This window comes from Nicotiana sylvestris, chromosome 9 (genome assembly GCF_000393655.2).
Source record: "Nicotiana sylvestris chromosome 9, ASM39365v2, whole genome shotgun sequence".
NCBI lineage: Eukaryota > Viridiplantae > Streptophyta > Magnoliopsida > Solanales > Solanaceae > Nicotiana > Nicotiana sylvestris.
Genome location: NC_091065.1, coordinates 125,270,121 through 125,342,209, shown reverse-complemented (window position 1 = coordinate 125,342,209; position 72,089 = coordinate 125,270,121). Strand labels below are relative to the sequence as shown.

General features: G+C 39.5%; 4 protein-coding genes across 7 annotated transcripts; all 4 read right to left on the bottom strand.

Moving 5' to 3' along the window:
* Window positions 1-3,535: 3,535 nt before the first annotated feature.
* LOC104236937 (phytochrome B) lies at window positions 3,536-12,338 on the bottom strand. 2 transcript variants are annotated; one of them, XM_009790985.2, is made up of 4 exons: window positions 10,057-12,336; window positions 7,997-8,804; window positions 5,334-5,627; window positions 3,536-4,387 (listed from the first exon to the last, which is right to left on the bottom strand). In XM_009790985.2, the coding sequence occupies exons 1-4, from the start codon at window positions 12,134-12,136 to the stop codon at window positions 4,168-4,170; spliced, it is 3,402 nt and encodes a 1,133-aa protein (XP_009789287.1). In that variant the 5' UTR covers window positions 12,137-12,336; the 3' UTR covers window positions 3,536-4,167. The 2 variants fall into 2 exon arrangements, with proteins under 2 accessions (XP_009789287.1, XP_070012845.1); XM_070156744.1 differs by lacking the exon at window positions 3,536-4,387 and adding an exon at window positions 5,721-5,787 and having other exon boundaries at window positions 5,508-5,627; window positions 10,057-12,338.
* An 11,487-nt stretch (window positions 12,339-23,825) lies between these two features.
* On the bottom strand, window positions 23,826-31,425 carry LOC104236939 (ATP-citrate synthase beta chain protein 2). Of its 3 annotated transcripts, none has more exons than XM_009790989.2 (17): window positions 31,156-31,425; window positions 30,163-30,284; window positions 29,952-30,054; window positions 29,458-29,523; window positions 29,208-29,331; window positions 28,690-28,837; window positions 28,082-28,142; window positions 27,910-27,986; window positions 27,340-27,495; window positions 27,046-27,174; window positions 26,824-26,956; window positions 26,590-26,717; window positions 26,346-26,451; window positions 24,935-25,011; window positions 24,760-24,830; window positions 24,316-24,600; window positions 23,826-24,203 (listed from the first exon to the last, which is right to left on the bottom strand). In XM_009790989.2, the coding sequence occupies exons 5-17, from the start codon at window positions 29,225-29,227 to the stop codon at window positions 24,128-24,130; spliced, it is 1,467 nt and encodes a 488-aa protein (XP_009789291.1). In that variant the 5' UTR covers window positions 29,228-29,331; window positions 29,458-29,523; window positions 29,952-30,054; window positions 30,163-30,284; window positions 31,156-31,425; the 3' UTR covers window positions 23,826-24,127. The 3 variants fall into 3 exon arrangements, with proteins under 3 accessions (XP_009789291.1, XP_009789289.1, XP_009789290.1); XM_009790987.2 differs by having other exon boundaries at window positions 28,690-28,824; XM_009790988.2 differs by lacking the exon at window positions 31,156-31,425 and adding an exon at window positions 30,751-30,841 and having other exon boundaries at window positions 28,690-28,824.
* Window positions 31,426-39,597: 8,172 nt separating this feature from the next.
* On the bottom strand, window positions 39,598-40,200 carry LOC104236940 (uncharacterized). The gene has a single exon (XM_009790991.1). The coding sequence runs from the start codon at window positions 40,198-40,200 to the stop codon at window positions 39,598-39,600; it is 603 nt and encodes a 200-aa protein (XP_009789293.1).
* Window positions 40,201-70,561: 30,361 nt separating this feature from the next.
* Window positions 70,562-70,927, bottom strand: LOC138878178 (uncharacterized). Its single transcript, XM_070157844.1, has one exon. The coding sequence runs from the start codon at window positions 70,925-70,927 to the stop codon at window positions 70,562-70,564; it is 366 nt and encodes a 121-aa protein (XP_070013945.1).
* Window positions 70,928-72,089: the final 1,162 nt, after the last annotated feature.

Here is a 72,089-nt window from a genome sequence, read left to right as displayed (position 1 = left end):
GTATCCGTACCGATTCACGAGACTCTACTAAACCTGTTTGTGACTCATAATACCTATGAACCTAGAGCTCTGATACCAACTTGTCAGGACCCCAAATTCCCTATGTAGAATGTAGTGACGGCACATAGTTTCTAAGACTAGGTAAGTCTAACAACATGTGAAAACATTCAAATAAAACTTAGAATTTCAAAACTCCAAAATATCATAAATAGAAACTATAAACCCAATGCGTAGAACTCCTAAAAACCTGGTGAGTTATAAGTCAGAAGCTCTAGATACAGTGCTGAACAATCTTATACATCACTATCTATACAAGTGTAAAGAAATAAGGAAGAAAGGGATAGAAGGGGACTCCAAGGCCAGCAGACACGGACATGTGTACTTTGAAGTCTCCAAAATCAAGCTCAACGCGCTAGTACCGGGACTGATAAAATGTATCTAGGTCTGCACAAAAACATGTGCAGAAGCGTAGTATGAGTACACCATAACGGTACCCAATAAGTGCCAAGTCTAACCTCGGTAGAGTAATGACGAAGTCAGGTCAAAGCCTTACTATAGATAATAAGAAACAAGACAGAAGATGTAACGATATAATGATAATGACAAAGGGAATGAAACAATAAGGCATTTACGGAAGGTTAACAACACAGAATCAAGACAGTTAATAAAACACGGAAGGAAACAAGGATATACATGATAAGGAAACAAGCAACCAAGACAAGTACAACAAATAAAGAATACAGGGGTCCCTACCGAGGTACCACCTCGTAGTCCCAAAATATAAAGGTAACTCATAGTCTTTCCTTATATTACTGCGGGAGCCTTTACATTAAGTTTTGAAAATTATTTTTTCCTAAATAGCACCCCGCGTTTTAGCCCACTTTATCACACCGCATGGCTTCTAGTAGTTACCCTACTAGCCATGCGTATCAAACCCACCTTATCTCACCGCATGTGTTTCAACACCCAGACTTTATACCACTGCATGCATATCAATAATAACAACGGCACGGCAGAAACCTCGTGCAAACAGCCAAACAATCATCTCAAAAATAACACGAATGACAAAACATAACAACTAAATAAAATGATATTTCACAACTTACACCTTGCCTTAATAGAAACCACGGCCTTTGCAACTCAACACAAAACTCAACAGCAAGACATTTCAAGGATAACAATTTCAAGTAAAGAATTCCACAATTAAATAATGAATACGGAATTAAAAAAGCAAGTAATTCAACTAAACATGTAGTACAAGTTGCAAATAAGAGATTAGACAAGTAGACATGTGAAATTAGACTAAACATGGTGACTATAACAAGCTAAAGTAACTCAATTAAAGCATGAAAAGGAAACTACGTAGCTAAAATCGGAATTTCAATATTTAGCTCGTGTACACACTCGTCACCTTGCGTATACGGCCTTCACATATTACAAATTATCACAACAGTACCAAATCCAAAAGGGGAATTTTTCACACAAGGTTAGACAAGTCACTTACCTCAAACCACGCTAAGTCAATCAACTAGAAGGCCTTTCCCTCAATTTTCCAACTCTGAACGGCTCGAATCTAGCCAAAACAATTATATACTATAAATATAACTGTAGGAAACTAATTTAATTAATGAAATTATGATCTTAGCAAAGAATTGAAAAAGGCCCAAAAAGTCAACTTGGGCCTGCGTCTCGGAACCCGATCAAAATTATAAAAGCGAACACTCATTCGATATCGAGTCCAACCATGCAACAATTACACAAATCCGATACTAAAATATTACTCAAATCCCCAAAATTTTGCCTAAGAAGTTTCCTTCATTTCCCCCCGATTTTTCAACCCAAATCCCTAATTAAATGATCAAATCAAAGATATAATCATGAAATTTAACCAAAACTAAGTAAGAATCACTTACCCCAATCACTCCTTTGAAAATCTCTCCAAGAATCGCCTCCAACCGAGCTCCCAAAATTAAATTGTGAATTATGAAATAAACCCTCGATTTTGAAACTTAAGTTGTGCTACCCAGTTATTTACACATCGCGATAGCGTAAAACAATTTTTGCCCAGCTCAAATTTACCCTCCGCGATCGCGTAAAAGCACTCGCGAATGCGGATACATACACTGCCTCAACATCGTGTTCGCATCACAGGCTACGCGATCGCATAGCACAACTACCTCAACCCCAGCTTCGCCATTTCTTTTTTGTGAACGCGACTACTTTCACGCATTCCCGATTCACTGGAACCCAGCCTTCCGCGATCGCAGGCCATTTCAAGCGATCGCATAGAATAAATTCTCCCCAATGCCCAATTACCCTTCGCAATCGCATTAATCCATTCGTGATCGCATAGAAGGACACTAGAAGCACCAGATTCAGTAACTCCTCGATGATCCGAAATGCGTCGAACATGGTCCAAATTACACCCGAGGCCACCGAGGCCGCAACCAAGCATACCAACAAGTCCTAAAACATCATACGAACATGCTCGAAGCATCAAATCACATCAACCAACACTAGAATCACGAATTGTGCATCGACTCAAGCCTAAGAACTTATGAACTTCTGAATTTCCAAAACTAATGCCGATTCATACCAAAACAACTCTGATTGACACTAAATTTTGCACACAAGTCATAAATGGCATTACGTACTTATTCCAACTTTCGGAATCGAAATCCGACTCTGATATCAATAAAGTCAATTCCCGGTCAAACTTTCCAAAATCCTCCAACTTTTCAACTTTCGCCAATTTATGCCGAAATGGCCTATGGACCTCCAAATCAACATTCGGACGCGCTCCTTAGACCAAAATCACCATACAGAGCTATTAGAACCATCAAAACTTTATTCTGGAGTCGTCTTCATGCAAGTCAAACTGCGGTCAACTCCTACAACTTAAACTTCCAACTTAGGGAATATGTGTCCCATTTTACCCCGAAACTCACCCAAAACCAAAACCAAACACCCCGGCGAGTCACGTAACCACAATATAATATAGGGGAAATATAAATTAGGGGATCGGGGCTAAAATACTTAAAACGACCGGCTGGGTTGTTACATTTCATTTTCAGAAGGCAAAAAATTGTGCTTCCTTCTTTGATGAAATTTTTAAACCTGCATCGTACCCGCATAGATTTAAATTTTCTTATTTCGACCCACCCCGCCCCGCACAACATCCCATGTGTCTAAACCTGCCCTGCCCCATTGCCATCCCTGCACGCGCATACACATACATACAATACAATGTTCAGAATGAAGAATGCAATATTGGAGGGTAGGATAGCCAAGACCATTTCCAAATTCATTAACTTATTTCCAGAAATGGAAAGAAGATCTGCTGAATTTACCAGCCACCGACCTAGATAAGAAAGTGAAAAGAATGAATTTGTGCACTAGGGAACTCGCTAAAGTACAAGATGCTAAATCGCCATGTGTACAAGCCATCGATTTTAAGAAAAATACAAACAAACAACAAAATAAATGGTGGAAGCTGAACAAACCCACTCTTGATTGTAGGGGAAATCATTGGCTATTTAACTAAAAGGATGCCCATTCCTGGCAAGAGGAATTTACTCATATAAGATTGTCAGCATATTCATGTTACATAAAAGTGCGGAAATCCTACATACAAAGTGGAGGACACTAATTCTGCCTGGCAACTGGAAACGATGATATTTATTTCGCAGGGACCTTTTAATACATATTATACAGCAATATACTTGTTACAATTCTTCAGAATAGATGCTACCCAGAACAGCTTAGGGATCAATTAATCATGGAAATTTCTTTAATAATGCTAACTATATTCTAATTATTTGGCAATTAGCCATTTACTCTGTCAAGTATTAACCTTGGCAAAAAAGCATGCTATAAGGTGCAACAGCTCTCGTGCAACTTAGTCCATTGCTTAAGCTTCAAAGCAGCATTTTTATGTCAATACTAGGTAGGAGTGGTAAAAGATGCCAGCAAACAGAAGTCACAAAATGTATGAAACGGCTCGTTCAAAACTATTAGCATGATGCCGATTAGTCCCCCATACTTGCTCTCTTGTGTAACCCTGTGTCAAGTTCCATTAAAGGATAAGAGGCATTACCAGAATTTCAACAGCTTGCACTTATTCCAATTTTACGAGATATTACAGGTTAATCTATTACTCCTGTTAGCCTAGCCAACACTCTTTGAACCTCTGCCGGTCATTGGTAGGTCAAGGATGATCAGGAAATAACATCTTTCTGATTCTCTGATATACTGGATTTCTCCATTCATAAGCTTTAAGATTTTTCTGCACATGCTCAGCCCTAGGCCTTCCTTGGTTACCCACCGACTGCTGTGGAACATGTCTTGAACCAATTCAGGAGGAAGCCCTTCACCAGGGCATACAATCCTATACCAAAAACACGAAAGGAAAAAGAGAGAATATTTACTAGTTAAGGTAGTATAGCACACCAAAGAGCGCGCAACTGCTGAAACTTTAAAACCACTACAACTCAATTTTCCGATCCAAGGCCAGAGTTAAACTCTAGAAAAAACAAAGTGCAACCTAGAATGCAGTAAAACACTGGCAGGACGAATATGTTTGGGGGTCCATTTTGGCCCAAGTCAACCCCCAAGAAAGCTAATAAAGTGATACCTAGGATGCTAATAAACACAAACCCTGCAGAAGTACTTGATTGGGGATATATTTTACATCTCTAATGAAAAATGTTTGGCTATTAAGTACCACACAAACACCATGAAAAAGTATGTAAGATTAAACTTCAAAATCAAAAGATTAAGGCTATGCTCCTGCTAATTCCTATCTCTGGGTTGAGATAATAGTATCTTAGTTATGAAGGCCACCAACGTTGTTGTCTATAAGTCAATGAAAGGCAATAGAAGAAGGCAGTTATGATACAAATGAATAAGAGATGGCGTATGAAGAGAGACAGAAGGGTAAAAGCTATATGTAGAGAAAAGGTGCAAGTCCAAAATGCACCTTCCACTTAAGCTTGAATGTTATAGCCCCTACTGTAAATAGTCATGTGTCTAAACATACATGAAATTTATACTTCTCTTAACGTTACATTAAAATTCATTGGGTCATAAATCTCATATTTCAACATGCCTGCTGGAGCAATCAGAAATATAATCAACTAAGTAGCCTACAGAAAACAGCCCTGAAAGGAAGGACTCAAATAGGCAGTAGATGGCATTCAAATGACAGCTTCCACTTCAAGAACCATTTAAGAAATCAAGGTTGCATGATAAAGACGAGAGTTATTATTTACTACAGCGCATCTGCCAGTGGAACAATTAAATAAAATAAAGGAAGAGTAAATTATAGAATGTACCTGAATTCAATATGCACAACAGTTACTTCATCAGATATTTGCTTCATATTTGGCTGAAGTTGGATCTCTACCCACCCATCAGGTGATGGTGCATACCGTACCATGTTAAGCAAGAAATCTGCCAAGACCTGTTGAATTCTCACTTGATCACCATGTACTGTTAATGTCTTAATTTCCTCTGGAATATCCCTGATTAATTGCACACTTCTTTCCCTCAGCAATAACATCACTTGGCTAACAACAGCATCTATTACACTCCCAAGAAAAAATTCTTCTTTCTCAAGGGTCAGAGAACTGTTAGAAGATCAAAGATAAGTCAAATTATGCGAGGAAAAAGGTTGCTAATTCTACATAGAATTGTATGAAGATATGGACTTTGGGACTTACTCAACCCCAAAACTATTGTCCAAGTCCATAGAAAGAGATCCAGGAGCGGCTCAACAGATTTGGTGACCTAAAGCCAAACTTCAATATAGGGCCTTACATTTTTTTTAAAAAAAATCTTCATATACAATTTTATGTGAAATCTATTTTTTCTAGCTCTTTTAGATGCAAAATGATTAATTATTTTCTTATAATCGATTTTTTCTTTTAATTCTTTTATAATTGATAATAAAGCCAATACATTTGATCTTTCTTGAGACATTGTTGATCTTAAATAAGATTTTAATAAATTTAATTTTAAAAAACTTCTTCCGGCTGAGGCAACTCTTACATGAACTATTTTTGACTTAGTTTTTGATCGATTGCTAAAAATTTATCTAAAACTCCTCTGTGAGATTGTATTAAGTTTTGCAATTCTTCTATTTTTTGGCGTTTTGAGTAATCTGATTCACATTTTCTAGTTTACAAACTTAATTACAATAAATAATATATATATATATATATATAAACACACACACCCCTAGCAAGTAAAAATATAAAAAAGAATATAAAAGTAGCAATAGAACATGATTGTAGATGTTGGTAATTCACTGCTTCAAATCTTGTTGCACCGCTGAAGTCCGAGATTGAACAAAGAAGATATGCAAACTTTTTCCAATGCACTTCAATCCTTGATTTCTTACAAAATAATAGATTTTGTAAAAGAATGAAAAAAAGAGAGTAAATGAATAGTTCTTGTGTGAACGAAAAAGTAAAGGGAAGCATAATTTGGGATATATATACCCCACGAATGTTAAATGTAAATGACCCAAAAAAAAAAAAAGGCTAACATTCACACTTAAGGTAATGATCTGGATTACCTATTTTCCTTGATTTTATTACCCATTTTCCTCTGTCAAGTCACATTATTAATAAACCCCGAAATTTTTTCCTTTTTTTGATCAAAATTTTGTACTTCTTATCTTAATTCAATATTTTTTATTAAAAAAAAGTAACTATACAACTAGTCAACCTATCAGGAAATGGGGCCTCTAAGCTAGTGGGGGCCTAAAGCACTTGCCTTAGTGGCTTGTGCATTGAGCCGGCACTAAGGAGACCACCAACCCATTCTCTAACCAATGTGGGACTCTAACCCACTCTAACACCCCCTCGCACACCCAGACTGCCAACTGGAGCATGGACAATATAACACGGGGACCAAACGGGAATAGACCTGACTCTGATACCATGTGAAATATGGATCTTGGGCCTAACTCCACCCCGAAGCTAGTTCCTAAGGGGAGGATTGCCCAAGTCCATATAAGGAGACCAGCAGCCCATTCTCCAACCAATGTGGGACCCTAACCCACTCTAACAAATTGAAATACATGCCATAATTCCCTCCCGCACCCCACAGAACAACAATATAAAAAAAATTCAAAATTTTTAAACTTCACATGGTCTAGACAATATGCAGGAAATAGCTCTCAAAAACCAACTTGTGTTTGTGCCGAGAAACTAGTCTAGCTTGCAAATACGAAATGTGTTTGTGTGTCGCTGAGAAACTAGGTTGCAATAAGAAGTGCATACCTTATGCATCTACCCTAGATATTCAAAAGAAAATCTACTATTAGACAGAAACCATTGCTCATTCAGCTAGTCCAGATTGCTTAACTTCAATTTGTTCAAGTTAAATCTGAGTCAACATTGCAGTCCAGCTAGTCTTCGTTCCAAAATTCTAGACATCAAAGTATAATGTAACACATGCTATAAGAATGGGATCATAGGAGAGTAGCTTCGATACTTTCATCATTAGGACCTCAACTGCCAGATCACAACTGAGATAAGATATGCATCTTTCCAGGTGAACTATCACCTGAAATCATAGTAAAACATCTGCACCATAGCTCATACTATAAAGTCAATTTCAGCCTATCGTTCATCTAAAAGAAGCTCCCGCATTTATTTTGGCTCCAGAGGTACACTAGAATATATAATATATCATGGATAAAGAGATACTCCCTCTATTCCATTTTATGTGGCACTCTTAACTAAAGATCCTTTCTACATTTGGAAACAATTTAACTTTAAAATTCTCATTCTACCCTTAATGACATTGCTTTTATAGCCACATATATGTCATGGCATGTTTAAGACCACAGGTCCACATATTCTGAAAAGTCTTTTTTTTCTTTCTTAAATTTCGTTCCCAGTCAAATACCGCCACATAAAATGAAACGGAGGAAGTATGAATTTCAAAAAAGCTTATTAACAAGCATAATTGAACAAAACAGACTTACCCATCCTCAATGTTTTCCAGGTCAACATCCCTTATGATCTTAGACATCTGCCTCTCACAAGCAGTACTTGTCTCCAGATACTGCTTCTGGTTTTCTGTCAAATCTGTCGCCTCCAACAATGAATTTGTAAAGCGTATACCATTCAAAGGACTCTTTATTTCCTGACAAAGGTATGCCAACTCTTTCATCTGAGAATAACACTTCTTGTCCTGTTGCCTTTGAACTCTTAGAGCTTGCTGCAATTCAGGACTGGCTATCTGTATGAAACAGAAAGCCCCGATAATCTGGCCCTCCATATTGACTCTCTTGTTCGCAGTCAAAAGAGCTTGCACATATTTCCCATTACGGTCAAAAAAGGAAAATGGAAACTTGTCCGTTTCCTGGCCTCCAATTGCATTATGCAACACGATCATGAACTTTGTCATGGCATCTGGACCCTTGAGACGGCAACAACTTCCAAAAGTCTCACCAACTAACATTTTTCCAATGATCTCCCCTCTAGACCAACCAGTGAGCTTTTCCATGGCAGTGTTCCACTCAGAGCAACAAGTGTTCTCATCTGACGCAAATATGGGTGGGATCAGAGGACTGGGACTGTGCACAATGGCCTTGTAATCACCTTGGATGTGAATAAACTTGTCCATTACAACTTTTTGCCCAGTAACATCCTGGCCAACAAAACAAACACCAACAATGTTGTTTGTGTAATCTTTGCTAGAGCAAGCATTAACCACCACAAAAACAGCCTTCTTCAGTTGCTCAGATCCAAATGTCCTTAACTTTATTTCTACATTTTTATCTTCTTCGCCTGCAGTAGTAGGCTACAATATTAGTTTCATTTCCTTTTAGTTGTCTGTTGCAGCAAAATTGAGTAGGAAAGGAGCCGGGTTGCTACCAATTATTTCAGTTACAAACTATGCAAGAGTCAACCTACACACAGAATACAGAGAGAAGGTTCTCTACAATCAGGAATTAACCTAAATCTGTACATGTACGTTTTCACTTCAGAATTCAGATAGGCATATTTACTGCCATGACGATGAGATTAAGGTAATACCAAATCACCTAAGATTTACCAAAAATGAAAACTAAAAATTGAAACTGACCTGCAAAGAAACAGAAAGCTATAACCTGATAATCATAGAAAGCTTGTACAGAAGTTCATAAAGATTTTGTAATCAAACTCTAGATTATTTCTCAAGCATCCATGTTGGGTAGCTTAAGACATGGCACTGTTCGAAGATGCTTAGTCTAATCAAAACTATGGTGATCTTCAAAATGTTTGGTATTAAATCGTTATTGTTGTCTAATAACAGAAACCATCATTGTTGTCTAATAATAGAAATTAAAGTATCAAATTTGAAAAACAGATGCAACGTGATGCAGGAAAGAAGTTAACAGCTCGGTGACAGGCTAAAATTCTCGGGTGCCAAAGGTGAACATGTGATCCTGAATGTTATCCGCAAGTCAATCCTCATAACCACATATGTACTAATTGTTTTGCAGTAAAAGTGGGACTATGGAAATCAATAAAATTTGAACGCATCCAAAATGCCAGATTATGCTTAAGGGCACATTCGGTTAAAGTGTACTTGTTCTAGACAAACTCTACCAAGAAAAGTAAGGATCAGAATAAACTTCTAAAAAATGGCACAAGTAGAGTGGAATGGATATGAAGGTTCATCTAAGTCGATTCCAACTAGTTTGGGATTGAGAGCTAGTTGATTGATTCACTTGGTTTTGTGCATAATACCTCTCCATTTAGCCGCACCCAATGCCCTGACCCTCCACCCCCAACACACAAAAAACAAGACTTCATGCTTCAGCGGACAAATTCAACAAGATTAAGTGAACATATGTCAACCAAATTTCTTTGCATGATTTCAGGATTCAGAGTAAAGAAAATCACTAAAAGCCCATGATTTCTTCGCTTCCAATTTTCAAATACAAAGAAGAGCAAAGGTAAGACTGCACCACTCATGTAACGCAAAGGAACTCCACAACTAACAAAACTGTGATATCATTTGGAAATGAAGAAGCAATAAATAGACAATTATGACCTCTCAGAGCATTGAAGAGAAGCTTTTCAGCAGTCTCCTGTGACTCTTTATGCACAAGATCATGAACCAAGGACTTCCCCATTGCTTCTTCAACAGATAAATCTGTCAATTCAGCGACCTTTGCATTCCACCCATTTATGCAACCATCGACATCAACAGCAAATATGGGAGCAGTTGCAGTCTCTATCAATCTAACCATTTCTCTGGCAACAGAACTCAGTTCATCTATCCCTTGCAACTCCATTTCCCCAAGCTGAGCATGCACAACAGCCTTAGAATTACTTGCCTCGGCATCCTTAAATGAATCTCGCAGAATAAGCTGCAGAGAGTGAATTGCATCCATTTCTGCATTTTCCCATGGTAAGCTCCGGCTTTTAACAACTTCCAGAAATGCCTTGAAGGAAGAACGTGGATGCATTCTCTGCCCGTCATCCTTGTCTTCAGGATGATGCTTTGCACCACCCCACTTTATCTCTTTCGCTGTATGGGAGCGAAACCAAAATAAGAAATCTTTAGAAGTTATATAAGCAACAGCCATACCACAAACTGCATCACCAAGCAAAGCTGCCCCAGGATATCCTGCATCAGCCAAACTGTCAGTACTTAAACCTGTTGAGTCCCCATGGTAAGTCAATAACCACTCCACAATGTCCTTTATCTGAGCTTCAGTTGGTGTAACGCCTAATGGATAGTACTTCCCCTGGCAGTACAGAGCAGCGCCATCGCACTTCACAAGGTCCATAATACTGGGGCTCTGGATAACAATCCCCGTAGGTGAGTCTCGAAGGAGCATGTCACATAACAGTGTTTGTGTCCTCAAAACATGTTTCTCAGACAACTGTGATGCCAGTTGCAACTCCATGTTCAATTGGAGTCCAAAGGCCTGCATAAGGAATTCACAGGCATACCGAAGAGGGAATGGAATGCACCTAGCAGAAGTATGGTGTCCAACAACCAAGCCCCACAGCCTCATTGAACTTCGGCCCCCAACAGCTTCCTCATCGTTTCCATTGATAATAACTGCTAGTGTTAATGACGCAATAGACCCCATATTTGCCATGTACTGCGCGTGGCAACCATGAGGGGCTCTAAGTGTGGAACCAACTAAACATAAAGGCTGCATCAGTGATTCATCCTGAACAACCCGCACAGGGGTGGCATGGCAGTCCACAATCATTCTTACCCTGTTCTGCTTAAACAAAAACCGCGAAGCTTGAGGAATGTCGGTAGCAGGATAATGCAAACCAATATAGGGCTCTAAATCTGGTCTTTTGCTCTCAGCCACTACCTCCCCGTGCTCATCCTCATGAAATTTATATACCATAACCCGATCATACCCAGTTAACTCCCTCACACTCTCAACCACAGTATCACACAAAAGCTTAACATCCCCACCAGGAAGTGATTGCAAATGAGAAATAGCCCTCACAGCAAGTTTTTGTGACTGCACTGCGCCAGCAATGGATAAAGCAGGGTCCTCTGTTCTAGCAGGCTCCAAATCAATTACAATCCCGACATCAACCCTATGCAAAATTGCGTAAAATGGCTTGCCAGAATTCTTGGAATGAATCCAAATAGGATTCAGCAAAGTGATCTCGCGCGCCCCAAATGCTCTTTCTAGCAAAACAGAGCTAGAAGGAGTAAAAAGGGTCCTAACATCAGTTCCAACAGTGAGGATCTCAGGCCGCTCAAGGCTTGGAACTGATTGTGGAGTTAGACTAAGCATTTCGCACGCATTTTCGCTGTAAGCAATAACACGAAAACTAGCCTCATCTACAGCTATCATACAACCAAAAGGCTGAATATGACCCCCTCTTTGGATTTTAGTCAAATAAGCAGTAATTTGCTGTTCAGGAACAACAGATTGTGTAGTAGTTTTAATAGACTGTGAATAATCAAAAGACTTGCCAGACTCACCAGATTGTTCAAACACAGCATGAAGCCTAGCATCAGCCGTGTACTGTGCTATGGCTTTGCTTATTGAATCTTTGTAATTAACATTACTTGTGCCTGAAGATTGAGCTTGAACTTGACCTTGACCTGACTGATGAGAATGCTTTGTTCTACTTCCAGAAGCCATTTTTTCTCACAACTTTTCTTGGTTTAACATGGAAAAAGAAATGGATTGATAACCCTAAAAGAGATTTGACCTTTGGGAAGTTCTACCAGAGTAGTAAGCTGAAAAGAGATTGAACTTTGGGTTGAATTTAGAAATGGGGTTGTGACAATTTTATACTAGTACTAGTTGTGAGTAATATGGTGGATTATAAATTTTCGTGAAAATGGAATATGCTAGCAAAAAAGAACTACTATCTGTTTTTGTTTGATAAAAAAAAAAGGTCTATGTTGGTTTGACCCAACCCATTGCTTTGATTGGGCAAAATAAAATTTCTTATTCTGCAGTGAATTTTTTAATAATATTTGGGTATTTTATTAGATTAATATTCTGAGGTGGAAATATGTGCGGATATGGGGAAATGGCGTCAAGAAAAGCAGTGGCTGAGAGTTCATGTTTGAAACTTGGCCACGTGGCAAATGTAAGATTAAAAATTAATAAATTAAATGCTACTGTTGTCTGGTGCATTCATGTTTGGGCTACTGTACTACTCCTTCGCGTCCACCACACGTGACCAATTTGCTTTGGGCACACTCATTAAGAAAATATTAAATTCTAAATAAAAATAGTTAATATAACTAAATTATTCTTAATTAAATGTTACAGCATAATATAGCATGTTTGGCCAAGCTATTTTTTAGGCCAAAAGTGCTTTTTTGGCCAATGTTTGGCCAAGCTTTTGGAAGGAAAAAAGTGCTTTTGAGTTTTGTAGAAGCAGAAAAAAGTAGGTTCTCTCCAAAAGAACTTTTCTAAGAAGCACTTTTGAGAAAAATACACTTAGAAACAGTTTTTAAAAGCTTGGTCAAACACTAATTACTGTTCAAAAGTATTTTTCTAAACACAAATTACTTCTCACCAAAAGTACTTTTTTTTTTAGAAAAGCGCTTCTCAAAATAAGTTGATTTTAGAAATTTGGCCAAACGGGCTATTAATGTGAGGAGTAAAATATTTTTTAGAAATTTTGAAAAAATAAATTAAATTTTTTCTTAATTATATAAATAAATATTTATTTTGGACCGAAAGAAATACTATTTAAGAATTCGAATCATCCGTATGGGATAAGCAATAGTAATTGGATTGGAACGTGATGTGTTGGTAATTTTATCTCGTGAGGGGGGAAAGAAAAGAAGATAAAAAGAGGAACTCGACGATTATAGTGGTATTGGTGGGGGCAAAGTGATGTCTATTCTCTTTCATATCACACTGCCCTCCCACGTGAAGTTCGTACTATTATTGACTCCCGTCTTGTCCACTCTCCACTCCCCTTCAATTTCGTCTCTCCGTGCTGCAAAGAGCAAACCTCAGCTTCGTTTATTTTAAGTTATACAAAGGATCATTGAAGGTTTCTCATATGACTGAAACCTTAATGGGTTTATTAGTCTAATGATTCAAAATTTGAACTCGAAATTTGTGTTTATTTTGTTAACACATATTGTGTACGGTTATAATAGGGCATGCCCGCTTTTGCCATTTAATCGAGACCAGGGAATCACATCAAGGGTCCGTCTCGTAATGGATCAGGCCAGGGCACGAAGACAAGGTATCAGGCTCGAGAATCGAGGTGCTCGCCGAGGTCGAGGCCAACAGCGATCGAGACCAAATATGACTTCGGATGAAGCGCAATAACGGAAAGGCGAGGTATCCGTAACCGGTCGAAGATCACGGCGAAAATCCTGGAACATATCAAATCAAGGGTGGCTATTTATGCCAATAATGGGATTTACTTCCGTAATTAGAATTGTACCATAGATAGGATTCCTCTACTATATAAAGAGGATTCCGATCTCTTTGTAATCACCTTACATGGACACAGATAAAAGCAATACAACATTCTCTCTTTAATTTACATTCTCTTGTTTATCAACTTGTTGAATTTTAATCGTTCTAGCATAACTAGCTCGAGGGTATTCAAGCTCGAGGGCTCTGTCCAAACGCTGGTTAGCTTTATATTGTTGTCAATTTCCATCACTTATTTTTACGTTTATCAATTGGTATTAGGTGAGATCACATATCCTTAAAACAACATTATAAGTTTAATTGTTATCCAATTTCTAGGGTAAACAGTTTGGCGCCCACCGTGGGGATAAGGATAATAGTGATTGCCTAGTATTAATCCTCATAACACACACTGTTTTTACACTTGTTCTTGTAAGTGTCTTTGATTTCAGGAATCAACATGTCAAACTCTCAAGCAGTGCCCACTCACACAGACACCGGCCTTGGTCTTCATGGCGAGAACGAGCACATAGTCGCCCCGGAAAACGGAGTACCTCCAATCGATCCCGATGGACCACAGGCCGTAGATCCAGTCGATGTCAATTCTCGTATTGCGATTCATGAAAATTTAGGCGCCGACCCAGAAAATAGCGTCCGCAGAGACGCTCGGGCAGCCGATCAAGACGCACATAGTGGTGAAGAAGGCGAGATTAGCCTTCGAATGATATTTGAAATGTTGCAGACTTTGCAGCTTGCTCCAAAATAAGAATCGAGCACCAAGCAGAATCAAACTCGATGCATCACAGGAAGTTATTCACAGGATCGAGCCTATACCGGAAAAATCGAACAATAACGGATCAGGAACTGACCCCGTCATCATGAAAATGTTCGAAGATCTAAATAAACAGATCGAATCAGGAGAAAATAAAATTGAGGCTAAGGATAAAAAGGTAGAAACACACAACTCACGGGTGGATCAAATACCGGGGGCACCCCCGATTTTAAAGGGTTTTGATTTGAAAAAGTTCATACAAAAGCCTTTCCCGCCAAGTGCGACTCCGAAGCCCATTATGAAGAAATTCTGTATGCAAAAATTTCCAAGTACAATGGAACCACTGATCCTAATGAGCACGTCACTTCTTATACATGCGCAATAAAAGAAAATGACTTAGAAGATGATGAAATTGAATTTGTTCTGTTGAAAAATTTTGGAGAAACTTTATCGAAGAGGGCAATGATATGGTACCACAATTTGTCGCCCAATTCCATCGATTCCTTCGCCATCCTTGCTGATTTGTTCATTAAGGCACATGCCGGATCAATAAAGGTCGCGACTAGGAAATCGGACCTCTTCAAAGTAAGACAAAAGGACAACGAAATGCTAAGGGAATTTGTATCTTGGTTCCATATGGAACGCATGGACCTACCCCCGGTCACCGATGATTGGGTTGTCCAAGCCTTCACTGAAGGTTTGAACGAGAGAAGTTCGATAGCATCGCGACAACTTAAACAGAATTTGATTGAATATCTAGATGTGACCTGAGCCGGTGTACATAACCAATACCAGTCAAAGATTAGAGTCAAGGATGATCAGTTAGGAGCCCTTTCCGATTCCGTTTATCCAAATAGATTCGAAGGCAGGATTCAAAGAGACATAGACAGAGAGCCCCGATCAAACAGAGACTGGTACCGACCATACAACGCAGATCATAGAAACAATGGACCAGGACGTAATCATGATCGAAGGAATGATCGAGGATACAACTTCAGCGTCGATGCGTAGGGTATTGTATCAGCCATTGGACAGATCAAAGATACTAGATAGCCCAGACCCTTACAGTCCAACCCAGCTCAAAGAAACCCTAATCAAATATGCAAATACCATGGAACCCATGGTCACAAAATCGAAGACTACAGGCAATTAAGGTCATCTTCGAGAGTTCTTGAGTGATCGAGCTAAAAATCATTTCAGAGACAGGGATGCAAACAGGAAAAACGAGCAGGAGGAACCACAGAACGTAATTAATATGATCGTTGGTGGGGTCGATATTCCTCTGGGCCCGATATTTAAATGCACTAAAGTTACAATCACAAGGAAGAAGCTTACCCAGGACTACTTAACAGAAGATACCTTGTCTTTCAACGATGAGGATGCAAAAGGGACCGAACAGCCTCACAACGACGCACTGGTAATATCTATCCTTATGAATAAAATTCAAGTTAATCGTGCGTTGGTTGATCCAAGTAGCTCGGCAACTATTATTCAATCGAGGGTCGTAGTGCAACTCTCCCTCCAAGATCAAATCATACCTACAGCTGGAGTACTTAACGACTTCAACATGGCGAGTGAAACCACCAAAAAGGAAATCATTTTGTCAGTAAACATGGCCGGAACTATCCAAGAAACGAAGTTCCATGTAATCAAAGGTGATATGAGGTACAACGCGCTGCTTGGAAGACCTTGGATCCATAATATGAGGGATGTACCTTCAACGCTTCATCAAGACTTAAAATTCCCAACATCAGAAGGAATCAAAACGATGTACGGCGACCAACCAGCAGCCAAAGAGATATTTGCAATTGATGAGGTAATACCAGTATCAGCACTAATATCAACAAAGGGACCAGAATCAAAGGAAAAGAAAGAAGTTAAATAGAAACTACAGTCGCTGGCCTCGACCAGATCAGAACAACAGAAAATTTTCGAGGATGATGATTATATGATACCTCGAACCTTCGTAATCATTAATGATTCTGATGCCACGAAGTCAACGGTTGAAGAGCTGGATTAAGTCGTACTAATCAAGCATCTGCCCGATCGAAAGGTATACATGGGCACGGGGTTAACTCCCGAGCTCAGGGAAAAACTCATTAAATTCCTTATTAAAAATATGGATTGTTTTGCTTGGTCCCACCTTGACATGACAGGGATCCCACCAGAGATTAACACTCATCGATTGAGCTTGGACCCAAAGTTCAGACCGATAAAGCAAAAGAGAAGGCTACAATCCGAGGTAAAGCATGCATTCATCAAGGATGGGGTAACCAAACTTCTCAAAATAGGATCTATCCGGGAAGTAAAATATCCCAAATGGTTAGCAAACGTAGTTATAGTCCCCAAGAAAGGGAATAAGCTAAGAATATGCGTAGAATACAAAGACTTAAACAAAGCATACCCTAAAGACTCCTTTCTTTTGCTGAATATCGGTTGCATAATCGATGCCACGGCCGACCACGAGATCCTCAGCTTTCTCGATGCCTACTCCTGGCACAACCAAATATAAATGAGCTAGGAGGATCAGGAAAAGACTTTGTTTATTACTAAGTATGGTACTTATTGATATAATGTAATGTCGTTTGGACTAAAAAATGCTGGTGCTACCTATCAATGCCTAGTAAACTGAATATTCGAAGAATAAATAGGTAAATCAATGGAGGTTTATATTGATGACATGCTAGTTAAGTCTCTACGCGAAGAGGTCCATTTGACACATTTGCAGGATACCTTCAACATATTGAGAAAATACAACATGAAGCTCAATCCCGAGAAATGCGCATTCGGGGTCAGTTCGGGCAAGTTCCTCAACTTTATGGTGTCAAATCAGGGAACCAAGATCAATCCCGATAAAATCAAAGCAATAGAAGATATCACAGTCGTGGATAGCGTTAAGGCCGTACAAAGATTAACATGGGGGATATCCGTCTTAGGCCAGTTCATCTCGAGGTCTTCGGATCGAAGTCACAGGTTCTTCTCACTGCTCAAAAAGAAGAACAATTTCTTACGAGCAACTTTACTTATATTTGGCAGTATCGGACGTTGCGGTAAGTGATGTCCTAGTTTGAGAGGAGCAAGGTACGCAATTTCTTGTTTACTATGTTAGCCCAACTTTAGATGAAGCCGAGACCCGGTACCCACACTTAGAAAAATTAGCGCTTACTCTAATAAGCGCCTCTAGGAAATTAAAACGGTATTTTCAATGTCACCTAATTTATGTTGTAACCATTTAACCCCTTCGCAACATTTTACACAAGCCCGAACTCTCGGGCCGACTGGCCAAATGGGCCATCGAAATTAGTGGGTATGATATCGAGTATCAACCCCGAACGACCATCAAGTCTAAAATCTTAGCAGACCTCATGGCCAACTTTACGTCTGCCCTCGTACCCGAGATCAAAAAGGAACTATTGCTTAAATCGGGAACATCCTCGGGAGTGTGGACCCTTTTCACAGATGGCGCTTCAAATGTGAAAGGGTCCTGGGCTAGGCATCGTTTTGAAGCCACCCATAGGCAGTACAATTAGACAATCCATCAAAACCCCTAAGTTGACTAACAATGAGGCCGAGTATGAGGCCATGATTGCAGGTCTCGATCTGGCTAAAAGTTTGGGAGCAGAGGTCATCGAGGCCAGGTTCGATTCCCTACTTGTGGTTGACCAAGTCAACAAGACCTTCGAGGTTCGAGAAGATTGAATGCAGAGGTACTTGGACAAACTACAGGTAACCCTACACCGATTTAAAGAATGGACACTACAGCATGTACCTTGAGAGCAGAACAGTGAGGTCGATGCCCTTGCAAATTTGGGGTCATCAGTCGAAGATGACGAAATTAGCTCCGGGACTATCGTACAACTTTCAAAGTCAGTAGTCGAAGAAGTCCACGCCGAAATAAACTCCACAAGCCTAATTTGGGATTGGAGCAACAAATATATTGATTATCTAAAGAACGGGAAGCTTTCGTCAAACCCTAAGGAATCGAGGACTCTGCGAACAAAAATTGCATGATTCACATTGGTCGAAGATGGAACATTGTACAGAAGGATTTTCTATGGACCGTTGGCAATATGTTTGGGTCCAGGAGACACCGACTACGTCCTACGAGAAATTCACGAGGGTACTTGGGGGAACCATTTCGGTACCAAATCACTGGTTCACAAAGTAACTAGAGCAGGGTACTATTGGGTCAATATGGAAAAAGATACTAAGGAGTTCGTTCAAAAATGCGACAAATGCCAAAGACATGCACCGATGATCCACCAGCCCGGGGAGCAACTTCATTCAGTCATATCCCCATGGTCGTTCATGAAATGGGGAATGGATATCATTAGCCCTCTACCATCGGCCCCAAGTAAAGCTAAATTCATTTTATTTATGACTGATTATTTCTCTAAGTGGGTTGAAGCACAGGCTTTCAAGAAAGTCAGAGAAAAAGAAGACTTCATCTGGGATCGCATCATATGCCGATTCGGGATACCTGCCGAGATAGTATGCGATAATGGAAAATAATTTATCGGTAGCAAAATAACGAAGTTCCTCGAGGATCACAAAATAAAAAGGATATTATCGACGTCGTATCATCCTAGTGGGAACGGATAGGTCGAATCAACAAACAAGACCATCATTCAGAATCTAAAGAAAAGATGGAACGACGCCAAGTGAAAATGGAGAGAAATTTTTCCCAAAGTCATTTGGGCGTATCGAACAACGTTAAAATCTAGTATGGGGGCAACACCATTCTCCTTAGTATATGACGCAGAAGCCCTAATCCTAATCGAGGTCGAGGAACCCAGCGTCAGGTTTTAATACACAACGGAAGAATCGAATCACGAGGCTATGAACACAAGCCTCAAATTGCTAGATGAAAAATGGGAAGCCGCCCTCGTCAGAATGGCAGCACAGAAGCAGCGCATCAAAAGAGCCGAAGGGCTATTATATTGTTGAGTTTGAGAATCCGCCCTCGCTCAACTGAAACCTAAGGTTTTTTTTCTACTCCGAGTTCGAGCAAGTACTCACTCGATTATAAAGATTATTCTAATCTAACTTCGACAAATTTTTTGCAAGGCAACGAAGTAAGTCAAAATTCTCACAAGATATAAAGTATATCATAATTATCATAAGGCGAAAAGCAAAATAGAGTTTTCACAAAACAGAAATTGGAGACGAGTCAGAAAGAAAAGGGCTCTTTCATATATGCAAAAATATTTACAAGGATCACTCATACACAATAAAGGTCAAAGAAGAAAAAATTCTATGTGCCTAATCCTTTCCGGGAACCTTATCTTCATCTTCACCGCCCTCGAAACCACTCACGCTCCCAGAATCATCATCGTCGGAAGAGAGCAACGCTTTAGCTTCAATCTCAAGCTCCTTCTCACTCTCGATCTCGATGGCAAGGTCAAAGCCACGAGCATGTATCTCCTCGAGAGTCTCTGTCCAAGATTGGCATTTGGCATGCTCGGCAATACAGAATGCTCGAACCTGAGCAGCATCAGAAATTTCCTTTGCTCGAGCATAAGCAGTTTCAGCATCACCTCGGTAGACGACCACGACCTCCTCCGCATCAGCCTTTGCTTTTTCTGCCTCAATTGTGGCCTTTGCAAGCTCGGCGACAAATCGAGCCTCGAGCTCCTCGATTTTCTTGGTTCGGGCTGAGTTTTCCTCCTTCATGCTTTGAAGCTGACATTCGGCCGATGACAATTGAGTTCGAGCAGCCTCTTTCTATGAGGTAAGGCGATCCATGTTTGTTTCCACCCCAAAGTCTTCACCTCCTTCATCTTGGCCTCCTCGCGAAGTTGCTCGATTTTTTCGGCCTTTTGTTGAACCTGCAGGATCGAAGTATTAGTCTCTATCCCTGAGATAATACATCACACTTCTAAAAAAAATTCATTACCTGCTCAATCAGGTCGGTTTGCTCTTTATGGGCTGTGGCCAATTCGGCTCGGAGGACCTTGATCTCCTCTCTTTTTTTGCCCACTGAGAAGCTTGAGGACATCTCTCTCCTCCGTGATCCTCTTCAGATCGGCTTCACACCGGTTCAACTCTGCTCGAGATTTTAGAAAATGCTTCCAGATGAAGAGTCAAGGCCTATGAAGAAAGAAAGGAAATCAGGCAAGAGGAAACGAAGGCAAAAGTAGTATCGATAAGGGGAGCTAAGGCTTACCTGACTTAGGAGTCGATGGGCCTCATCGAAGATACTCGATGCATCTCCCAGATCGGAAGCATCTTTGACTCCTGCGAAGCAACCGTGGAAAAGGTCCCCCCCCCTTCGCGGGTCATTCCCACATCGGGGGTCTCCATGGCTTGGGCTTCCTGAATTTGCCCCTCGGAAAATGTGGGGAGGGGCGGCGAATCGTCAACATTTATTGCCCCAAGCGAGTCACTTGGGGCGTTCTCTTCTCTTCGAAGGGCCTTAGAATTGGCCCCTTCAGGTACGTCCACCGATTGCCCATCACGGTGGGAGGCATCTTTAGCCTCCGATGACTCGGGGACTTTGCTCGGGCCATCTTCCGAGATCTCCTCGGTCCGAAGCTGAACCTTTTCGGTCACCGTCTCAGCGGCCTTTGGGACCTCGGCCTCTTCTTTCGAGCCACCAGCTTGAAGGCAATATCTTCATTCTCCTCCTCTTCATCTCGTAGTCACTGAACTACATCCGCAGGCAGGACGACAACATCTTTCTTCGACCTGCGAGCCTTGCTCTTCTTGGGCTTTGGAGTATCGGAGAGCGAGACCCTTTTACTTTTCTTATCCTTAGTCGGCTTCGGTGCCTCCTCCTCCTCCCCAGACGGGGGCCTCATGACAGCATTGTCTCTGAAACCTATATGAAAGGAAATCAAGTAGAAATAAAAAAGAAACATTTTAGAGAAGAGCATCAAACTCGAGTAAAGAATCTTATCGTGATTTTTGGCCTCCCATTGGCCCTTTGCCAAATTGCGCCATGAGCGCTCAGCATATGAAGAGGTCGAGGCTAGTTTCTGAACCCAGTACTCAAGGTTCGGGATTGCACCAGGCACCCAAGAAACCGTTGCATCTTAGGAAAGGATGTCAATAAGAAAAGGCAAGAGAATCAAAACAAAAAACAGAAGCTATGGGTGGATTTGTACTCACGCTTCATGTTCCATTCTTCGGGGAATGTCATCTTCTCGGTCGGGATTATGTCGGAAGTCCTCACTCGGACAAACTGGCCCATCCATCCTCGATCTTTGTCCTTGTCTATGCTCGAGAACAGCACCTTGGTAGCCCGACGCTGAAGCCTTATTAGTCCGCCTCGATAGAGACGGGGTTTGTACAGTCTAATGAGATGGTCGAGGGTAAAAGGCATCCCTTCGACTTTGCTCACGAAGAATCGAAGCAAAATGACAATGCTCCAGAAAGAAGGATGGATCTGGCCTAAGGTTATTTGGTATTGGCAGCAGAAGTCGAGGATAACAGGATCGACGGGACCCAACGTAAAAGGGTAAGTGTAAATACTTAAGAACCCTTTCACGTAAGTAGTGATATCCTCTTCGGGGGTCGGAAATCACCACCTCTTTGCCTTCCCAATGGCAATCATTCTTTACCTGCTTAAAATTGCCCTCAGTTATCGAGCATTTATATCTCGACATTGGCTCACATCAACCAGGGACTGACAAGGGTTTCTCAACTTTGAAATCGGAAGTAAGATCGCGCACCCCCGGAATACACTCCTCGATGCGTGGCTCCACCGGTGTTTTATCACCGGCCGGCAGCGATGAAGAAGCTTTCTCCTTTTGAGGAACGATTTTTGATGTTTTTGCCGTTTTTATGTGTATTCAGAGAAAGAAGAAGATGAGGTTGTTGTTATGAGAAAAGGTTGACAACGAGATTCGAAGAACTTGAAGAATTGAAAAACTTGAAGGAAGTAGAGTGTTTTGAAGATTAAGAGAAGTTTTGAAAGTAAAGTTTGAGAAAATTATGAAGAAGATCTATTTATAATGTTTGCTATGACGGTTTGAAGACACTAGTGGTCGACTATCAACTGACGCTTATTAATGATTTTGGTAATTGTACGGACGCGATGCTTCCGTCGCTTACGTCACGAGGGTGACGTCATAATTGGTCGAGGTATAAAATCGAAGGCTCAGTTTGTTTCTTCTCATTACACTCCAAGAAACGAGACGACTATCTATGTACGGTTAAAATAGGGCTTGTCCGATTTTTTCAATTAATCGAGACCAGGGAATCACGTCAAGGGTTCGCCTCATAATGGATCAGGCCAGGGCACGAAGATAAGGTATCAGGCTCGAGAATCGAGGTGCTCGCCGAGGTCGAGGCCAACATCGATCTAGACCAAATATGACTTCGGACGAAGCACAATAACGGAAAGGCGAGGTATTCGTAACCTGTCAAAGATCACGGCGAAAATTCCGGAATAAATCAAATCAAGGACGGTTATTTACGCCAATCATGGGATTTACTTCCGTAATTAGAATTGTACCATAGATATGATTCTTCTACTATATAAAGAGGATTCTGATCACTTTGTAATCACCTTACATGGACACAGATAAAAGCAATACAACATTCTCTCTTTAATTTACATTCTCTTGTTTATCAGCTTGTTGAATTTTAATCGTTCTTGCATAACTAACTCGAGGGTATTCAAGCTCGAGGGCTCTGTCCAAACGATGGTTAGCTTAATATTGTTATCAATTTCCATCACTTATCTTTACATTTATCAATTGGTATTAGGTGAGATCACCTATCTTTAAAACCACATTATAAGTTTAATTGTATAGGGTAAACACATATACTTGGTCCGAGCCAAAGATAATGAGTCCGACGTATGCTCCAAGATGTTTTAGATAGTTAAAGTGTGCAATTCTTTACCTTGGCACTTTAAGCACCGACTTGAATTGAGTTTCATCTCCTCTTTAGCTTCTAAAAACTGTGGAAAATCTTCTCTAGACAGACTATGCTTGCTTCTTTCCGCCATTTAACTTAAGTTTTATCCGTTAATTATCACAAACTAAGTATACTCCTTCCTGTGTAAATTAAGCTCGTCACTGTCCATTTTCCAGGTTATCGATCCGTGCTAATACCGACTGCCAAAATCTCTGCAAATCTTTAATCAGTCAGTCTATGGTTGCCACTTGCCACACTGTGAATTCAGCCCTTCAGGTAAATACAGTTTTATGCAAACAGTTACAATGAAGAAATCTCGTAAAGACTTTTGAAATCAGTTACAAAAATGGATTGTGTTATTTCATTTATGACATGATAGAGGAAAAAAGAAAACACTTATGTGGAACTAAGAATTGATCACGAATGATAACTGAGAGTTGTCTTTTGGCATCTCCCTAAGAACTTAAAAAATGAAATGCTCACCAGAGCTCTTAGGAGTACTAGTTGAATCACTCACACAACAAATGGCTAACCAAATAGTTTGAATGAAAAATATAGATAGGGCGCAGGCAACTTTCTGTCTGTTGTTATCGAGAGACTCTTCACTTGGTGTAGAGGACATCTTCCCATGGGTGACGGTACAGAGGCTGCTTCAATCTCTTCTGGTCAAATGTGTGCCTGAGATTTGAAAAGGTACATAATCAATCATTTAGGAATTAGAATTGAGCTATCATAAAAAAGAATTACTGACAGTGAATTTAAAATGGTGTTTAAGCATCATGCAACTCACCCTATAAGCCCAATTGAACGAGCCAGCACGAAAAGTCCATTGAGGTAACCAATCTCCACAATTTCATCAATTTCTGGCTTGGTGAACATTCCACTGCCGGCAAGGAGATCCAAAAAGAGGGATCCAATGGCACCATCGACATTGAGGACTAGGTTGTTTGCCTTTGAGAGTGTGTAAGTTTCAACCTGAACAGCATATTCCATGTACTTAACAGAAGGGAAATTTTCCCTAGCATAAAGCTGCAGTAGTTCCACTCTCTTATCTCTGTTGTCACCTCTCTTAATCCTATCACAAAGAAGAAAGATGTGGTGCGTCAAATAGATTTAGAGTCACAAGAGCCTAGAAGCATGATAACCCTAGTTCAAAAGATTTTCAGTGCATCGTTTGCTTCTACAACTCGAGGAACAATTCTTTGATGATTCATGAAGCTACAGGATATGCTACCTGTGGCCAATTCCTGGCACACGAATGCCCTTCTTCTTCATACTTTCCACGAACTCATATGGTGTAAGACCCTGAAAATATAATGCTAGTATTACTCTTCTGGACACAAAAGAGACCAGCAGGACTTCTAGCCTGATGAGTGGCTCATTTAATGCTCATAAATTATAAGGCTCACCTTGTCATAAGCATCCTTGAAGTACCGAGCAGCATCATCAATAGCACCACCAAATCGCGGACCAATAGTCAGCAATCCTGTTAAAAGCCACATGATTCCAGTTTTGATTTGAAAAACAGAAAAGAGCCAAATCTGTCCCTGAAGTATCAGAATTGGTACGAAAATGCCCTCCGTCCACCTATTTGAATAAAAATGCCCCTACCGTTATTTTTTTGGCTCAACATTACCCTTATTACTAACAGAAAATTCTGGAAAAAAAGAAAATTATTTAATATCCACGTGTCACCGTCCCATTGCCTCAATTAAACCCACCCGTAACCCGTGCGAATATTGACCCCCTCCGATTTTAAAACACAACTCTCTCTCTCTCTCTCTCGCCCTCTATCTCTCTTCTTCTTCTTCTCCTCATAGTTGCTCGGGCGGAATCCGCCAAAAATAGCAACTAAAACAACAGTCTCATCTCACTTGCAAATTATGAATAGAAAATCCTTTTTTTTACTAGACTTAGCATAGTAATCTAATCCAAAAAATAGAATCCATGATAACAAAAAAGTATTCAAAAGAAGAAAACAAATACTAGTAAAGAAATTATCTAAAAAATTGTCAACTATTATTAGTACATCATATGAACCCAGTATATTTGAAATGTGACAAATTGCACAATACCCGTTACGCACAGGAGAAATGCTTACATATCAATAGAACAAAGAATAAATTTAAAATAGAAATGCACATTACATATATAGTAAAAGATTGGAAATAATCCTGAGGTTTTCATAGAGGAATGACAAAAAATAATGAAGAAAAACCCCAGAAATTTCGAATAAAAAATCTTACACGATAAAGGATACCCATTACACAAACAAAAAAGAATCTAAACTTTTTGGCATAAAGAAGAATATGACACTTCCGTCCATCTTCAATAAAAATAATTCTAATAAAGAACTCAATTTTGGGTTTGCCTCATGAACAATCATAGACATACAATTCGTACAAAAACGCTCATTAAAACGAAAATGACTAAGAGGCAGAGGAGTGTGTATATGAGTGTGAGAGAGAGAGAGTTATGTTTTATAATTGGTGCCGGTCAATATCCGAGCGGGTTATGGGTGAATTTAATTATAATTTGGCTTAGGGTTTACATTAGGCCAATGGGACGGTGACATGTGGATATTAATTAAATTTTCTTTTATCTTCGAAATTTTTTGTTAGTAACAAGGGTAATGGTGAGCCCAAAAGATAACGGTAGGGGCATTTTTATTCAAATAGGTGGATGGAGGATATTTTTGTACCAATATCAATACTTCAGGGGGGGGGGGTAGTTTTGACCCTTTTCCATTGGAAAAATAAACTTTTTTTTTAGAAAAATAAACTCATAACTAGAAATGAGCAACCTTAAAATGTAACATACCGGAAACAAGGCATGAAACCAGATCTTTCCCAGCCCTGGCAGTTACTATGGAGTTGTGGGCACCAGAGACACAGGGACCATGGTCAGCACACAACATCACGCAAATCTGCCAAGAAATCAACCACGACAAAGCATGTTAAGGTTTAGAAACAGAACGACATCTGTTGGCAGAAACTGATGGTCAATACATAAGAGTTTTATAACCTATTGAAAGAGTATAGAGTTGCAAGCATAAGAAACTTGCCTCAATAAAACGTGTACAATAACGTGGTAGGCTACGTTTGAACCACAAGAGGGAAATCACATCACCAACACCAAGTCCCTGCTCCACAATGGATGACATGGGCACACCAGCATAGCATGGCTCTTCACCTGTGAATAGAAGTTGTAGACAGAATTAGCACCATTTCCTTCTCACATTTATCCACCAGAAAAACAAATTAATTATTTGAGAGAAAACAGTTGAATCCAACCGTACCTCTATCGTCAGATATTGTGGAAATAATATGAGTTGGGGCCCGAACTTTCCCACTCTTAATTGCCGTGCTAAGATCTTCAGGTATTTGAGGAGGAGAAACTTCCTTTACAGGAGTTGTTTTTCCTGCTTCAACCTACCAAAACAAATACGCGGTGCTATTAGAACTAACAACAGAGTAGAAGACAAATACAAGTGATCTCTGCTGAACGTCAATTAACTCACTAGCTTTTCAAATGTATCTTTGATTGCTCCTTCAAAAGCTTCATATGAGGTTGGAACCACAGCTCCGGCATCTCTGAGTGCTTGATTCTTTGCTTGTGCGGACTCCATTTCACCACCACTCTTTGCTCCCTATTTGAAAAAAGATCCATGCAAAATTAGACTTCATGTGTAAAACTATCCTGTCCAGCCTTTTCTGTATAAAATCTTTATTATTAAAATATCTCTCGATCTTCGCGAGAAACAACTAGGAACCTATTTTTAGGAAATGTGGCAATCATAGGAAATAGAGCTCACCGCATGACCAAATTGTACTTCTGACTTGAAGAGTGTAGCACAAGTTCCACTGACCCATGCAACAACAGGCTTGTTAATTTTTCCCTGCTTCAAGGCTTCAACTAAGGAATACTCATCTTGTCCACCAAGTTCCCCGAGAACAACCACCATTTTAACCTAAGTATAGCAAAAACACCATTAAGAAAGTGAACAACCAATAAATGGCAAAGTGGTTTGTATGGAATCAGGAAATACAACAAGGCATCAATGCTGTAGTTGTTTATGCATCATTGAGCTTCTAGTTGTATCAATATAGCAGAAAAAAATCAACCTTAAATCATAGATACTAATGGTTAAAATAGGAAGAAAGGCAACAAAGTCGCTGTGTGTGTGTGTGTGGAAACAGATATACTTTTGCTACTTAGTTGGAATGTTAGCTTATGAAAAGTAGCTTCTTTATTGGCACATATAATGAGAATTTAGACAACTACAGACAATCAGGTTATCTTAAAGTTAAAGCAACGTCACTGAAGGCCTGAGGGTGAACCTGGTGATATTACAAGGAGAATATAGCCTGTACAAATCAATTACCTGTGGAATATTGTTGAAGCGCAAAACATGATCAGAAAGGGTAGAGCCAGGGAAAACATCTCCCCCAATTGCAATTCCTGCATAGACCAAAATTCACTCATTATTCTACTTCTCGGTAAAAACAAAAAAAAACATGCTCCAAATGATGGATTCAGAATTCAGAATGCCCAACCTTCATAAATTCCATCAGTCACACGAGCAATTGTATTGTATAATTCATTAGACATACCACCCTGTACATCAAGAGAAAAGTTATTATTCTTGAAAGTGGAAATGCTACTCCAAACTATTCTGCTTCGTATATTAGAGTGAGGTTATGGCTTCAAACAAGAAAGTTGGGTTAAAGTAATGCTTGAACAGTTTCCAACATTAAAATTAAGTAAAGATATGTTAAAGTAGTTGAGAATAGACGGAAGTATCTCACAAATATTATTTTATCTTAATCGCACTCTAGGAGATAGCAAATTAGAAAGTGGGGACAAAATGCTGCAGGTGTAACCAACTAGAAATTTCTGATATGATATTAAAGAGGCTGACAAGATGGGTTGCTCTAATGGTAAGCACCCTCCACTTCCAACCAAGAGGTTGTGAGTTCGAGTCACCCCAAGAGCAAGGTGGGGAGTTCTTGGAGGAAAGGATGCCGAGGGTCTACTGGAAACAGCATCTCTACCCCAGGGTAGGGGTAAGGTCGTGCGTACACACTACCCTCCCCAGACCCCACTAGTGGGATTATATTGGGTTGTTGTTGTTGATATTAAAGAGGCTCTAAAAATCACTCACAGATTTTGAGACAAAGCCTACAGATCCAGGTCTGTAAAGTTTGCACTGAATAATGTTATCAATTGTTCCAGCAGTATCACCAATCTTGAAAGCACCAGCTTGGATCCCTCCAACAGTAGCTGGACCAATAACCACCTGAGAAAGGTAACTTACACGCCATATAATTTTAAAACCAATGAAAGAGGGAAAATTAGAGTGAGAGTAGTTATTGACCCCCCGAAGAAACAATGTTGAAAAGTGAGATAGGTAATGTCTAAATGCTCCAAGTGATGATCCGTTGAAGCTCATTCTACCTTTTTAGACAAAAAAGTTCTTCAGAAATGATGAAAATTGCTGACAGGGGGAGTTCATTGACTCCAGGACATGCAACAATGGAATGTGAAACAAGTAAGGGATAAATACTCAACTTTATTATCCTATACTTCATTATACATCATCACTCAAAATATAACTCCCACCACTGACAAAATAATAATGTACCCAAATGCAGTAAACTGATTGATATGACATAGTATTACCTTATTGTTTGCCTTTGCATAAGCAATCAGCTGCTTAGCGTCTGACTCAGGAACACCTTCAGCTATAATAGCCGCAACTTTGATGGTCGGCTGTTTAAGAGCAGACATGGAGGAAGCAGCAGCACTGCAAATCAATTCGGACAGTAAAGATCAGAGAAACAAGAGCACATCTTTTGCAGCATCAGTCTTTTCTTCGAGAAAAACACAATTTAATACAGACAACAAAACAAGAACATTGGTTAGTACCAACCTTCTGAAAGACGCAAAGTTTATGAAAACATCAGCCGTGGGATGTGCAGCACAGGCAGCTTCAATGCTGAAGAATGAGTAAAATTTTAGAATACAAATGAATGAATGCGATAAGACACCACACTCACCAAATAGAAACCAGTAGTACAAAGGTATGTAAAGACAACATAGTTCAAAAGTATATCTGCCAGAAATATGATATAGTTGGTGTCTTTTGCGCATCATTTTAAGTGACTCAATTATGAACTGAAAAGTTAAATAGTTAGCCCATGATATCATCAGATATCAGGGAAAATCAGTTACTAAAATTGGAAGCAGCGAGCTAAATGTATTTAAGCCACACCAAAGCTAAATAGCATACTGGAAGAGAGAAACAAGAACATAGACCACATTGTGACAGACTGCCAAAGGAGAACTTTTAGAGATCCAAATGAAAAAGTGCAAAATAGAATGGGAATATAACCAATGACTGAGAAAACCAAGAGAAGGACGCACGTTGAATGTACTGGGATTGCAATTTCCTCCTGACCAAAGAAGAGTTTCTGGAATCCCTCAGAACCAGGATTAATAATTCCAGCAACAGATGGTGTTTCCCTCCCTGAAAATTTAAAAGTAAGAATTTAACATTAATCAACACGTTGAAAAATCACAACAATATTGGGTGCACATTTTCCGGCAAATCAATTGAGAAATAGATAGTACGAACCACAAAGGAAATCAAAGTCAAGCATTCGCTGGATAGGAAGCTGCTTGTAGTTGTAGAACAAAGCTTGTGTAGTCTTGGAGAAAAGTTGTCCAGTAGCCATTTTGCCGAGTCAATTGAGATCTCTGCTAAGTTACAACATCAGCAAAAACATCAACCATCCATGAACAGATAATTTCTTGCATATGACACACAACCCTTTAATTTTGAGACAGAAAGCCAAAACAATACATTAATAGATAACTATTGAGCTGACAGTGAAGTATTTCATCATACAGTCATTCGAGTGACAGTGTATCCAAGTAGTGACAGGTAAAATGGTATATGAAATATATTACTCAAACAGCCCCCATCCCTTATCCACCCGAAATCAACATTCCTAAACAGAAAAAGATCACAAGGAGCAAAAATACAAATAACGAAGCTGACTCTTTAGTCTGAACAAGTTTCTGTAAATCTTGCCTTCCAAAAGAGAACAAATCAACATGAAGCTAAATCTTCCGGAATTCAATCAAACAGAGAACTACACCAATAGGTGCAGAATTTCAGAAAATGAAACTGGTTCAATAAAGAATACTGAATCAACTATACCTCCAAAATAAGTTGTGGGAGGATATATGAATCCAAATCACAATCCCAGTATAAAGAGGTCAGATCTTTAAAACATAAACGAAATCAAAAGAGTACACCTGTCCTCCTCTCAAGAAAAGAGTGATAACAAATGGCCGTTAAAAGCAGATCCAATTATTTAAAAGCGTCAGTACACAACAAATTATATATATACACAGACAACCTCGGGAACATCGAAAAAGAAGCGAAAAGAAACAGCAAGATTCAACAATTGAAGCGTGTTTCACACTAAAAACAAAACACATATATATGACACAAACCCGAATCAAAAACTTAACAGTAGCAATTAGCAAAACACACAGATCCGAAACACCAAAAATTAAATATAAGGAAAGAAAAACAAAGCATCATTGGATCAAAATGCACCTAGTATTTGTTGTGTATATAAATCAAGAAAAGGGAAGTCCCCTCGTAAACTCAGACAAGAGGTGAATGAATTATGGTAGCTGGTGGGAGAATGTTGGGGGGAGAGAGTTAGATGAATCTTAACTATATATATATAGTACGTGTATTTAAGGCATAAGGAGGGAATTGGGGGGCTGCAACATAGACATTGTAATACTACTAGCTAATAACCAAGAAAGACAGCGAAAGAGGAGAAATTATCACGTGGCATCAGGTAGTTAGTTCACGAATGATTCAATTTTCTTTATTTTTGAAGAAAAAAAACACTCTAGGTGCCGTTGTTGAAAGTTTACCTAAGTCTTCCAGTGTAAAGAAAATGTGTTAGGAGTACCTAATTTTTTATCGGATGCCTCCCAAGGGACAAGAAAATGTATTATGAACTTAGCTTCAATGGTGTTGATTGTCCAAAATTCAAGACTCTTCTTAAAATATATAATAAGTGCTGATAGATTTTTTAGAAAATTGTATAGACATTGAATCATGGGATATGCGGGTTCGACTACTGCAACAACTCCTTTGGAGAGGGAACTAATGGCTTTACTACATGATTTGCAAATGTTGTTGGGTTTTAAGCTTGTTAGAAAATATAGTGAATGGGAAATTGAGGGAAAAATAATATTTTTAATTTTTTTTTTTTGACAAAGGGACATTGTTCCATATTGAAGGAGGAAAAGACTTTTGAGATATATATATATATACAATTCACTCTTCTAGCTTTTAAAGAGTTGAGAAGAAGGCAAGCCACTCGTCGTCGTTGTCATCGCTCGGCTTTGATCAAATGATTTGTTTGATTAATTTTTTGGACCAGATTTAATTGCTTATATTAATACAATATTGTTTAATCCAAATTAGACCGATTCTGTAACGATAATTTATTTTTTTCTCCGTTTTAGTTTTCCGTGATAATTTGAATTTGGCGGTTTGCGTAAATGATCGTTTTATAAAACATTCATTTTGAGTTGCAGCCTTGCACGAAGAGTTGCAACTCTTCGGTATTACCTAACGTTTTGGCTATAAATACATGACCTCTCCCTCAGATTTTCCTTACAATGATTCATATTTCTCCTTCTTCCTTCTGCATTGTGCTTCGAGAGGTTATAATCACCAGATTTGAATTACAGTATCTGATTATATACCGCCTATAAAATATTGTACATCTATATTTACTCGACTTATACATAATCTAACAAATTTAAAAGAATTATATTAAATTCAAACTTATTGAACACTGAAAGTAGTGGATTCAATACTGTTATATCTAGGAAATTTTACCTCCTATATCAAAGGTATACACCCTATTTATTATAAACCAAAATCATTCTAAAATATTATTTTCTATAGCTACCTTTTTATATTTTATAGCAAAATAAGTATTTATGGTATATACTACTATTGAGGCATGAAATATGCTATTTATGTTTTTCCTCTCTCTTAGACAACTGGACATACCTATTTTTAAGGTGATTGTTGTTACTGTATTCATGAATACATGGCGTGAATACATGTGAATACATGCGCGTATAGCTGGACTGCCCTGATTTTAGGCGTTTTTTACTATTGTATTCATGAATCCGGCAACGCGAATACATGTGAATACATACGCGTACAACTGGACTACCCTAATTTTAGGCGCTTTGCTGTTGTATTCATGAATACATGGTGCGAATATATGTGAATACATGCTCGTATAGCTGGACTACCCTGATTTTTAGGTACTTTTTGCTGCTACAACGAATACACTACCGTAACAACTGAATAATAGCTATAAAAAGTAATTATACATATGATAGCTATAGAAAGTTAATGGTCACTAAACAATAGTGATTTTTGAAAATTCCTCGTATATCTACTGCCTTAAATTTTGAAATTCGTCTCCTTTTCTAAGTTTCTTTATACTTCATAAATAAAGTTAAGACTTTCTTCTTCTTCTTCTTCTTTTTCTTTTAGAGAGAAAATGGAACGGCTAAACTAAGGAAGGGGGTGCTAGAGTTGTGAGGGGGTGGCTGCCGGGGATTAGGTAGATTGGAAGGTTGGCTTGACTGATCTTGACAAAAATAACGGGCCACCTTTTTTTTATTTTTTATTTTTTCTTTCTTTGAGTGTTCTTTTTTGACCACTAAATTTTCACTCTTATTCTTATCATCCCATCACTTTTAAAATATTTAATAGGTAAAGATAATAAGTGAATTCTTATTTATATTTGTAGAAGGCATCTTAGGTATGGCCTAATGATTAATAAAATAGATTAAGAAACATAAGATCTTATGTTTAAATTTCAATGGAGGCAAAAAGATATTAAATTGATTCTTTTAGGCCCCAATTGTTAAAAAAAAATTATATTATACTTTGCCCAACTTATTCAAAATCCAAAATAACAAGAGTAAATTGAAATAACAGTAGTTCAAAATGCCAGAAAACGAAAATGAATGAACTGGCAATTTGGTTAGACATTAATCTGTTATTAAATAGATAGTGCCATGTGATAATTCTTCGAAATGTAAATTAACTTCTGCAACAGTCATCTTGATATCGGAAAATACGTCTTTTAAAATTTAAAAAAAAAAAAAAAAAAAAGTGGATTGTATCCTAATAAAATGGCTATTCAACAAAGTAAAAGTAAAATTCAGTTAACTCCCTTAACCTTTAAGGGTTGGGAAACAATACCCCCTCCACTTATTGAATGAGAACGATAACCCCCTTAAACTATATTTTTCGATGAGTTAGATAATTTTGATACAAAAAAAAAACATTCTTCTCATCTATCTTAAAGGTTCTTCAACAAACAATGCATAAATCATGAGTTTATAATTGCTCAAGAAAAAAATGTGTATGAACGACAAGTTAACTTCGTCAAAGCATTCCACGTTCATGTGCGTGCCAACCACACATAAAAATGATTTACTATACTTATGTCTGCCCTTACATTGGGCAATCAATTTGTCAATGAAATATTCATAAAAGTTACTACAATCTTAATTCTATATGCAAAACAAGTCAAACAAGTGCATACCAAAGTTGAAGTAGGATGAACATTTTTATATAACGAGAACATTTATATGGTTCAAATACGTCCCCTTATATAGAGATGAGTTAAATTAAGTTTGCAGGTAAAAAGGGGAAAATTTTCGCGTCAGGAACTAAACACATAGATTAAATAAATTATATCAATTTGGAAAACTACTACATAATCCTAATGATCAGAGATGTGCACACATTTTGAGGTTTTGCAAAAATAAATACAGAGAAAGAAGCTAGATCCATATAAAGCACAGTCGACGATTAAGTGTTCGATAGACTTTAGACCATTGTTAACCGAGAATGAAAGAAAATCGTACCACTAATCATGGCGTATTTAGATTCCAAAAGAGGATTATTTGGTTTTTCCCATGTTCTAGAAGCAGTTCTTTTTCTTAGCCATTAGTTTTAGGTCAAAAGGGGACTATTGTTCCCATTCAACATGTGAAAGGAGTATTCTTTTTCAACGCTTAATGGTTAGTGGTTAACTAAATTTTACTCGCAAAGTAAATTAGGAAACAAAAACGTATCTAATATTCAAATTAGTGATAATTTATGTAATGCCCCATAATATTTTATAGCTAATTTGAGATTTGTTCGAGGTTAAGAAAGTGAGTAAATCATGTTAATGGACGTACGATGCGATATGAAACTTGATATAAGTGATACGATGTCTTAAAAATACTCAAAACAAAAAATAAAACGTTCCAAAGCTGGACCAAAGCCTGTGAGCCATCACAACCATAACACCAAAAAAATGACATGTTTTCAAAGTTATGGTGCTACAGCTGTATGTCGCACAGTGATATGCCGTAAAAATACAGAATATTTTATGCTATTTGCACAAGCTTTTCGCTTTCCTTTAAGCATATTTTCTATCGTTTGTTATGTTATTTTATTGATTTATAGAAAGTCGAAGTTAAAGAGCAAAAAAATACTCAAAAAGCATCAAGTCCACTGAAGAACACAATCTGCAGTCATTTCTGCTACTGCAGAATAGATATGCTAGCCGCAAATCGTCCGCAAAAGAAGTCATGGATTACCAGTTTTGGAAGTCAAGTCTAGAGACCGTAGAACACGAATGCGAGCTGCAGAGATATTGTAGAGTGCAACAGAAAATTATAGTTATGAGAAGCTGAAGTTCAAATTTGCGACCAACTGAAGATTTGTAGACCGTGGAACATATCTGTAATCCATTATGCGACGCCACGAAATCACGTCGAGGTGTCACATCCAGATCTACAAGTTAAGTCTGCAACAATATCAAATATGCAGAGCACAAATCTATTCTGTGGTCCATTCCGCGACCGAGAAGCTTTCTGAGGGGCATTTTTGTTCAAATCTGGCACATATTTTTTGGACCCTATAAATAGAACCTTTAGGGGACATATATCACTTTCTAGAGCAACTTTTTATCTCCTTGAATACTCTTTTTTTTGTTGCAAAACATTTAACGGAGAATATTCCATTTTTGTCTTCGTTTACATCAAAACTTTTGTAAGCTTTAATTTCTATTAAATATAATTTTTTTGGTAAATAAAGACTTTATTACCAATTAAAATATGTACAGCTCCACAAAAAAGAAAAAACTGCTCAATAGAGGAAAATGAACACCGGTTCCATTTTCCTGTACATTATCCATTCCCCCTTACAATGCCCACCTACATACCCAAGGATAAAAATTAAGGTGCTGCAGCGTCTTTGCCATAGTTGCCTCCTTGCTTGCTCTTCCTGAACTACTATATTTGTGATTTATCTTGTACTTCTTTGTGTTTGCCTGAACACCATTTGATTCAGCTCCATCTAAACATGATATAAAATTCCGGCCAGCGTCATTCTGTAGATTTCCGACTTAGGATTCTTGCCATTATAGTGCATTACAGCCCATGCTACTTCATCTTTTCAACTCAGTACTTATATTTGGATTCCTTGCCATTCCGATATTTTACCCCATATTTCAGATGTTACTTCAAATTCAAAGAATATATGTGAAATGGTCTCATCTTTTTAGTTGCATAGTGGACATATTTGGTTCACCAATATGCCCCAACAAGTTAACCTGTCCCGTGTAGATAGTCTCTCATGTGTAGGTAGCCGGAGGATGGAAATCCATTTGGCGGCAGCCATATTATTGCATATCATTCTCTTCCAGGGTACCTTGTCATAAACCCTCTAAGCTTCGTATATATTCTGATGGAAAACTTTCCTATTCTCAGGAATTTAGTCAAGGTGGTGCCAGTTTGCTCCAAGTACTTGCTTGCTTTCATGATCTTTTGGACACACCATGATGCTTGATTATATTTTGCCGCCCAGATTGGTCCTTCCTTCCAATAGTATGCATGAAACCATAAGACCACAGTTTGTCCTTCTTTTTGCATAGATTCCAAAACTGTTTAAGTATAGCTGCTTTATTTTATACCTCCGTTTCAGTAAAGTTCATGCCACATGCAGATTGAGGTTGGCACAGAATATCCCATGCTAGCAGTACCTTGTTTGATCCTTTCTTATCTCCAGTCCATAAGAATTTCCTGCAAGTCGAGGTGATCAATTTTATGATCTTCTTGGGAGCATGAACACCTGCGACCAGAATGTTTGGACTAAGAAAAGGCCACTTTTAATTATTAGACTCTCCCTGCATAAGATAGAAATTTAGAAGTCCAGTGGGTTATTCTTCTTAGTAATATTTTCTAGCAGTGGTTGGCATTGAGTGCTGGACAGCCTTTTAGAAATCAGGGGCACACCAAAATACCTAACTGGCAATTCTCCATGTGAAAATCCTATTGCTGTAGAACAGGTTTAAACCAACAAAAGTAGATAGGAGTTTTGCTAGGATTTGTAATGAGTCCTGAAGCTTTTGAAAAGTGTTGAAAGCATTGGAATAATATCTGGGCAGATTGCATATCCCCTTTACAAAATAGTAGTAGGTCGTCGGCAAATCCCAGTTGGATAATCTTCGTTTTGGAACACTTAGGGTGATATTTGAATCCTGGATTTTTGGCCATTTTTTTCAGCATTTTGCTAAAGTATTCCATAGCTAGTACAAATAGGAAAGGTGACATAGGGTCCCCTTGTCTCAATCCTTTCCTAGCTGTAAATGGTTTCGTAGGTTTTCTATTGATTATAATTGAGTATGACACTATTTGCAGGCAGACCATGAACCATTTAATGAACTTTGCTGGAAACTACATTCCTTGTAGTACTTATTCAATAAAGATCCACTCAATAGAATCATATGCTTTTTGTAGATCGACTTTTAGCATGCATCTATGTGACATCCCTTTCTTGTCGTAGCCTTTAACAAGCTCGTGGTTGAGTATAATATTGACAGCTATGTCCCTTCTTGGTACAAATGTTTCCTGGCTACCATCAATTAAGTCATTCATAACAAGGCATCTTGCTGTGATGACTTTTGATATCAATTTGTATAGCATTATGCAACACGAGATGGGTCTAAATTCCTTGACCTGCTATGGGCTCTTGACTTTTGGAGTCAAAGTCACTGATGTACAGTTGATTGGCTCAAACATTATTGTTGTGTCAAAGAAGTTCTAGATTGCACATGTGATTTCCTACCCTGACTATGCACCAGCTCTTTTTGAAGAAAAGAGAGTTGAATCCATCACATCCAGGAGCTTTTTGGTCATCAATTTCTTTTAACGCATCACTGATTTTCTCTTTGCTAACATGGCCTATTAATTGTAGTTATTGGGCCCTCGTTAGTTTCTAGCCTTACTTCATAACATCTTGTTGAACCACAGAGAGCTTTGTGGCTGATGATCCAAGTAACTTGTGGTAAAACTGAGTGACTTCTGCCTCAATGTCTTTGTAATTTGTAATAGTGTGCCTCTCAGTAATTTCTAATCTCCTTATCTAGTTCTGTATTATTCTGTTCTTCATGTTTGCAAAGAAGTAAGCATTGTTGGTATCCCCAAGTTTGAGCCATTGGACTCTAGACTTTTGCTCGAGGATGCTCTCCTCTACTAGTACCCTCTTCTCTAGTTGTAGTTTCAACTCCCTTTCTTGTTCAAAAAGAGAGTTTTGATGCATAGGATCTCTCATTTCTATTTGAAGGTCCATCAATTGTTGCCTAACTTGCTTTACCTTTTCATCAACCTTGGGAAATTCTTTGGCATTAAGCCCTTTCATTGCTTACTTGACCTGCTGGAGCTTTAACCATATATCTTGCATTCATGTATTGTTATTTGATGTATTCCAGCATCATGAAACTAGGTCTAGGAAATCTTGGTGTTAAACTAAGTGATTTAAAAATCTGAAGGGTCTTGTACTTCTTCCTGTAGGTCGCTCAATTTCAGTAGTCAATAGTGTATGATTAGAGAATAACCGGTCCATGGCTACTGCTTCTAAGTATGCCAACTTGATTAACCATTCACTATTAACAATGGCCCAGTGAAGTTTGCTGTGAATGTAGGTGTTAGTCCAGGTGTACCTTCTGCCCATTGTTCTTAATTCTCCATATTGTTACTCATCATAAAGCTGTTAAAGTCTTCTATCTCAGCTTCATGCACATAATTGCTCATGATTCTATCTTCACTACCCCTGATTGAGTTGAAGTCCCCAATAACTAGCCAGGGCTCTTGTTGGTATGTGGAAATTTCATTTAATTCATTCCACATCGCTCATCTATCAGCTATGATGTGCAACCCATATACTACAGTCATATTAAAGCTAATATTTTGACTAGGAACATTCATAGAACAGTGCATGAGTTGTGGGTGTATACTGTTTATGTTGACATTGACCTTGTTATCATCCCACAATATCCATATTCTCCATTTGCTATTTGTCGTGCAATTAGTACGCTACTTCCAGCCACTTGCAATCTTCCTTACTATTTGAGTAGCATGTTGGGCTTGTACTCTATGTTCTAGTATAGCTATCACCTACATTATTCTGACTAATAAACTTCTTCAACTCGGCCTGCTTATAGGCTTTATTTATACCCCTTACATTCCATACTACTAGCTTCATTGAGTTATATTTGGTAGCCTATCCTCTCTTCCTCCTTGAGTACTTTGCCCTTTTTCATGCGATGTTGTCAATTGTTCAGTCATTTGCATATCAATACATTCAACCAAATGTTGTATCCATTTAAGGCATTGATATTCACATCCTTTTTGCCCACTTGAGAGTTCTTTGCAACTGATTTACCTCTCACTTCCTGCCACCCATCGCTCTGATCTTGGCCTTTGTTTGCCTCCACCTGCTTTTGGATTTTAGTGATTTGTTCTGGCATTGCTGCTATGGCTTGGTTGCTGGTCATTAATTCTTTCTTTTTTCAAATTGCTTTCTGTACAACTGGATTCATTTTTGGCATTGGGATCGCCTGATTAATTTATGCTTGACAATTATGACCAATTTGAAGATATGTTAGTTAGGCTTCCAATCATATATGATCTCTTGTATAAAGATCTTTCCCTGAGGGTCCCTAAGTTTGACTATATTTGATAGCTCCTGGGTAATATCCATTTCTATTATCATGCAAGCATATGTGATCCGGTCCACCCTAGAAGTACAATCATCGGCATACACATGCTTCCCTAAGAGACTCCCAATTCTACTGAGTGACTCCAAACTCCAATATTGTAGTGGAAGATTAGGCAATTTGATCCATAATGGTATTATTCTGAGCACTTCCTTTTTGAAGTCAAAATAAGGATCCCATACTTTTGATATCACAGGCTTATTGTTTAGAGTGTGAGGTCCTGAATATAACACTTCATCCCTCTCTTCAAAGCTAGAAAAATGAACAAGAATGTAGCCTTCATTGTGGTAGTATACCTTAGGTTTGGTGATGTAGCTCCAATTTCCAGCAATGAATCTCTCTATTGCTCCAATAGATGGTGAACTTCCCACAACATACATAATTAGAGCATGCTTCCATTTTGCAGTCTCCCTTTCTAGTTCCTCTTGTTGTAGTTGGGTCATCATCTCCTCATCAACAATCACCGGTGGGATATAGATCAGTCCCATTCCTTCGCAACTAGTTTGTTTTCAGTAAACAAGTTAACCCATGTTTTCTGTCCTTCTCACGCCTTCTGCGTGTTCGATATTTGCTCTGACTGCACCCTTTTTTGTTTCTAGGTACTTGCTTCCCCTTTGTTCTCACTCAAATTGGTTGTCGTCATAGGTTGATTCAAGCGTTTCTACATAGATTGGCCATTGCTTGAGCTCTCCTGGTCCAGTGTCTTCAAATTGAAGGTTCCAATTGGAGTTTTCATTTCTTCACTCGCTAATACTGCAATTGATTTAGGGCTAGGAGAAATTGAGGTGCCTGCTTTAACTGCAGACTCCACAGTCGCCTTTGCAGCATCTTTCACAGCCTTAATTGACTTCTGATTACCCACCTTTTGCTGTTCCTCACTCCTCTGCATTTGCATCGGTGTTTTCCTTTCTCCAGCTTCATCAATCATTATTGCTAAAGGCGATTTATTTGGCCTTTTTCCTGGTAGTTGCCCATCAATTCTTAGGTCCATGTTGTGGCTCTTGTTTGGGTTTCTCTTAGGTCATCCTCTTCCCCCCATTTTTTGGCCAGCAGCGCACGTTAGATAGTCACCCTAAACATGCACTAAGAGCGTTTCTAGAGAGACAAGTCACTAATAAGTAAAAATAATTTTATTCATGTCTACATAAATATTTTAGCTATAGTTGTGATATCCTTTGTGTAATGACCCGATCGGTCATTTTGAGTTCTAGCATTTTATTCTGGACTTTGAGATTTTGAGCAGCTTTATACGGTGCATTATGACTAGCATGCATGGTTATTTCTTATTTTTGAGTGGTTCGAGATGGATTTGATAAAGTATTCTCAATTTGGAGGCTTTAAGTCAGAAAAGTTGACCAATATTTGACTTATGAATAAACGACCTCGAATTTTGATTTGATTATTTCAATAGGTTTGTATGAAAATTTTAGACTTGGACCTATGTTCGAATTTGAATTTGGATGTTCCTAGAAGGTTTTGGCTCTATTTGTTGAAAGTTAGCAATTTAAAGAAGGCGAGAGTTTATAGATTTGACCGGGAAATGACTTTGATGCTATTGGACTCCTATTATGATTTTGAGATATCAGTTGTGTTTATTTAGCTGATTCGAACTTATGTGTAAAATTTGGTTGTGATCCGGAATGTTTAAGTGTAATTCGAACGCGTTTGGCAAAATTTGAAGGTTTGAAAGTTAAGAGAATAATTTTGATCTTTAGTTCTTGCTTTTGATGTTATTTTGATGTTTTGAGCCTTTGGATAAGTTTGTATAATGTATTTGAACTTGTTCGTATGATTGGACGGGGTCCCAAGGATCTCGGGTGTGATACAGGGTGGTTCTGAACCATTTTGGTGATGTTTGGAGTTGTTGGTTTTTAGCAAGTGATAGTGTACTTTGCGAAAGCGGTCAGGGCTATGCGTTTGCGAAGTATGTTTTTGGTGCTGGGTCTGTTGTTCTTCGTGTTAGCAGGGTAATAGTTGTGTTCACGTAGTATTGGTTCCAGGGGTCACGCGTTCGCGATTGGATGACGCATTCACTTGGAGTTAGAGCTGGCAGGGGAGGATTAAGCCTTTGCGTTTTCAAAGGAAGGGGGCTATCGGATATCGCTATCGCAAGGGTGAGGCCGCAGTTACAAAGGTATTTGGCCAGTGGTTGTGGTTTATGCTTTGCAAGTGTAGAGCAGTGGTCGCATTCGTGAAGTGTACTGCTGGGCAGAGTTTATAAGTTGTCATTTCGGTACTTTTACCTATTATTTCATATTTTGAGCTCTAGACTTGGAAATGGGCGATTTTACATGGGATTTTAATACACGACCTTGGGCTAAGTGATTTCTACTCATTCATGGTGTTATTTCAAGAGTTTATATAAATTATTAACACCCAAAATATTTTTGAGATGGAATTTGGGGTTTTGACTAAACTTTAAAAGAGTATATTTTGATAATTTGAGTATCAATTTGGACTCAGTTTTGGAATCTAATTATATATTTGGATTTTGTAGGTTATAGGTCATTGGGTTTGGTATTGGTTCTGGATTTCGGTCATGTGGACCCGAATTGACTTTTGTTGACTTATTGAGAACTTTCCAAGTATCAAAGCTTTATGAATTGGGGTTGGTTCCAATGACATTATTTGACTTTCTTGATTGATGATTGTCTTGGATTTGCACTATTGGAGGGCTAGAGGGAGATTTTTATGTGATTTGTTGTTGAAGGCTAGCCTGGATGAGCTAAGTATCTTGTCTAATCTTGTTGAGGGAATAACCTATGACTTTGTTTACCTAATTAAAATATGTGAGAGTCGACATACATGAGAGGTGACGAGTGTATATACAGGTAATATGTATGATTCATGATCGGAGTAATCTTTAGGCTGTACTACGCATGTATTTGGATATTGTGATTTTTGTTATTGTGCTTTATATGTTTTATGACTACGTGAACTCTATGAATCATGTTGCATATCATGTGTATGTGTTTATTCTTTGTTGATCATGATAATTGCTATTGTATGACGTATCCGCTTAATCTGAGCTGTAGTTGTACATTTCGCACATGTATACACCTTAGCATGCTATGTTCCTCAGCCCATGAGTATGTGATTTGATATATGTTATACGTATATGAATTCTTGTGTATTCTTTGTGTGCAATGGACTGGATTGACAGTACGTGAATGGTCCGTGTGTGAGTTATTATGGCACGTGAGTTGTTCGTGTGGCTGTTATGATTATGACACGTGAATTGCCCGTGTGGTTATAGTACATGAATTGTCCATGTAGCGTGTGGTTAAAGATTCACCCCCTATAGTCACCCTCTCATATTTCTCTCTTGATGGTATACACACAGGTTGTAAGAAACCGACGGGTTTCTGATTGATGTGGATTATGAAAAATTGATCATTGGTCGGATTTTGCATCTCTTTTCTATTTGCAAACTACTTGAATGTATATTTGATTTATACTACATATCTTCTCTATATTCTCGCTCTGTAAGAATACATGCCTTTTATGCATATCTTCTCTGTATGTTTCTTTACTTGGTGAAATGATTCACAATATATATCTTCTCTATATGTTGAACCGTGTGTAACTTGACTTGAAATTTCATGCATATCTTCTCTATATGCAATGGTTGACAGATTATTTGATATTTCACGCATATCTTCTCTATATACAAGGGTTGACAGATTATTTGATATTTCATGTATATCTTCTCTATATGCAAGGGTTGATAGATTATATGATATTTCATACATATCTTCTCTATATACAATCTTTGGTGATTTAATGACATTAGGCATATATCTTCTCTATATGTTGATCTATTAAAATGTTACAGAACCTGTGCATATCTTCTCTATATGTAATTGTTGATGTGTTAGCTGGTATTAAATGCGTACCTCCCTATATGTTGAACTGTTATGAGACTTGCACACATATTCTCTATGTGTTCTGATTGGTTGTACTTGTATTTCATGCTTAGAATTCGATATTGCTTTTTGGTACATATATATGTTATTGAGCTGTACAAGTTATGTAAAGTGAGTATCCTTGACCCCAGACCTCGTAACTACTTTACCGAGGTTATTCAGCATACTTACTTAGTACATAGGGTCGGTTATACTCATAATACACTTCTGCACCTTGCGTGCAGATCTTGGAGCTGAGCTGAGCTGGATGATGGAGGCTAGCATTAAAGATGTACCTGCATTCCGGGTATAAACTACCGCTTGTTCTTGGCAGTTTAGGATAGTTCTTTTAATCATGTATATTCCAAGCATATGTTGTACTTATTTTTCGTACCAACTTTGTAATCCTAACTCTTCATGACTCATGACTTATGTTGCACCCTATTTTGCACAAGTCAAAACAAGATTCAACTAGTAATTTTTCTGTTGATGATGAAAAAGAGTCGCCACCTAATATTTAATAGTATAATAGGGTATCTATTCAATTGTTAAATCATTATCCTATTGGTTTGCTAACTAGCAAGATTTGAGTAAGGGTTCTTGTTCTTCTAAGGGGAAGGTGTTAAGCACCCCCTAGAATCTGCTCCATAGGACGTAGACTAGGTTTAAAAAATTAAGTGTCTATATTCTATGTAGTTAGTGCTTAAAATTGTATGGTTTACCCTCTGTCATGTTTTAAAACTTATCATTTTTGAAAGATAGTGTATGCACTTTGAAAGGAGAGTGTAGGTTTGAAAAGCCTTTTTAAAATGTCTACATAATTGAAAGAATTTTGGAAGTGTGTTTGTAATGCTTATACTTGCTAACTTTGTAAAATGTGGCTAAGTTTAAAATACTTTGTCTTTGAAATAAAGATGGCTATTTGTTCAACTTTAATAATATGAGAACTATTAAAGGAATGGGCTTAGACATACCTTGAAACTCATTTTTTTTAATTCCACGTCCGAGTGTTAGAAGAAAGATTTTGAATTGTTTCTTGATTGCTGGCCCATTTCATTTGGTAGAAAAGCTTGACATTCAAAACTGTTTTCAATTCCAGCTTTTTAAAAGGTGCTGCTCACTTTCGAATCTATTTTACTTTAAAAAGAAATTCAAGAAATGGTTAGTGAAGATGATAATCATATAGCAGAAATAACTAAGTAGGTTTGAAAATATAATTGATATAGGAGACAGTAACTCTTTTAGTTTTACCGACCCTTTTTTGCTTGCCTTAGTTTCTAAAGTAATTCAAAGAGATAAAAAGAAAAGGATTCATTCAAATATTATCACTGTTTTATTCACATAGAAGCGACAACATACTTATGTAAAAGCGATAAAAGAAAGGGAATTGGACTCATGGTTTAGGCCTGAAGAAAGTTAGGCCCAGCGAACAACAAACAACGGCAACAACTTCCATGACTTCAGACTCAAGGGTTGGAACTTGGGTTTGAGTTCTTGAGAACTCAACATACCCAGTTCAGTCACATGTACAAAAGAGAAAGGCGGACATTAGTGAGAAAGCCCAACATAACATTTAAATACAGATAAGATCAACATAAGGCACAAATAAAACTGTAACAACTGCTTGCGATTAAGAATGCAATATAATTAATATAATGTCAAAATAGAGTAAAGAAATTTACAGTGAAGCCTTTCCTTCATTTAATACTAATCCTAAAGAGATTAATACATTTCAATGCTTAAGAGCTTAAGGTAAACTTCCATTTATGGCCAAGGCATCCTTTGGATCCCTCGCACTTCAGAGTTCACAACGATCTCAAGGACTCCGAACAATGCTTGCGTCAGGGAGAGTATCTCAAGTACAAACTAAATCTTACTCCTAAATACTCTTAACCACTCACACTTACTCCTACCTATATGTTTATGTGCCAATGAGGCACTCACTGTAAGTTTTAATGTAACAGTAACAATAACACAAAGGTTCAAGCATGTACATTTCTCCCATAAACTATACAGAGTATTCCTATGAATATGAGCTAGCAGATAACACCTTAGAGGTCTCAATCCAAACACAAGTGTGTAGTACACTATCAAACACTTTTAATATGCTCAAGAGTACTCAAAGAAACCAATTACAGGTGCAGACAAAGGAAAATCCATCATCAGACTATTTTAGGAGTCCAATTATTAAGTCATGTGATCAGGGAGTAAGAAGATACACTCACCTGCTAATAAGTTCAAGTTTACAAGAATCCTCACTTACAATACCTTAACAATTTCAGACTATGTTCATATTAATTAGGAGGTCATGCATAGACTAAATCTTAACTTCTATTATATGTATGGGTTAATAGCTTCATATGGAATCCCTAAAGAGGATTTGTAGGAGTACTTAAACAAGCAAGTTGGTCTCAACTTAACAGATGATCACTTTCTCCTTAAAAGGTTCCTAGTCTCATATTCACACTAAGTTTATTAAGAGTTGAGGCATAGTATTATACTCAGGTAGAGCATATAACATCCGAAGGTTCATCTTAAGTCTATTAGTCAGTCACAGTCAACTTGTAAAGGCTTAGCAAAATTCAGCTTTCCTTATGTAACCATACGACATGAGAGCACAACATATGTATGGAAGACAAGCAAAGGTCTGTTTCAAAACAAGAATAAGTGCAGAACCTTTAGGAGATAGATAGACATACACATGAGACATTCCTAAAGAGTGCCAGACTACAACATAGTAGAGCATAACATCAGACCAACATACTAATTACATGGGTTCACAACAATGGATTATTTCACATTAAGCATGCACAGTTCTAGTAGTAGGATAGTGATTCCACTTAAACAGGTTCAATGGATTAGTCCAAACATGATGAAGTTCTAGTTTTAGATGGCATAACCAAGAGAGGATGCACAGATATAGCAAGCTCTTAAGGACAACTTAGGCTAGGCTAGCAGAACACATACAAAACCAGTTGTAGAGATTCGTCATAACTTAGTTTAGTTATTTTCATAGACATACTTATACACTGAAGCTCACAGGTATAATCAAACAGTCATGAAGGTTAACAAAGAATTATTACGATGATCTTTCAAGAGCTACTGAATCACATAAGCACATTGGAAGAGAGAAAGCAACCCAAACAACTGATATGCTTCAACTAAATGACAGCCATGTAGTTAACTTTAAGTGTTCATATCTATTTTAGTTTTGATTTATCAGATAAACAACCTCAAGTGCATAATACAAGTCAACAAGTAATACTAAGGTAAAGATCAATAGAGTAAACATGAGAGCCACAACAAAATCATCAGGAAAGTTTAAGGTCAAAACATATGTACAGAATCATTAAGGTTCTTTGTTAATCACACATAGATTATTCAATTAAGAGACATATTCATCAGGATTTAAAAAGTGTTTGATTAGTATTGGTTTAGTCTCATATTATTAAAGAAATTGTATCCAAAGTATAGTGGTCGATTATGAACTAGTAGCAACACATATTGAGCAAAATAAACTAATGACAACATATCATTAGCAGGGTTAATTAGTAGAAGATAACAAAGTAGACATGATGTGACGACCCAGCCGGTCGTCTAATGTATTGCTGCCCTGTTACCCTACTTATTGCTTATTCTATGTTCACTTATGGTTACGTGACTTTTCGAAGTGGTTGGGTTGCTTCCGGAGATGTTTCAGAGTGAATTAAGACACTTAGTCCTAAGGTTGGAAGCTTAAGTTAGAAGAGTTGATCGGATGTTGACTTTTGTGTAAATGACCCTGAAATAGAGTTTTGATGGTTCCGATAGCTTGATATGGTGATTTTAGACTTAGGCATATGTCCGGATTTGGATTAGGAGGTCTGTAGGTCGTTTTGGCTTGAATTGGCGAAAGTTGGAAAGGTTAAAGTTTGGAAGGTTGAGAAGTTTGACCAAGAGTTGACTTTGTCGATATCAGACTTGGATCTTGGTTCTGGGAGTTGAAATAGGTCTGTTGTGTCATTTATGATTTGTGTGCAAAATTTGAGGTCAATCGAAGTTGGTTTACTATGTTTCGGCATTAGGTTTAGAAGTTGGAAGTTCATTAGTTCATTAGGCTTGGAAAAGATCATATCAGCAACGGCTTTCGAGTAGAGGATTTTTTTGCTTTTCATTATTCCCTCGGAGTTGAGTTATAGTTAGCAGATGAGATCTAATTCATTAGAGAAAGGGATGGTGATTAACTGATAGAACCTCTCATCTTCTTTTAAATCATATCACTCAACCTATACAAGGTGTTGCTCGCTTTCTCTCAGCCACTAGTGGCTTATGTAGTGGTTGGCATTCCTACGTGCTCCTCCTTGCCCCCTATTTAAGAATCCAAAGGCCACCTTTGGATGTTGTCGTGACGCATCCATCTTCGACTTCGATTCGTTACGCTCAGAAGCTCCATTAAGCCCTAAAGTCTCTTGCCGTCTAAAACTCTGCAAAGAGAGCGCTGCTTTATGTTTGAAGTGCATTTCATGAATACGATGTTATTTGATGTGATTTGGATCAAGTTTGGCTTTATTTGGAATTTGTTGGACTGCTGATTTTTCTATATCTAGTTTTCTTATACGCGATCGCGAGGAAAGGGTCGCGATCACGAAGGGTCTTTTGTGATTGGTGGAATTTTATGCATCGCGTTCGCGATGTGGGGCACGCATTTGCGAAGATTTGAGGTCTCAGGTCATCGCAGGCACAAGAAGGGTCATGCGTTCGCATAAGAGGAGTGGTCAGCTGGGGTGAGAGGCTTCAAGCCTACGTGATCGCGGTATTGGGCACACGTTCGTAAAGAGTTATATCTGGTGACCATCGCATTTGCGAAGTGCATTTTATAGGGCAGTGATTTTTGTTCTCCGCGATCGCGAGAGACTTTTTGTGATCCTGAAGAGGAACATCTAGGCGAAACATTGAAAATCCAAATCGAGGGTTAGAGTATTATTTTCATATTTGAGTTGTAGAGCTTGGATTACAATGATTTTGGAGGGGATTTTCACGTCTTGGATCGGGATAAGTATTTTTAACCTGGATTTGTCATTATTCTATGATTCCATCTTTGTTTTAGCATTTAATTAGTGAATTAAAGTGTAGAAATGGAGGATTTTGTAGAAACTTTGAAAAAATAAAAAAATTAAGGTTGTAGGTCGGAATTGAATGATTTTGGTATGGTTGGACTCATAATTGAATGAGTGTACAAAATTTATAAATTTTGTCGGGTTCCAAGGTGCGGGCCCAGAGTTGAGGTTGATATACGCGCGGGAAGGGCTTGTTAGCGGAGTGATTTGGTTTGCTAGAGGTAAGTATCTTATCTAAACTTGGTTGAGGCATTAGTTGCCTGAATTATTTATGATAGCTACGTGGTATGAGTGGCGCATATGTGTGGGGTTGAGCCCATATGCATGCACCGGAGTATTATTTCCATAATAGGGGTAATGCTTAGGCTATGACATGCCTTGAAATGACTGATAAGCTTCAAGTTGATATGTTTCTCCTATTTGTACCCTTCTTTTAGCTATTTGTAACATATTTGAGATCTTGTTGAGGTTATTCTTCCGTTTGAACATGATAAACTGTTAATTCTTGATGGAAATTGTCTATTATACCTGTGATAGCACATATTGTATATGCCTACACTATACCATGTTATTTATACCAATCCAGGAGTATGAAACTTGATAATCATTAATCATGTACATGTATTTTCGCATATTTGCTTTCTCTGTGTTGTGAGCTGGACTGGTAGCCTGTAACCACGTCGGGAGGATTGCGATTATTACACGTGAGTTGTCCGTGCAACACGTGAGTTGTTCGTGAAGATCCAATTATTGATATTATTAGCACGTGAGTTGTTTGTGCAATACGTGAGTTGTCTGTATGGTTGATTCTATTAGCATGTGAGTTGTCCGTGCAGCACGTGAGTTATCCATGCAGTGTGTGGATATGGATCCATTCCCCTAGGCTCACCCTCTCATGTCTCTCTCTTGATGGTTTACATGCGATTATTGAGGAAAACTAATCAGTGGTTTGGTATGGATATGGAAAGGCTGAGGAAAGTTTGGCCAGTATTATTTTGGAATTGCATTTCATCTTTACTTGCAACTTCTATGGTTTATTATCTGATTATCTACAAATCATATTATATGTTGTACTCGTGATTGAAGAGAGATTTTTGAGTAGTTGTACACACATAGAGATAGTCATTTCAGTATCTTATACATGTTCACATTAATGTTCTGTACTTGTTGGATTTTATGAAACTGTACAGATTATAGTAGGTATCATTTATAATTCTTATTTCTTTTACCTCACCGAGGTTAGTTACGATACTTATTGAGTACATTGAGTCGGTTGTACACATACTACACTCTGCACATAATTGTGCAAATCATGTGTGGGGACCAATTATCAGCAGTAGGCTTGCTTATTGCTTATTCAGTTTCAGACTTGTATACTATTGTAGAGTTCATGACTCCGTATTTACCAGTTTCTAGGGGATTTACCTTGTTTTAGCAGTATTTGGTTGTATTGAGATATTTAGACTTATGCTATTTCTATTGTTACATCTCGCGATTTTCGTACGTTAAAATTTTGTTTTCAGTTAATCGACGTAGACTCGGAGATGAGATCATCTTGACGTTAACGTACTTACGCTATTTATAACAAGCTATAGATAAGTGTTATGAAGAATAAAGGGGTACACAAATTAAAGAAAATGAGTTTCGTCAAAAGTGGTCAATTTGAAATAAAATATGGGTCGAGCGATAATACCCGATAATTATGAACTACTACCATGCAAGGTACCATATGACCACGGTAGTATAATGTGTAAAGTATATATATAAAGTATATTAAAATAAGTTAAATTTTATGTAATTTGAGATAATTTTTAAATTATGTGGGTAATTGGTTAATTACCGGATAACGGGACATTATCCAGTTAAATAATAAGTGGATAAAAATTTATAAATTATTCCCAAACACGTGGCAAACATCCACCATGTCAAGAATGTGACTAAGAAGTCACTTATGCCTAGGTGGCAACCTAGGCATAAATGAAAAGTGATGACTAATCTAAGTTGTCTGTACAAATCAATATGAATCAAAAGGCATTCAAAACGCTATTCCTTCCAAACTTATAAAGAACCAGAAAATGTTTCCTCTCAAAATTTCAAGGAAACACGTGATTTCGTTCCAAAATTTTAGGAACTAGACACAATTTTCGTCCATGAATCTCTAAGGAGCAGGGGCCAATTTTGTTCAGTGAACGAAGGTTTTCCAATAAAATATTATACGGAGTTTTCCCTATTCCAGGTATGTGAAGGTCCTCCCTTCTTTCTTTTGGAATGGTCCAAATTATACTGAAGCAACGAGCAAACACACAGTTTTCATAAATTACTCTATTCATAGAAATAGTAGGGATATCTATATTCTTGATTCCCCATGAAAAATATTATTATCTTGTTCATGGGTCTTAGAATAATACACAGTTGAAAAAATTTATTCGGAAGGAATATCAAGATTATTACATATTTTTCATGCATTTCACTCATTTATACATGTGCATTGACCCATGACCAGATGACGTTATATACGCGTATATATATATATATATGTCACGACCCGAATTCCCCACCATCGGGAGTCGTGATGGCGCCTACTGTCGGAGCTAGGCAAGCCAACCTTAACATACCCTTTTCAACTAATTTTCAACAAGATAATAATAGAAACAATAAATTCAAGCGGAAGCCTTAATTTAATATTAAATGAACGAAAATGCGAAAAAAAATTAACATCATCCTCTACCCAAGATTTAGTGTCACAATACTCACGGACTACTATAAGATACTACAAATAAGAGTTTGAAAGAAAATAGATAAGGAGTCTGCTTCAATACAATGAAAACAAACAGAAATAAAATAGATGAGACTCAGGGCCCACGCATGCCAGCGAACTACCTAGGAGTCTCTGGACTGAAGGCACGCTCCCAATCTACTGGTACTGCGGTCCGTAAGCTACTCCCGAATCTGTGCAAAAAAAGGGCACAAAAGTGTAGCATCAGCACAACCGACCCCATGTGCTGGTAAGTGCCTGGCCTAACCCCGGCGAGGTAGTGACGAGGCTAGTCCGGACCTACCTCAATTAACCTGTACAGATATATGTGCAACAACGGAAAGATATACAGAATTTAAACAGATAATAGGGAGGGGACATACTGTGGGGTGTAATAATTTAGATATAAGACCAACGAACAGAGAGATGGAAACTAAATAATTAACATCTATGAAAGAGAGCAAGTGAATCAACAATTGCACGACACCAATCTTCGTGCTTTTACTCTCAATTCTAACCAAAACTGTCAAATATAGTGCACGGCATCACCCTTCGTGCTTTTCCTCACATAACTCTCACATCAAGGCACAGAATGACCCTTCGTGCTCAAATAATTAGAGATGTGGCACGGAAAGACCCTTCGTGCATAATTATCAAAACATGGCACGGAAAGACCCTTCGTGCATAATCGCTCTTCCTCACCCAATCATCAGTCACAACCAATCGGGGAAGGGAATATACAACAAGATTAAACATCCCGGCAAGGGAGAACAAATCAACAATAAGTCCCGGCAAGGGAAAAATACCACACTTCCTTCTTCAACTCATCTGTTTCTCAACTATCACCTCATAATTATTTTGGCAAGTAATTAGCTCAGATGTTTCACGTCTTTCGAATTTAAAAGCAACTACGACTCACGGTCATGCTAGACTCCGGTGCATAGATAACCGTTACCATGCCTATGCACCGTACTCCACAGTTAACACGTAGCAGATAACTTCCAAATCCTAATACCTCAAGCCAAAGTTAGAACTAACACTTACCTCGAATGCTCCAAACTCAACTCACGCTTCTAGTATAGCTTTACCTCTTGATTCCACCACCAATCCGCTCAAATCTAGTCATAAGTTACTTAATCACATTAATAATTACTAAATGAATCACTCCCCATGCATGAAAATAAATTTTACAAGGTTTTCCCCAAAATGGTCAAAAATACCCCTGGACCCACGTGGTCGAAACTCGAGGTTCGGACCAAAACCCGGTTACCCATTCCCCCATGAATCCAAATATATGATTTGTTTTGAAATCGGACCCCAAATTGAGGTCCAACTTCTCAATTTGTACAAAACCTAGGTTCTACCCAAAACACCCAATTTTCACCCCTGAAAATCTTTGATTTGAAGTTGAAATTATGTTAAAAGATGTTATGAAATAAAGAAATTAAGTTAGAAATCACTTACCAATCGTTTTGGAGAAGAAAAATTGTTTGGAAAATCGCCTCTTAGGTTTTGGGTTTTTGAAAAGTGAAAAATGACTGAGATTTTTCCGAACTTGTATACCTTTCTGAGGACCTGGCGCGGACCGCACAAAAATGTGTCGCGGCCGCGCCGAGTGGGAGAAAAATTGGGGCTTCTCTGAACCCTTCCAGCGCGGACTGCATTGTTTTGGTGCGCGGCCGCGCTGGTTAACCTGAAACCCTAGCCCTTAGACTCAGCCACGCGGACCGCACAGAAAGGCATCGCGGCCGCGCGGCTCCAGCGCGCACCGCGCGGAAATGACCGCGGCCGCGCTGGTGTCTGCAACACCTGAACCTGCATTTTCTTAAGTCCAAAACCTCCCGTGCCCCATTCAAAACTCACCCGAGCCCTCGGGGCTCCAAACCAAACATGTACACAACCTTAAAAACATCTTACAGACTTACCCGTGCGATCAAATCGCCAAAATAACATCATATACATAGGATCAAGCCTCACACACATGATTTTCTTTCAACTTTCATAAAAACTCAATTTCCCCATTTTAAGTCCGAAACACGTCATATGACGTCCGTTTTTAGCCAAACTTTACAGATAGTGCTTAACGCATATTTAAGACTTGTACCGGGCGTCGGAACCAAAATACGAGCCCGATACCTATATTTTCTAACCCCTTTTCATTTCAAATTTTCATATCAAATTTCAGAAAAATAATTTCTTTCAAAGATTCATTTCTCGGGCTTGGGACCTCGGAATTTAATTCCGGGCACACGCCCAAGTCCCATATTTTCTACGGACCCCTCCGGGACCGTCGAATCACAGGTCCGGGTCAGTTTACCTAAAATGTTGACCGAAGTCAATGTTATGCATATTAATATCGAAATTCATCAAATTTTTCACATAATTCACATATTCTAACATAAAAACTTTCCGGCTACGCGCCCAAATGCAAATCGAGGCAACTAAAAGCGAGGTTTTCAAGGACTCGGGAGCACGGAACAAGGAAGAATTATGGTGATGACCCCTTGGGTCGTCACATTCTCCACCTCTAAAACAACCGTTCGTCCTCAAACGGACAGAAGAAAGAAGTACTTGAGTTGGGAAATAAATGAGGATAACGGCTCCGCATATCGGACTCGGACTCCCAGGTCGATGCCTCAGGAGGCTGACCTCTCCACTGAACACGCACCGAAGGAAAACTCTTCGACCTCAACTGTCGAACCTGCCAGTCTAGAATAGCCACCGACTCCTCCTCATATGACAGATCCTTGTCCAATTGGACAGTGCTAAAATCTAACACGTGCGATGGATCTCCGCGATACTTCCGGAGCATAGATACATGAAACACGGGATGCACAGCTGACAAGCTAGGTGGCAAGGCAAGTCTATAAGCCACCTCTCCCACACGATCAAGAATCTCAAATGGACCGATGAACCTAGGGCTGAGCTTGCCCTTCTTCCCAAATCTCATCACGCCCTTCATAGGCGATACACGGAGCAATACCCGCTCACCAACCATAAAAGCAACATCTCTGACCTTGCGGTCTGCATAACTCTTCTGTCTGGACTGAGCTGTACGAAGTCTATCCTGAATAATCCTGACCTTGTCCAAGGCTTCCTGAACCAGATCCGTACCCAATAATCGAGCCTCTCCCGGCTCAAACCATCCAACTGGAGACCGACATCGCCTACCATACAAAGCCTCGTACGGAGCCATCTGAATGCTGGACTGGTAGCTGTTGTTGTAGGCGAACTCTGCTAAAGGCAAAAACTGGTCCCACGAGCCTCCAAAATTAATGACACAGGCTCGGAGCATGTCCTCAAGAATCTGAATAGTCCTCTCGGTCTGACCGTCCGTCTGGGGATGAAATGTTGTACTCAACTCAACCTGGGTGCCCAACTCTCGCTGAACCGCTCTCCAGAAATGCGAGGTAAACTGTGTACCCCGATCCGAAATGATAGATAGCGGCACCCCATGAAGGCGAACAATCTCCCTAATATAAATCTCGGCTAACCTTTCGGACGAATAGGTGGCTGCAACAGGAACAAAATGCGCTGACTTGGTCAGCCTATCAACAATGACCCAAACTGCATCAAACTTTTTCCGAGTCATCAGAAGTCCAGTAACGAAATCCATCGTAATCCTCTCCCACTTCCACTCGGGAAGTGCAATCCTCTGAAATAGACCACCCGGTCTTTGATGCTCGTACTTAACCTGCTGACAATTCAAACACCGAGCCACATGCACAATGATGTATTTCTTCATCTTACGCCACCAATTGTGCTGCCTCAGATCCTGATACATATTCGCGGCGCCCGGGTGAATAGAATACCGAGAACTGTGGGCCTCCGCTAAGATCAACTCTCGAATCCCATAAACATTGGGCACACAAACTCGCCCCTGCAATCTTAATACGCCATCATCATCTAAGGTTACTTTCTTGTCACCTCCACGCTGCACCGTGTCTCTCAAGACACACAAATGGGGATCATCGAATTGCTGATCACGGATACGCTCCATTAACAAAGAACGAGCGACCGTGCAAGCTAATACTCGACTAGGCTCAGAAATGTCCAACCTCACAAACTGATTGGCCAAAGCCTGAACGTCCAAAGCAAGTGGTCTCTCACCGACTAGAATATAAGCAAGACTGCCCATACTGGCTGACTTCCTACTCAAGGCATCGGCCACCACGTTGGCCTTTCCCGGATGATATAAGATAGTGATGTCATAATCTTTTAGCAACTCTAACCACTTCCTCTGCCTCAAATTCAACTCCTTCTACTTGAACAGATACTGAAGACTCTTATGATCTGTGAACACCTCACACGCCACACCATACAGATAGTGCCTCCAAATCTTCAATGCGTGAACAATGGCTGCCAACTCCAGATCATGCACTGGATAGTTCTTCTCATACCTTCAACTGCCTCGAAGCATAGGCAATGACTTTGCCTTCCTGCATCAATACTGCACCAAGCCCAATATGAGACGCATCACAATAGACCGTATATGGCCCTGAACCTGTGGGAAAAACCAATACGGGTGCCATAGTCAGAGCTGTCTTGAGCTTCTGAAAGCTCGCCTCACACTCGTCCGACCACCTGAATTGGGCACCTTTTTGGGTCAATCTGGTCATAAGGGCTGCAATGGATGAAAACCCCTCCACGAACCGACTGTAGTAACCTGCTAACCCTAGGAAACTCCGAATATCCGTAGCTGAAGCTGGTCGAGGCCAGTTCTTGACTGCCTCTATCTTCTTCGGGTCTACCTGAATACCTGCTGCTGATACGACATGACCCAGGAATGCGACCGAACTCAACCAAAACTCGCACTTTGAGAACTTAGCATACAACTGACTACCCTTTAGGGTCTGAAGGACCACTCTGAGGTGCTGCTCATGCTCCTCCTGACTGCGGGAGTATATAAGAATATCGTCAATGAAGACTATCACGAACAAGTCCAAATAAGGTCTTAACACTCAATTCATCAACTCCATGAACGCTGCTGGGGCATTAGTCAATCCAAATGACATGACCAAAAACTCATAGTGCCCGAAGCGAGTGCGAAATGCTGTCGTAGGGACATCAGACGCCCTAATCCTCAGCTGGTGGTAGCCAGATCTCAAATCTATCTTTGAAAACACCCTCGCACCCTGAAGCTGGTCGAATAAATCGTCAATCCGCGGCAGTGGATACTTGTTCTTTATCGTCACCTTGTTCAACTACCGGTAATCAATGCACATCCTCACTGACCCATCCTTTTTATTCATGAACAATACTGGTGCACCCCAGGGTGATACACTAGGTCTAATGAAACCCTTCTCAAGCAAATCCTGCAGTTGTTCCTTTAACTCTTTCAACTCCGGCGGGGCCATACGATATGGCGGGATAGAAATAGGTTGAGTGCCCGGAGCCAAATCAATACAAAAGTCGATATCCCTGTCGGGCGGCATACCCGGCAGGTCTGAAGGGAAAACCTCAGGAAACTCCCGAACAATAGGAATAGAGTCAATTGATGGAACCTCTGCGCTAGAGTCGCGAATAGATATGATAGACACCCCTTCTCGACCATACGTCGAGCCTTGACATATGAAATAACACTGCGGGTGGCACGACCTGGGGTCCCTCTCCACTCAAGTTGGGGAAAATCTGGCAAGGCCAAGGTCACGGTCTTGGCGGGACAATCCAGAATAGCATGATACGGGGACAACCAGTCCATCCCCAATATAGCGTCAAAGTCCACCATATCTAAAAGCAATAAGTCGACACGGGTCTCAAGACCGTCAAATACCACCACACATGAACGATGCACTCGGTCGACCACTATAGATTCACCAACCGGTGTGGACACATATACAGGAATACCCAAAGCCTCACTAGGCATGATCAAATAGGGTGCAAAATAGGACGACACATAAGAATACGTAGATCCCGGGTCAAATAACATAGAAGCACCCCTACCACAGACCAGAATAGTACCTGTAATCACAACATCTGATGACTCGGCCTCTGGCCTGGCTGGCAAAGCATAACAACGGGGCTGACCCCCACCTCCCTGAACTGTGTCTCTGGGGTGATCGGCTGCTGGCTGACCCCTGCCTTTGGCGGTCCGAGCTCCACCTCTACGGTCTCTCCCTCCACCCCTATGATCCCTACCCTCGCCTCTAGCTGGCTGGGCGGCCTATGGATCACCTGTTGCCTGAATCGTAGGGCGAGGACCCTGCTGCTGAGAACTACTTGAATCTCGGGGGCAAAACCTGACAATGTGACACGGGTCACCACAACCATAACATGCCCTCGGCTGCTGGGACTGCTGGCCCTGTCGACCTGTACGTACTCCCCTGAAGCTCTGAAGTGGCGGTGCACTTATGGGGGCTGGTGGTGCGCTGAAGGTCTGCTGACCCGAATAATACTGCTGAGGACCACCACCGCCTGGAGTACCATGAGAAACCTGAAGTGCCGATTGGAAGGGCCTCTGAGAGTGGCCTCTGTCATATGAATCCCTACATCCAGACGAGGTACCACTAAATCTACCAGAATAACGGGGCTTCTTATCAGACCCATGACCACCTCCTTGAGCAAGTGCCATCTCTATCCGGCGGGCACTATCTGCCGCCTTCTGAAATGAAATCTCACCACCGGCACTCATGGCCATCTGAACACGGATCGGCTGGGCCAACCCATCAACAAACCTCCGCTCCCTCTCTCTCTCGGTAGGGAGTATCACAATGACATGACGAGCGAGATCAATGAACCGGGTCTTATAATGGGTAACCGTCATAGGACCCTGCTGGAGACGCTCAAACTGCCTGCGAAGAGCATCTCGCTGAGTAACTAGAAGGAACTTCCCCAAAAATAACTCTGAAAACTGATCCCAGGTCAATGATGGCGACCCTGCTGGCCTGGCTAAACAGAAATCCCTCCACCAAGTCTTGGCGGATCCTGCGAGGCGAAAAGTGGCGAAATCGACCCCATTGGTCTCTACAATGCCCATAGTCCGTAGAACCTCATGACAGCTGAATATGAAATCCTAAGCATCCTCTGAGGGAGTGCCACTATATGTAGTAGTGAAGATCTTGGTGAAATGATCAAGCCTCCACAAAGCATTCGCGGACATAGACGCACCATCACTAGACTGAGCCGCAATACCTGGCTGGGCTGCCATAACTGGCTGAACTATCACGGCTGGCTGAACTGCTAGAACCTGAGCCTAAGGAGCTACCGACTCTGGAGTACGAGTATCGGGAGTCTGAATTCCTCCCCCAGCCTGAGATGTGGTTGGAGCTACGGGAAGCAAACCCGCTCTAGAAATGCCCTCCATAAAGCCTACCAGTCGGACCAAAGCATCATGAAGCACTAGAGTGGCTATGAAACCCTCTGGGACCTGAGCTGGGCCCACCGGAGCTATTGGAGCTAGAACCCCTTCGTCGTAGTCAATATGAGGCTCCACCTCTGGGACTGCCGCTCGGGGCTGAGCTCTGCCCCGGCCTCGGCCTCTGGCACGGCCTCGCCCTCTACCCCTAATAGGAGCTGCTGCTGGGGGCTCGGGCTGCTGCGCGGTAGAAGAGAAAGCACGTCTTCTCGCCATCTGCGAAAGAACAGAGTGGAAAGACAATCAGTACTTGAGAAACAGAATCGCATGACAAGAATGAACAAGGTGAAGTTTTCCTAACTCAGTAGCCTCTGCGGGATAAATACAGACATCTCCGTACCGATCCCTCAGACTCTACTGAGCTTGTCCGTGAGTTGTGAGACCTAAGTAACCTAGTGCTCTGATACCAACTTGTCACGACCCGAATTCCCCACCATCGGGAGTCGTGATGGCGCCTACTGTCGGAGCTAGGCAAGCCAACCTTAACATACCCTTTTCAACTAATTTTCAACAAGATAATAATAAAAACAATAAATTCAAGCGAAAGCCTTAATTTAATATTAAATGAACGAAAATGCGAAAAAAAATTAACATCATCCTCTACCCAAGATTTAGTGTCACAATACTCACGGACTACTATAAGATACTACAAATAAGAGTTTGAAAGAAAATACATAAGGAGTCTGCTTCGATACAATGAAAACAAACAGAAATGAAATAGATGAGACTCAGGGCCCACGCACGCTAGCGAACTACCTAAGAGTCTCTGGACTGAAGGCACGCTCCCAATCTACTGCTACTGCGGTCCGTAAGCTACTCCCGAATCTGTGCACAAATAGGGCACAGAAGTGTAACATCAGCACAACCGACCCCATGTGCTGGTAAGTGCCTGGCCTAACCCCGGCGAGGTAGTGATGAGGCTAGACCGGACCTACCTCAATTAACCTATACAGATATATGTGCAACAACGGAAAGATATACAGAATTTAAACAGATAATAGGGAGGGGACATACTGTGGGGTGTAACAATTTAGATATAAGACCAACGAATAGAGAGATGGAAACTGAATAATTAACATCTATGAAAGAGAGCAAGTGAATCAACAACTGCACGGCACCAACCTTCGTGCTTTTACTCTCAATTCTCACCAAAACTGTCAAATATAGTGCACGGCATCACCCTTCGTGCTTTTCCTCACATAACTCTCACATCAAGGCACAGAATGACCCTTCGTGCTCAAATAATTAGAGACATGGCACGGAAAGACCCTTCATGCATAATTATCAAAACATGGCACGGAAAGACCCTTCGTGCATAATCGCTCTTCCTCACCCAATCATCAGTCACAACCAATCGAGGAAGGGAATATACAACAAGATTAAACATCCCGGCAAGGGAGAACAAATCAACAATAAGTCCCGGCAAGGGAAAAATACCACACTTCCTTCTTCAACTCATCTGTTTCTCAACTATCACCTCATAATTATTTTGGCAAGTAATTAGCTCAGCTGTTTCACGTCTTTCGAATTTAAAAGCAACTACGACTCACGGTCATGCTAGACTCCGGTGCATAGATAACCGTTACCATGCCTATACACCGTACTCCACAGTTAACACGTACCAAATAACATCCAAATCCTAATCCCTCAAGCCAAAGTTAGAACTAACACTTACCTCGAATGCTCCAAACTCAACTCACGCTTCTAGTATAGCTTTACCTCTTGATTCCACCACCAATCCGCTCAAATCTAGTCATAAGTTACTTAATCACATTAATAATTACTAAATGAATCACTCCCCATGCATGAAAATAAATTTTACAAGGTTTTCCCCAAAATGGTCAAAAATACCCCCGGATCCATGTGGTCGAAGCTCGAGGTTCGGACCAAAACCCGGTTACCCATTCCCCCATGAATCCAAATATATGATTTGTTTTGAAATCGGACCCCAAATTGAGGTCCAACTTCTCAATTTGTACAAAACCTAGGTTCTACCCAAAACACCCAATTTTCACCCCTGAAAATCTTTGATTTGAAGTTGAAATTATGTTAAAAGATGTTATGAAATAAAGAAATTAAGTTAGAAATCACTTACCAATCGTTTTGGAAAAGAAAAATTGTTTGGAAAATCACCTCTTAGGTTTTGGATTTTTGAAAAGTGAAAAATGACTGAGATTTTTCCGAACTTGTATACCTTTCTGAGGACCTGGCGCGGACCGCACAAAAATGTGTCGCGGCCGCGCCGAGTGGGAGAAAAATTGGGGCTTCTCTGAACCCTTCCAGCGCGGACTGAACTGTTTTGGTGCGCGGCCGCGCTGGTTAACCTGAAACCCTAGCCCTCAGACTCAGCCACGCGGACCGCACAGAAAGGCATCGCGGCCGCGCGGCTCCAGCGCGCACCGCGCGGAAATGACCGCGGCCGCGCTGGTGTCTGCAACACCTGAACCTGCATTTTCTTAAGTCCAAAACCTCCCGTGCCCCATTCAAAACTCACCCGAGCCCTCGGGGCTCCAAACCAAACATGTACACAACCTTAAAAACATCTTACGGACTTACTCGTGCGATCAAATCGCCAAAATAACATCATATACATAGGATCAAGCCTCACACACATGATTTTCTTTCAACTTTCATAAAAACTCAATTTCCCCATTTTAAGTCCGAAACACGTCATATGACGTCCATTTTTAGCCAAACTTTACAGATAGTGCTTAACGCATATTTAAGACTTGTACCAGGCGTCGGAACCAAAATACGAGCCCGATACCTATATTTTCTACCCCCCTTTCATTTCAAATTTTCATATCGAGAAAAATAATTTCTTTCAAAAATTCATTTCTCGAACTTGGGACCTCGGAATTTAATTCCGGGCACACGCCCAAGTCCCATATTTTCTACGGACCCCTCCGGGACCGTCGAATCATAGGTCCGGGTCCGTTTACCTAAAATGTTGACCGAAGTCAATGTTATGCATATTAATATTGAAATTCATCAAATGTTTCACATAATTCACATATTCTAACATAAAAACTTTCTGGCTACGCGCCCAAACTACGCATGCAAATCGAGGTGACTAAAAGCGAGGTTTTCAAGGCCCGGGAGCACGGAACAAGGCAGAATTACGATGATGACCCCTTGGGTCGTCACAATATATATGGGATATGGGAAAAGGTTACGGCATTATATACGCACCACCGCCTGATCAGCTGGTATATGTTGATGATACTGCCCATATGGCCAAGACGATATGATGGGATGCCCTCAATGGCTTGATGATATTATGTACATCCATACCTTTGCATGGCACGACATTTATACGCATGTGCATGACATTATAAACGTTTCAGAATTTACAAAGTTCTTCAGATTTAAAGACGTATTTCTATATTCTATGTTTCATTGTTACGTACTAATTTTCATGCCTTACATACTCAGTACATTTTTCGTACTGGCGCCCTATTTTATGGGGCCTGCGTTTCATGCTCGCAGATGCAGGTAGGCAAGTTGATGGTCCCCCTTCTTAGGATCCCTGATCAGCGAGAGTTGGCGTGCTCCACTTAATCCGGAGCTGCTTTTATTTTGGTACGATATGTTTGTGTGTATATATATATATATATATGGGTATGACGTGGCTAAGTCCGTCTTTGTATAGTTATGTTTCTATTAGAGGTCTGTAGATAGTATGTCTAGTTGGATTGTATGTGGCCTTGTCGGCTTTCAGTTTTGAATGTATAGTTGTCTATAGCAGCCTTGCCGGTTCACCCACTGTATTATGCCTGTATATGTACATATGCCTTGAATGCAGGTTTCCTTCTTGTGTGTTATTTTTGTAATTCAACAGATGTTATTCATATTCATATCTTATACACATGCCTAGGGGTGTTTGACAGGTAGGACTCAGGCACCCGTCGTGGCCTATCGATTTGAGTCGTGACATCTATAAGTTCCGTTGTTCTATTTCCTTTATTGTTATATTTCGGCTTGCCTAGCCAGTGTGTTAGGCGCCATCATGACGGGTTGGAATTTTGGGTCATGACATATGAATACGATTAAAAGAGACAAAGGGTCAAAATAAACAGACCTTCCTTTGAGAAGCAAACCAAACAAGGATTTCACTTAGCCGTTTAGGAACCAGAGCTCAAAACAATTGCCAGAACTCAGAATCGGAAAGAGAAGAGATGAGAAATCGGTCAGAACCTAGATTTTTTGATTGAAATTTTTTGCTACTAAGTACTTCGTATTATTTTGTTTTTCGTGTGTCAGGTCTATTAGGTGAGAGCATTGAAGGCTCCAATTTATAGTGGCATTCAATGCCTTAGGGTTTCAACAAATTCATCATTGATCGTGGAGGGTGACGAAGACCGAATGATGCAAGCAAACGAGTGAAAATCAAAGAGACGGAGGGGAAATAAGTAAAGGATTTTACCTAGAGAGGAGAGGGATCGGCCGTTGAAGGCAAAAGTCATTGGATAAAGCCTCAATGTCCATAGGTCATTGCATTTGACCTCTAGACCTCGAATAATCATGATGAGGCTCTGAGATATGCTCATGCATGCTCCGATTTAACATAACACAAGAGAAATCTGGAAATTCTAAGTTGCATCTTTGAGTCTAGGGTTTCAGATTAGGGATTTTGAATTCTTATGATGAAATGGGAATAAAATCAGCGAGATTCGCGGTTGAGGAAGAAAAAAGGGATGATTTGAGATTAATTTGTTGAACTTGCACAAATATGTGCAAGGTTTAGAGATTGATGTGGGCTGGTGAGGTTGAGAGATTAGAGAGAGTTTTGGGAAAGTGGAACGGCTGGGTCAAGGAGGGAATGATTTAGGGATTGTGGTAAGGTTGCATAGTCTCTAGGGTTAAGAAGGATGGGAATGATTTGGGCCGTTGGATGTTTTAATCAACAGCCTTGATAATTCAAAGGTTAAAATTTTAAAATAATGAAATATGTGGACCGTTGGATCTCCGTGTTTCAACGACAGAGATTGGATCTGGGAGTCGTTAAAACTAAAGGAAAAATAGGATAAAACGTGGGTCGTTGATCAAATAGATGAACGACTCATATGTGTATGTGTTTCTTATGTGAGTGGTCGAGATCGATGATATGGCTCGTTTGATTAGTTCAAGAGGGGTAACAAGGATTGCCAAAGTGGAATCGAGGAGGTGTTCGGTTTGGGTCAGATGGGAATTGGGCTAAGGTTTTGGGCTGGTTTTAATTTATCAAATAGTCATTTCGTATTTAATTGGGTAATTGCAACTGTAGCCATTCAGCCTTTAACCTCTTTAAAATTAATTAATTTCAATATAATATAATAGAAAATGTAATCATAAAGTACACTGCTAATTACTGTAATTAATTAACTAATTATTAAAATATCTTATTTTCCAATTTATGACAATAATTTTGGATTATTTTGAAATAGTAGGCTAATTTACTAAAATTAAGGAATAACATTTAAAATTAATTATAAGGCCTATGAAATGAATACAAAGGTGATTTTAATAGTCTCAAAATAGTAAGAATAATATATTTATAATTATATAATACTAAATTATTGATTTTATCATTATTAAGTACTTAATTTATATAAAAATCGATATTATTGATTAGAAGATATTTTCAACACATTTATTGTAAATCAATAAGTATAAGTAAATTAATTTTAAAAAAAGAGGGTCAAAATTTGTCATCAACATCTGTCATTCTTTGATCGGAGACGATAAAAGATTTCTCGAGCAAAATAATCGAACCAAGACCAATTTTGTCCCGACTTTAGGCATATATTGCAGGAATGACATATGGATTTGAGGAAGATTATTAATTATAGGATTGATGGAAGAATTGAGGAAGACTTCAGGGAATTTTTCTAAGGCCCCGTAAAATTTTGTCTAAAATCCGGAATTTCGTGGTGCCGAGGTAGACTTACGTGTTCATGATGTATGGACTTTTTAGGTTGAACAATGCGTTGAGGAGTAAAGAAAAAATTTTTGGTAGAAAAAGGCATTAGGAATTTCTGCGGTCCACTATGCGGCCGCAGAATGGCCGCAGAGTAAGGCAGAATTTGGGCAAGTTTGGATGCCATTTTACGGTCAATTATGTGACCGTAGAACAGGCCTGCAGTGCATTGTGCAATCGCAGAACGATCGCATAACCATGAAGGGTTCCAGTTCCGGAGGACCATTTCGCGGACTACAAAAGCATTATGCGGTCGTGTATGCGACCACAAATTTTGTTTCAGAGCTCCATTTTTCTAGTTTTATAAACCCAACCCCATTCTCATAAAACAATATTGGGGGTCATTTTAGAAGGTTCAAACTTATATTTTGAGAGTGGAGAAGTGCTCTAGAGTGTGAGAGGGATTCCTCAACTAATTGGTCCTCAATTCTTGCTCAAATCTTGGAAGATTAACAAGGGAAACTCACTAGGTCTTCATCCTAGAGGTAAGATTCTACACCCTAACCCTCAATTTGAAAATTTAACTAAAAATAAGTAATTAGTATGTAAATTCTTGGGGTGGGAGTTGTTCATTTTGCATGCATGTGCTATCAAGGGTTGTAGGAAGATTGTGGAGCTAAAAATAGTAGAGATTGGGTTGTGGGATGATGGAATCCACCATAGGAGGACCTTGAAACCTTAATGCACACCTAATTTTTGATAAAATGCTCAAATGAGCTAGAACCATAATCATCTTCCTAATTTTTAGTTCAATTTGTTATATTTCTAAAATAGATCGAAGTTTCTAAGATTTTCGAAATATTTTAGAGTTTAAGGAAGCTCAAGTGAGGTAAGTTGGCTAAACTCTTCTTTTAGAATTTAACCCCACAATTTCATTGTACGTCCCGAGTTACTCATTATTTCTAAAATAGATCGAAGTTTCTAAGATTTTCGAAGTATTTTAGAGTTTAAGGAAGCTCAAGTGAGGTAAGTTGGCTAAACTCTTCTCTTAGAATTTAATCCCACAATTTCATTGTACGTCCCGAGTTACTCATTATGAATCGATTATTCCGAATAAACTTTGTGTCCAAAGAAATATGTGTTCAATATGTATTCCAAATGCTCTTGTTAAGTTGTACTACTATTTGATAACGTGTTCAAAGTATGTGTTGCTTATCTAAATGCTATGGCTTCAAGTTGCGTTTCAAATGATAGCTACTGTCAACTGTGTGAGAAACCTCAATGCGCTTAAGACTCTTGTTTGCTCACATGTGTGCTTAATGTTTTGAATGTAAATGCCTTGTTGTTGAAAATCCATGATGATGGTTGAAAGTGAAAAAGTTGACCATGAAATACGAAATATGAAATACGGACAATATGCCAAACAAAAAGGGGATATTACAATTGTGACCACTAGTGCCAATGAAATCAATAAGGTGTGAAAGAAGTATGAAATGGGATGATTGGTAGAAAAGGGTAATCTCTCGGATGAGACGACCTAGCCTATCGGGTCGTGATCGGATGCCTTGCCGCACACATGGTGGTGATTATGTTGGAAATTATAATTGAAATTATGATTGTGGTTGATGTCTCATATGAGACGGCCTAGGTGATCGGGTCATGATTGGAAGCCATGGAGTACACATGGTGTTGACTGTGTTGAAAATTGTAATCGAAATTGTAAATAGTGGCATATTGGTACTAAAGATCTCCCAACCTAAAATATGGAAATTACTTGAAAACTTGTCTTGTTCTTAATTTGAGGTTTTGGGTATTGTTTGAGACTCCCATTGAGTTTTATGATTGTTCATTCTTGTTTTATCATTCGTTCTATTGAGAGGGTATTTAATCATTCATACTAGTACTATTCCACATGTACTAATATCCCTTTTGCCAAGGGCACTGCATCTTTAATGAATGCAGGTGGTTCCACAGCAGGCGGCTTTGATCGTTGATAGCGGTACACCCTCTTCCCAGCTGACTTGGTGAGCCCCACTTCATTTCGGGGTCGTATATCTTTTTTCCTTATGTATTATGTTTTGAGGTATAGCTGGCGCCTTGTTGTCGTCACTATTATCATACTCTTTTGTATCAATTAAAATCTCCGTAGACATAGTTTGGGGGGTACGTTGGTGCTGGGAAAGTCGAACTAGTAATGTTGTAATTATATCACATGTTCCACATCAAACTCTGAAAGTGTATCTATTTTGAAACTTATAAATGACGTAACTGCTGATAATGAATTGGTGTTGTTGTTCACATGATCCTCCTCACTGTATAATTAATGAAATAGATCTTCTTTTTATTCATGAGTGAGTTCGAGTAGAAGGTATAGTACAGGCTTGATCGGCATGGTTATCTCAGTTGAGCGCTAGTCGCGCTCCCCGAGGTCGGGGTGTGACAATTTTGGAAAAATTAGGGCCTATTTCTGGCTTTGAATTGCTTACATACCTTAGGCTTAATGAGGATCATGCCTCATGTAGTTTTGTAATGATGATTTGGAGAAGGAGATGCTTGCAGGAATTGCCCAGTATCATATTGTGATGATACTGCAAAACGAGAAGAATTTGGTACCCAAGATAGCTCTGAATTGGCTTGATTATGAGACTTGAAAGATTTGGAGATTTAGAGTTCTACTGATCGTTTTGGGGTTTGAGTTTAGATCCTCGGCCTGCTTATGAGTTTGTTCTCCCTCATAGTGTTGTAGCTTTGTTGTTGCTTAGAAGAACGTCCCGATATTTGGTCCTGCAAAAACAAAATACACACATACCCATATATCATAATGCAAATATTTTAAGATGTGATGTAAATGATGCAGGAATGATGATTCCTGGCTGCCGGATAACCGTTATTTGGGATCGAGGCGACATGATACTTCAATTTGACTCGATTATTAGTCGGGTTGTATACTGTTTCGCAGCCGTCTGAGCATTAAATCTCCTCACGATGGGAGTATCTCCGTGCGATATGGTTGATTGACTTAAAAATATCTCCACATGATGGGAGTAGGTTGCTTGAAACGTAAAGTGTTTCCGCATGGAGGGAGTTTCTGACTTGAAAAATGTAAAGTATTCTATAAGTTGCATGAACAAAACGTCAAAACATTCAAGATAAAAAAAAAAATAAAGAGCATGCCCAAGAGATACTCTTGACTGCAAAACTAAATTGCGAGTGTCGATTGGCAGAACATATGGCGGGATTGGATGGCCCCTTCTTCGATTGGAGAAGTTGGCGACGAAATTTGCAACTATCTACTCGTAACCTCCGATATGGCCGAGTGACGGTGCAATATGTGCGAAGTGCTCCAATTGGAGAAGTGAACATTTTGCTATATATAGGGCTTTGATTAGCAAAGCCAATGACTCAATTTCTACAGGGCGCTCCTATTGGTTGAACTGGCGATTTTCTATATACGTGGCTCTAATTGGCGGGGCCGACGACTCAGTATATACAAGGTGGTCCGCTTGGTTGAGCAGATAATTTGCTATTTACAATATGCTCCGATCGTATTGGAGGCTTGGTTCCAGAATACATGTAAAGAATTTTGGAATTTAGTCCTTAGCCATATGAGGAAATGAACTACATAATGAAAGAGAGATAAGGGTTCATAAAAGAATAGTAGGTCCGTCCTTGCTCCAAGTGTGCCCCAACATTCGCCACCTGTTGGTCCTGCGTTCAAAGAATTATTCTTACTAGGGGATGTTGGTTTGTGTTGATCATAGTCCTAGCCTTGCCCTGAGTTTGGTGAGATTATGACACGAAGCTCGGTAGGTGGAGTGATATCTTTTTAGAAAATATTTTTGAAATTGTTCATTTTATGGCAAAATGCCATCATTTTGGTTCATGACATGTTCGGAAGCTCCTTCTGGCGCAAATGTTGTTTCTGAATGACTTCATCCTCTTGATGTTGATTCCTAGAGATACCTCTGATGACGTAGCTTCTTGCTGTCGTGATTGCATCCTAATCTAAATGAATGTGTTACAAAAGGTCTTCCTAGGGTTATGACCGAACCTTTTTAGGTTGCTTACGTATCTGAATAGAATCCGGTCTTAATGTAGTTCAAGGTTAATGATAAAGAAATTATAATGATGACTGATACTGACTTAGGAAACCTACATATCCAAATAGAATCAGGTCAAAATGTAGTTCAATTACAATAGATGCAAAGTGATAGGAAATTGAAATAATAGTGTCAGAGTCTAACTCACCTACAGATCCAAATAGAATAGTCCAGAACGTAGTTCAATTCCAATAGATGACTGAATTCGATGAGGATTTCCTACTTATTCCTGGCGAAGGAAATCAAGTCGTGGCGTAGCTCCGAGTACATACAAAATGATATTTGGATTTTCTATTACAAAAGGGAGGGAGATCAGGCCCTACGTGGGTTGCCTATGTATCCCTCCATGGGAAGTCAAGTGTCGTCCATAGTTCTGTTACAACCAAACCCTAATCCTATTGTCCTCAAATATAGTATCTCTTGATTGCATCTGAATTGATGGTCTTTGTGTTGACTCTTTCGTCCATTTGTGCTAGGATTAGCGCTCCTACCAACAATACCATGGACCACATAAGAACCCTACCAACTCGGCGGGAACTTTCCCTTGGCTTATTCTTGATGAGGGAATATTTTCTTCAAAACCAAGTGCCTCGGTGTAAATTGTAGAGGTTTCACCTTCTTGTTGAATAAACTAGCCATCTTATTTTGATACAACTGACGATGGCATATTGCGTCCATTCTCTTTTCAACAATGAGCATGAGTTTCTCCTGCCTAACCCGTATCCATTCTGTGTTGTCTAACTTGGCTTCTTGAATGAACCTCAATGATGTTATCTCTACCTCTATGGGTATTACAGCTTCGTTGCCATATACCAACATGTATGGCGTTGCCCTAGTGGATGTTTTCATGGTGGTTCGATAACCTAACAAGGCGAAGGATAATTTCTCATGCCATTTTATGTGATTGTCCACTATCTTTTGTAAGATCATTTTGATGTTTCTTTTGGATGCTTCAACCGCTCCATTCATTTATGGCATATAAGCTATGGAATTACAATGGACGATTATGAACTTTTCGCAATTTTTTCTCATGAGATCGCTATTGCGTTTGGCTGCATTATCAGTGATGATTGACTCTGATATCCTGAATCCACAGACTATGTTGTTACGGATGAAATCTGCTACCACATTCTTCATGATGGCCTTGTATGTAGAGGCTTTGACCCATTTAGTGAAGTAGTCAGTGTCTACCAGGATGAAACAATGTCCATTTGATATGGCGGGTTCTATGGGTCCAATCACGTCCATGCCCTAAGCGACAAACGGCCAAGGAGAACCTATTACATTCAGATCATTAGGTGGAACCCGGATGAAATCCCCGTGGATCTAGCACTGGTGACACTTCTGCATGTAACATATACTACCGCTTTACATGGTCATCTAAAGTATCTGTCTCTCAAAATTTTCTTGCCAAGGTGAAACCATTCAAGTGAGGTCCGCATGTTCCTGTGTGTATTTCTTCTAGTAATCTAGCTGCTTCAGCAACATCTACGAACCTTAACAGACCCAAATCCGGGGTCATCCTATACAAGACTTCCCCATTGAGGAAAAAGTGATTTGCTAGCCTTCAGAGTGCTTGCTTCTGACATTTATGGCATTTACAGTATTCTCTTCCTTCAAGGAACCTTTTTATGTCGTAGTACCATGCTTACCGCCTGGCTCCTCGTCTATAAGGAAACATTATCCATGCTGATCCTGAACCTCTATCTCAATAGGTTCGATGTAATTCTTATCTGGATGCTAGATCATGGATGACAAGTTTGCAAGAGCATCGGCAAACTTGTTCTGAATTCTGTGTATATATTTCAACTCAATGTTGGTGAATTTCTTGCACAACTCTTTCACGCAATGCAGGTACAGAAGGATCTTGATGTTCTTGGTAGTCCGTTCACCTTGGACTTGATGTATCAGTAGATCAAAGTCTCCTATGACTAGAACCTCTATGATGTTCATGTCAACTTCCATGCTAATCTCGAGGATGCATGCTTCATATTCACCCATATTATTGGTGAAATGGAATATTATCTTAGCTAAAGCTGGGTAATGTTGTCCTGACTCAGAGATTAGGACTGCCCCAATCCCCACTCCTTTAAAAACATTCTCCATCCTGGGTATGCCTCTACGATATCTTCCCCGGCGAACAATATTTCTTCATCCGGAAAGTATGTAATGAGTGGCTCGTAATCTATGTCCATTGGGTTCTCTGCAAGATGGTCGGCTAATGCTTCTCCCTTGATAGCCTTCTGCATCACGTACACAATATCAAACTCGCGAAGAAGAATCTTCCATTTGGCCAAATTTTTAGTAGGCATTGACTTTTGGAAGATGTACTTGAGCAGGTCGAGCCGAGATATTAGGTGTGTGGTGTATGCTGACATGTAGTGCTTTAACTTCTGAGCGATCCAAGTCAAAGCGCAACAAGTTTACTCATCAAAGTGCATTTGGATTCACATAGTGTAAACTTCTCGCTTAGGTAGTAAATAACATACACCTTCCTCCCAGTCTCATCGTGTTATCCTAACACGCATCGAAATGCATCGTACAGAACAGACATGTATAGTAACAGTGGCTTCTTTGGTTCGGGGGGTGTCACAACCCAAACCAAAGGGTCACGATGGGCACCTAGTGCCTCACTCAACCGAGTACCAACGTACCATATCTTTCTTATCGTACTATCATTGGTAACTAGGCCAACATGGTCACATCTCGTAATATATAACTATAAGTGGGAAAGCACTGTATCAATGAACCATCTTTCTTAAAACATGGATATATATGGGCCGTTAAGGCCTCTGACATACTGTACAAAATGAACCTCTATCTACAAAGCCTCTAAGAGGATTTGACATCAAATAGGACAGGGTACCGGCCTACCCATAAGTCTGTAGCAAAATTCTGAAATGATGACTCATAGAGTCGGCTGCACTCCGAATGAGGTGGAGTCTTACCGATCCTTCGCTGAATGCTAACCTCGTCTACTATGAGGGCTCGTCAAACTGATTGTTTATACTTGCATGCATGAATGCAGCGTCCCAATAAGGACGTCAGTACGGATAATGTACTGAGTATGTAAGGTACATAAATAAGTATACAAAAGACATGGAATAAACATGAAGTAAATGACTCAACCTGTAAGTCTTGATAACTCTGTAAATCATGAAATACTTATAGTGTCATGCATATGCGCATGAATGTCATGTCATGCATAGGTACATGTGTTCAAAACATCATCAAGCCTATGAGGGCATCCCATCATATAATCTCGGCC

What these genes read in the sequence shown, in the direction of transcription:
- LOC104236937 (XM_009790985.2), bottom strand. Translation starts at nt 12,136, where the DNA reads ATGGCTTCTGGAAGTAGAACAAAGCATTCTCATCAGTCAGGTCAAGGT. An exon ending in TCTCTTCAATGCTCTGAGAG is followed by an intron (nt 8,805 to 10,056) that starts GTCATAATTGTC and finishes CTACTACTGCAG; the next exon opens with GCGAAGAAGATAAAAATGTA. An exon ending in GTTGTGCATATTGAATTCAG is followed by an intron (nt 4,388 to 5,333) that starts GTACATTCTATA and finishes TTTTTGGTATAG; the next exon opens with GATTGTATGCCCTGGTGAAG.
- LOC104236939 (XM_009790987.2), bottom strand. Translation starts at nt 30,262, where the DNA reads ATGGCTACTGGACAACTTTTCTCCAAGACTACACAAGCTTTGTTCTAC. An exon ending in TAGGCTTTGTCTCAAAATCT is followed by an intron (nt 28,143 to 28,689) that starts GTGAGTGATTTT and finishes CTTGATGTACAG; the next exon opens with GGTGGTATGTCTAATGAATT. An exon ending in AAGATACATTTGAAAAGCTA is followed by an intron (nt 26,957 to 27,045) that starts GTGAGTTAATTG and finishes TTGTTTTGGTAG; the next exon opens with GTTGAAGCAGGAAAAACAAC.
- LOC104236940 (XM_009790991.1), bottom strand. Translation starts at nt 40,200, where the DNA reads ATGGGACTGATCTATATCCCACCGGTGATTGTTGATGAGGAGATGATG.
- LOC138878178 (XM_070157844.1), bottom strand. Translation starts at nt 70,927, where the DNA reads ATGGAGAATGTTTTTAAAGGAGTGGGGATTGGGGCAGTCCTAATCTCT.